This window comes from Alnus glutinosa, chromosome 13 (assembly GCF_958979055.1).
Source record: "Alnus glutinosa chromosome 13, dhAlnGlut1.1, whole genome shotgun sequence".
Classification (NCBI taxonomy): domain Eukaryota; kingdom Viridiplantae; phylum Streptophyta; class Magnoliopsida; order Fagales; family Betulaceae; genus Alnus; species Alnus glutinosa.
The window spans coordinates 4658827-4730915 of record NC_084898.1 but is presented as its reverse complement, the minus strand read 5'-3'; the positions used below and the strand labels follow the sequence as shown (position 1 = coordinate 4730915).

At 35.7% G+C, this 72089-nt stretch overlaps 4 protein-coding genes across 5 annotated transcripts; 3 read left to right on the top strand and 1 right to left on the bottom strand.

Moving 5' to 3' along the window:
* The first annotated feature begins 4938 nt into the window (after nt 1-4938).
* LOC133854331 (5-amino-6-(5-phospho-D-ribitylamino)uracil phosphatase, chloroplastic) lies at nt 4939-7435 on the top strand. Its single transcript, XM_062290477.1, has one exon. It carries the CDS (start codon nt 5656-5658, stop codon nt 6796-6798), a length of 1143 nt encoding a protein of 380 aa, XP_062146461.1. The 5' UTR covers nt 4939-5655; the 3' UTR covers nt 6799-7435.
* A 23574-nt stretch (nt 7436-31009) lies between these two features.
* Nucleotides 31010-45321, top strand: LOC133854243 (glutamate--cysteine ligase, chloroplastic). 2 transcript variants are annotated; one of them, XM_062290339.1, is made up of 17 exons: nt 31010-31176; nt 33328-33674; nt 34321-34471; nt 34704-34811; nt 36222-36314; nt 37010-37093; nt 37255-37323; nt 37405-37475; nt 37571-37639; nt 40580-40673; nt 40826-40915; nt 41007-41087; nt 41418-41510; nt 41908-41988; nt 42070-42139; nt 42735-42824; nt 43224-43383. In XM_062290339.1, the coding sequence occupies exons 2-16, from the start codon at nt 33337-33339 to the stop codon at nt 42821-42823; spliced, it is 1581 nt and encodes a 526-aa protein (XP_062146323.1). In that variant the 5' UTR covers nt 31010-31176; nt 33328-33336; the 3' UTR covers nt 42824; nt 43224-43383. The 2 variants fall into 2 exon arrangements, with proteins under 2 accessions (XP_062146323.1, XP_062146322.1); XM_062290338.1 differs by lacking the exon at nt 43224-43383 and adding an exon at nt 44945-45321 and having other exon boundaries at nt 31011-31176.
* Nucleotides 45322-47748: 2427 nt separating this feature from the next.
* On the top strand, nt 47749-51074 carry LOC133854159 (tubulin beta chain-like). Its single transcript, XM_062290221.1, has 3 exons — nt 47749-48263; nt 49005-49274; nt 50165-51074. The coding sequence occupies exons 1-3, from the start codon at nt 47870-47872 to the stop codon at nt 50827-50829; spliced, it is 1329 nt and encodes a 442-aa protein (XP_062146205.1). The 5' UTR covers nt 47749-47869; the 3' UTR covers nt 50830-51074.
* A 1200-nt stretch (nt 51075-52274) lies between these two features.
* Nucleotides 52275-64510, bottom strand: LOC133854158 (serine/threonine-protein kinase BSK7). The gene is made up of 11 exons (XM_062290220.1): nt 63979-64510; nt 63477-63576; nt 63174-63394; nt 61976-62111; nt 61215-61348; nt 61009-61114; nt 60543-60628; nt 55684-55872; nt 54375-54524; nt 53554-53667; nt 52275-53092 (listed from the first exon to the last, which is right to left on the bottom strand). Exons 2-11 carry the CDS (start codon nt 63556-63558, stop codon nt 52847-52849), a joined length of 1464 nt encoding a protein of 487 aa, XP_062146204.1. The 5' UTR covers nt 63559-63576; nt 63979-64510; the 3' UTR covers nt 52275-52846.
* Nucleotides 64511-72089: the final 7579 nt, after the last annotated feature.

The window sequence follows — 72089 nt, the reverse complement described above, 5'->3', positions numbered from 1 at the left end:
TGGTAAATTATTTTTCAAAAAAGTGTTATTAGAGATATCACAGCTTTAACTATAAATTTTTTACAAATTAAAATAATATTCAACGTGATACTTATTTATTACATCCGCCACTAAAATGTAAATTGTCACATAATCGTCTATCTAATATTTATCATGTTTATAAAGTTGACATGACAGCCCACAAAACGCTTATCAGCTTATTATTTATTTATTATGTTGGTTTTTAAAGTGTAAATTACCACTTAACAGTCTATTTATCACTTAATTTTTATAATATATAAATTAACGCGTAAATTTATAACAAAAACTATAATATCCTAAACCATTTCTTTCCAATTTGTCATGGTACACGTGGCCGGCCGACATCGTGTACTTTTTCGGTTCGGCCATGTTTGACTTTTGCCACGCAAATGCGTCGATTGCCAACCAAAGTTGAAAGGTACTGTTTTGTCTCTTCTTTTTTTTCTTTTTTTCTTTTTTTTTTTTTTTCTTTTTTTTCTTTTTTTTTTGTCAATTGTCATGGTTGTGGTTGTAGAGTTCAAATTTTGGTTTAGTTAAGGTGATCATTTTGTTTTGTTTCACATTATACTTTTTGGATAATTATATTCAATTATCACTTATTTTAACAGTCGTATGCACTTTAAGAGAAAAATATAAGAGCATTTTACAAAGCATAAATAATTCTTAAAGAATACCTATAAATAAACTAAATATGTAAGAGAGACCATTTGATAAAGACGGGCTGTAAAATTTAACTTTTACAGCTTCCAACTAAATATTGACACATCATGTAAATATATAATAAATATTAGACATGAAAACACCAAATTTTATATCAAAAAAAAAACAAAACCAATGGACAAATCGGATCTACCCAAAAAATACCTACCACCTGCTCAGCCTGTTGAATATGAAGGGGCGTCCACATGGGCATACCCCTCAGCATTCAAGCCAGGCGATACAACGCCTAGCTATTGTAAAAAAAAATAACTGATTATTTTCAGTTATTTTTTTCCTATAGAATAACTGCTCCAAACTGCTCTCTATAAATAATCTCCTAGTAAATGGGTTGAGGTAAGTTTTTCTGAAAGAAAAAAGTCAGACTTTCAATATTTCATGTGCATCTAGACCGTGGATATTGTGAATATTACTCCATTACGTTTTGGTAGTGTACTCCACCGCCAAGAAGAAGAGACTTATTGAAAAATCACATGGGACAATATTTGATTGCAGTGCATATAAGGTATGCTCTATTCCGCTGTGTATGACAATTCTATTTTTAACACAGCCAAACCCAGCCATCGGAATCCGTCGAAAGCCATCGTCGGAATCTGTGGAAGGCCACCACCCAAAGCCACCGTATTCCCGGTGAAGTTTCTTGCCCCCCCCCCCCACTCTCTCTCTCTCTCTCTCTCTCTCTCTCATTTGGATTGTTTTTCTTACTCGATCTTGAGATGGTTTATCATTTTCTCCTAATTATTCTGATTGTGTCTAGCTTTATAGAGTTTTTTTGTTCATTTTTGTCTATGATCATCCAAAGGGTTGCATGGATCCAGCACAGGAGATAAGGAAAACTTAAAAGCTTCTTAGCACCGGAGTAGGAATTTGCACAAGAGATAAGGAAAACATAAAAGCTTCTCGGCACCAGAGTAGGAATTCGATCAATCACTATCTCTTCACACTATAGAGTAATTCTAATAGTGCATTAAGTGTCTATTAAAAAATGGGGTGGCTTTTAAAATCACCGTTTGATCAAAATCATCATTTGATCAATCACATGCTCAATGGTGATTTTAAAAGTCACCTCATTTTTTAGTGAACACTTAATGTACATGTAAAATTACTCCACACTGTAATCTCATTTCCCAATTCTCTCTCTTGCTCTCTCTCTATCTCTCTCGTGCGTGCACACAAGGATTTAAGAAAATACATGCAAACATTTTTGAAGCCCGAATGGTAAAAACTTTCCTTTAATGGTGATTGTGTCTCCTTCTACATGAAGCTTCTTGGCCTCCTTCTGCTCCTCTAGGACCAAGTTGACTCACTTCACGTGCTTCGTCTTGGTGTCGTTTACGCGCCGGATCCTCCAACCCCACCTTTCAACTCACTGATTCGTTGTTTCGTCCTGGCCCAACTCGTCCACGTCCTTCGGCATTGGAGGCTCCGTCTCTCTAGACAACAATGGAGAACTCCATGAGTACGAGCTCTTCCACGAGTTCTCCCCGTAGCGCTAGTGGTGAGGATAACTAGTGTTCATCACGCTCCCAGTCGACGCCATGGACGCCACTGGGTAGATCCGTTGGCGCCAAGCTATGACACAGTCGTTCCAGGGGCTCTGCAGATCAAGATTCATGAGACAATTTGTTTCAAAGATTGGGTATTTTCATGTTTATTATATTTTGTAATTTTTGATGACTTGTCTACTTATAATTGGTTATTGTAAAATGAGGGATATACAGCCCATCTAAATAGAAGGTATTCCCTTATAGAAATCTCATGTTCCTGATAATATTATCAAATTCTTAGTAATTCACAAACATTAGTTTAAGTACATTCCCAAAAATTCATATCATAGTCCTAGAAATATAGATGCCGAAAGAAATGTTAAATTCTCCAAATTTACAAAATACAAAGTAATTTGTTCCTTATAGACTGACGTAGCAGTCTATTTGAAACTTATCATGTCAATTATGAAACAATTAAATTTTGTTGTCGCTAATCATTAATAGTGTTATATTCATTGTCATGTCAGTTTGTAAGAACTTGTAATAAAAACGATAATACTCCAAACATTTTTGGTAGCTTAAATAATGATAGGTTTCAATTGAAAATATATATTACCTGCTTTTGTATTCTAAGAAAAAATTGTCAACCACATAAAAAGAAAATTGAGAAAAAAATAATAATTTATTATAATTAATATTGTCAACCTCTTAATTAATTAGACTTGGATTGCATGGAATCATTCGATGCACGCCCTCTAGACAAAGAGAAATATTCAAATATATTTGAATTATCCCTTAAATGCGAGCTTAATTCAATTCAGTCAACCCACGCTTAAATAATGCACTTTTTTCCTTTCTTTTTTGAAAAGAATAAATAATGCACTCTTGGCAACCAAACAAGATAAGGAATAGGCATGAAGTATACGGAAAGTATTTATTTATTTTTCTTTGTTTTTTTCTGCCAATCTATACTTTCGGTATAAATAATGCACTCTTGAGTCTCGGCAACAAATACTTTCCGACTCAATCTATTAAACTAACCTCATTCTTAAATCGAACACACGGGAATGAGTTACGGTAGACGGACAGAGTTAATTTTTGTTCAAACTAACTTAGAGGAAAGTCCTTCAATATTCCAAATTATTATTAAACAAACATGATTTCTTGTTTTAATTCTTACGTATATTTTTCATAGCATTAACCGAGTACGTGGCATCTATTCACATGATTCAATTCGCACATTTATTTTACATTTTGACTTACGTGCTCTAAAAAATAAAAATTAATATAATTTTTTTACGGCAAGTAAGCGAAATTGTAATATTGTAGTATTATACTTAACAATATTTGATGAAGCGGTGGCTGATATTAGAGAGAGTTGCTTGTGAAGCACGGCTTTAGCTAGAGCTAATAATAGCGTGATGAGTGCCAAAAATATGCAAATTATGGGCAAAGTTTTGTCGACTATAGGCGTGGATGGTTACTCCTCGTGCATCAACGCATGGACTCAAAGCCGCGCGCGCGCGCGCATGAATAGACTAGCTAGTTTGCAACCACAAGTCATCTCCACGTGCCACGAGTCTTTGAGTGAAAACAACAATTTTTCCTCTTTTTCGAGAATTAGAAGAAATGTGCTTTAAAGATATTAAGAGAAAAACTTTGTCAATGGTAATATCCTTTGATTAAAATCTGTTATTTATTTATTTACATTCATTTATCACGTCGGTTGACGGTTCTCTTCATTTTATGGTCAGGATTTAAAATTTGTGTATTTAACGGTGTGCATTATTTCATTTGAAACGGAGAGAAATTTATTCCGTGTGCTTTTAGCTTCTTATGTTTGCCACTTAACAAAAAAGAAAAAGAAAATTCACTTAAAACAAGTCGAGTCGGGTCAATCAGTGTAAATTATTAGGTCAAATTTTATCCATCAGAGCATTAGCAATTATAGCATTAGCAATAGCTTTCTTAAATATTATTTCTTTTTCTAAATGTAAGAAAAACTTTGAAAAAAAGAGTCTTGCAATAGACTATCTTAATATAAAAGACTTAAAATTAATTAATCCAACAACTTTAGTTCTACAATGAGGACGTCTCTGCTACATCTTACATGAGTAATGTTACTCTTACAATTCTTTTAAAACTTATAAATATCATATATGTTTCAAAGACAGATAGAAAGTCCCGAACATTTAAACCTGTTGCTACAGATTTAAGAATACTTGGCCGGCTAGCAAGGCTGGCCAAGGCAATGACACATCGAGTTGACACGTAAAAAAAAATTAAAAATTAAAAAATTAAACACCCTTCAATCTTATCCGAATCGTGTTAATAAATTATAAAAGAGTTTTTTTTTTTTTTTTTAAAATGACCCAAAAGAGATTAAACTAATCCCACAACTATTATGGATGGTAGCTGAATAGAGGAGGATACGAATCCTCCCCAAAAAAAGCAGAGGAATCAGTGTCTAAATAAAAAACACTGATTTTTCTTTGGTACAGAATAATGGCCGTACTGTGAATAATCTTCTAAATTCTGGGCAAAGTACCAACCACAAAAAAGGGAAGAAGCTAGAATCACTTGCAGTCATCCAAAAGGGTTAATACAATGTCTAGGAACCGACACGTGTGCCGCCAGCCAGTTGCTTTTCACCGACACGACCCGGTCTATACCTGTCTCTATGCTCCACTGTGATATTATAAACCACAGAAAGAAAACGAGGAAATTTTTAAACGTTCTGATTCACAAGAGAGAATTGGAGAGAGAGATATTCTTCTAATCCGTCTAGGAAAGAATCGGACCCTCGCTCTGGGTCTGTCTTTAGCCGTCAAATTCTTGATCGGCAATCAGTTTTCAGGTTTTTATTGATATTTTCCTGTTATTTTGTAGTTGTATATGCAGAATATATAATCAAAGCTCTCTCTTTTGTGTGTATTTTAGAGGGAAATAGGAGTTGTTATCTTGATGGGTTTTCGCTGTATATATTGTTGAAATTCTCTCTGCCTTTTCTGGGTTTTGAGTTTTAATAGCTATTTTAGTAGGCTGTCTTGTTAATTTAGGATTTGGGTTTGATGGGTTGTGCTTAGCTTTGCTTGAAGGGAATGTTTGTGGCGGTTCTTTGACTAGAAAGTTGGAATTTTTGTTGTGGGAAGGCTGCTTTGTTCTTTACTCTTTTTCTTCTCACAAAAGATGGGTATCTTCAGCTGATTTAGAAGTAGTTGTGGTAGTTATGATGTGTGAATTGGTTGCCTGTGGAGGAAGGTTGAACTTTTATTACTGAATCCGAGTTGGGTATATTGGTTTTATAGGTGTCTAGGTGGTCAGGCTTGATTCATATTCTGTTCAATTCACCAAGAGGTTAAAAGGGCCTGTGTCATAAGAAGAGTTTCTGAAAATACTGTTTAGGTTGAGCTATTGTCACTCTGTAAGAATGGTGGAATCAATTGCCACTACATCTCTTCTTGCGCATCGACCATTGTGTCGAGGGGCTTTTATCAAGGATGTCTCGTCTAAACGGAGATCTCCAGATATCTGGCGGTTCCCGGTTATAGAATTTCATGGTAGAAGGCTTGTTGCTTCGCCTGCTTTGGCGAGAGTGAGAGCTGATCGGTTGGCGATGTCTCCAATTAAGGCTCTAGCGATGGAGCTGACGAAAGAGGCGTATTCATACAGAGAAGAGAGAATTCCTCAGGATTGGAATTTTGATATTGACACTGACTCTGATAGAAAACCTGGTTTGTGGCCTCCGGAAAATAAAGCCGACAACTCTTCATTACACAATCCCCTGCTTAGACAAGAAAGGATGGGTTGTGGTTGGTTAGGTGCCATATTTGAATGGGAAGGAGTTCTAATTGAAGATAATCCTGATCTTGAGAGGCAAGCCTGGCTGGCTCTTTCTCAAGAAGAAGGAAAATCTCCTCCCCCGGCTTTCATTCTTAGAAGAATAGAAGGGATGAAGAATGAGCAGGCCATATCTGAGGTTCTGTGCTGGTCAAGAGACCCAGCACAGTTGAGAAGAATGGGTTCTAGGAAAGAAGAAATTTACCAAGCTTTACAAGGTGGGATTTATAGACTACGAGCTGGGTCGAAAGAGTTTGTGAATATCTTGATGCATTACAAGATACCTATGGCATTGGTTTCTACGCGTCCTAGAAAAACTCTCGAGACTGCAATCGGAAAAATTGGTATTGAAGGGTACTTTAATGTAATTGTAGCGGCAGAGGATGTTCACAGGGGGAAGCCTGATCCAGAGATGTTTGTCTATGCAGCACAGCTTCTGCAATTTATTCCTGAGCGGTGCATCGTCTTTGGGAACTCAAATCAGACGGTGGAGGCTGCCCATGATGCACGAATGAAGTGTGTCGCTGTTGCTAGCAAGCATCCTGTCTATGAGCTTGCGGCTGCAGATTTGGTGGTGAGGCACCTAGATGAGCTTTCAGTGGTTGATTTAAAGAATCTTGCTGATATTGAATCTGATGAATTTGGGACTGGGGAGCCAGAGTTGGAACTGGAGGAGGAAGTTGACTACCCATCTTCATCAACCTTGACAGCAGTTGACGATAGTTTCTGGTGACACAACAAAATGTACAGTTCACCGTTCTTCATCTGATTCTTCTTGATAATACTCCTATATTGGCCATGCTGTGTATAAGTATAACTGGCAAAAAAAAAAAAAGCAAAAAAGGAAAAGATAAATATAAAAGTTGGTCTGCATTGGACTACCTTAATGTTATCATGTATGTATTCTCTGTACAATATATGTCTGGAACTTCCAACATTTATCTGGTGCTACTTGGCCATCAATATTTTCAGTGATTGAACTGTCTTAATGGGAAAATTGAATCCTGAATACTTATTTGGGTATGGGATAGATTGGAAGATGATAAGATGATGTGTGTATTATTAAAGCAAGTACCGATGAGATTTCTTGTTACTGCTAAATTAGTCTCTACCTGCATATTTCCTATGTCAAGGGCTAAATTAGGCTTCCAGGTTGGCTGCCCATTTTCTCCTAGAAAGCAAGAATTCCATTTCTTTTCAGAACAAAATTATGTTGGCAGTTGATAACTAGCCTATCTTTGAAGTAACTTAAGATATTGGTTGGATAATGATATTGGTTGTATTTATGTTCATGTTTTGATTGGAATCGGATCCTTTCTATTTGTGAAATGGTGAGAAACTATTTCATGGTTCAGATTAGATTTATTGTATCTAATGGTGTACATAGTTTTATGTCATTCGAAAAATTTTAATGACAGGATAACATATACAGACACATTATTTACAATATTTAAATGACGTGATAATATATATATACTATTAAGCCTGTAAAATTTAATCTTGACCTTAAACGATCCGTGTTTTCCGATACTTCATTATGTTTGACTTGTTAGGTGCATGTTTGCCTAGTGTCGAGTTGAATAGAGATCAAAGAACTATTTCATTCTATACAAATAAGTGTATACAATCAAGTGAATATGTAAAACTCTATAAACTTTTTCCACTAGCTTTATTAATTTCTTCGGATAACAAATGATCTATTGGTGGATATAGAAAGATCCAAATCCAAAAAAATGTTATTGAGGGATTTTAAAAAGAATGGATGAAATCTAGCATTGTTCTTCAACTCAAATGGATCCGCAAGGTTTCCACCGTTGTCTAAAGTCCATGAATCAGTAGCATATTTATACATATGTTATCTCCATTGCTTCCCTATGGGCTTTGTGCCTTTACTGTTCTTTTCTTCCTGCTATGGACCGATCTCTTACTAAATAGGCCCAACTCTAGGTTTTGTTCCTAGTAAAAAGTGTAGGAACAAGGTTCAAATCTACCGGTCTGTTAGGACACCTCAACTGCATACATCACTGCACTTCCACTTGACACTTATCATAATGATAAACGGCTCGTCTCGCCGTGACATTTTCTTGAATTCTCAAAATTTCTGTCGCTCCATCTCCACATGGATAGAGAACGCATAGCTGTCTTGGCTGTGGTACCATCTTGAGATGGGCTTACTACATAGATGAAGAAAAAAAAAAAACAAAAAAAAAAAAGTTTGCCTTCATTTTCTCTAATTCACTCTATTAATCTTATTTGAAATACATGTAATAATTATATGTCTTTTGTAAAATGCATATAAAAATTACGTGCATTTGAACAAATGGTTATTTAATAAGAATGCAACTTATGTCCGGTCAGGGCAAAAAATATGGGTATTATGCTCACCAATAAGAAGTTGACACATCACTTTAGAACAAAAAATATAAGTGTTGGCAAAACACTAGATCATATCCCTTCCTCTCATTCTTTTAGCATGAAAAGAAAAAAAAAATAACAGGACAAAAAAATCTACTAGCCATCGCCGACCCGAGACGCCGCCGCCGTCGCCACTGCCACGGCTGGTTCCGACTCTCCTCCACCGCTGGTTCCGCCGCTCCTCCACCGTTGGTTCCACCTCTCCGCCACCGGTAATTACTTTATCATGTGTGACCTGAGCTATCGTCCAATGGTGGATCTTAATAGGGTCTTTCTGATTCCTATGGCTATGGATAACTTCAATAAAAAAAAAAAAAAAAAAAAAAAAAAAAAAAAAAAAAAAAGGCTTTAACTCGTGATCAAAAAGCTTCCTTATTAACAAGCCGGTGTCCTCATCGAGCTTCAGGGTCGACTTTCTATAAATATAAGAAGATTTGCAGAACCCATGCGAATTATGATCAAAAGGGTTGTATTATATTCCATTCCACAGCCTCGTAACGACATTTATCGATCAAAACGTAGAACTACCTTTCATAAGGACAATGAGTTTTAGTCCCATTCCGAAATCTTTCGCTCAAGTAGCTATGTAAGAGGAGTAATGTTAAAGAATATATTTTTATTTTCTCAATAAATTGATGTGGCTTTTAAATTTGGTCACTATTGGATCAGTTGAGGAATTATCATTTCCCGACCTGAGTGAACCCACAATTAGTGCATACCTAAACGGTCAGGTGGCCGGATACGACCCGTTTGGAAATTCGCCAAGGCCTGCACTTAATCGGATGGCCTATTTGGACACAGCATACGGTCGGTGGTCGGACCAACAAACTTAACAATGTAGACACTTAGTGGGGTAAAATCGAGTTAACATCTGATGAAATGACTCGAATCCCAAGAAATCTGAAATCGCTACACGCCTTATCTAACCACCACACGCCGTCTGTACCTGCTCACCGTTTTGGTTACTATTTAATATGTATCCGAGCACCGTTCATACCAAACCAAGGCAGTCAGAAACCCTAAAAATTCGGAATCACCATACTCTTCAACCACTCCAAGGACCCTATAAATTGCAGGTCACCAGGTATTAAAATGATTTTTTTTCACTTTTGCTCTCACCTACTATCGACCTGACTTAAGCATCAAAGGGAGGATCGCCGGCCAACTCCCTACATGTCCTTGCTATTTTACAGATTTTCAAGGCAGCATACCGAGAGGAGGAAACAACCCGACCTGCCGAAAGATGACAAATTTGTCACAGAAACCAATCCAAAACTAACATGTCACCATATCGAAAATTGTCTCAACAAAGATCAAATTTAAAAACCGCGTCAACTTTTAAAGAATAAAAAGATAACCATTAACATTACTTGCTGTAAGAGAGTCTCTATTGACTTGGTTATCACCATTAACATTACTCGCTATAAGAGAGTCTTTATTGACTTAGTGATAAAGGCCAAACGCGCCTTAAGCAAGCCTTACTGGGCTCGTTTATTTATTTTGTATCATCTTACAAAATTAACCAAAAAAAAAAAAAAAAAAAAAAAAAAAAAAAAAAAAAAGAGGAATGGATTATGATCAGCAACTGGCACACCATAAAGATCCATGAGAGTACTCCAAATGCAACATTGTCAGTCCGTTACAGTGACAAAAGCATGTATCAATTTTTATTTCACACCTTGGTAGCCCAAATGTAACACCCCCGATTCTATATTGAAAAAATGTGACATTTATGAATGTTAAGTATCGCATTACTTATTTATTACTTAAAATTGAGTTTTATAAGTGATTATATAGAAACTCTAAATTGATTAGTCTTTTTAAGATGAGAGCACATATGTGCGTGGCTAGAGCTTTTCGTGGGTCATTACAAATAGTATCATAACTAGCTAGTAACGCCATGTGGTATTGAAGCACTGTATGATGTGACTTTGACGAGGACATCAGGTGTCAAAGGGAAGAGAGAGAGTATAACACCCTGGTATCCTTCCAAATATCAAATTTTTCTCCATTACCAATCAAGAAAAAAGGCCCATTTACAAACAAGAGAACTGTTTTTGATGATTCCTTTCCAAAGCCAAGATGCTTGAGGAGGATAGACAGCTTGAAGAAACTTTCTGTTTTTCAAGTATTTATTATTGAGGGCCTTTAACCCACAAAAGATCATCCTCTTTTAACATTTGCGCTTGGAAGAGCAAACCCTTCCCCGGCCCGCGCATGTTCATGCGCCTAGAAGAGCAAATTCTTCCTAGTGCATGCCCATGCTCCAAGGAGAGCAAGCTCCTGGCGCATGCCCATGTGCCAGGATGAAACATGCTGCACCAGAAATAATTCATGGCGTAGTATGCTTCAATCTTGACGCAAAAAACATATGTCAAGATAATCTGGCATATGTGGCATATGTGGTATATGTTGTAGTGACACCTGAAGATTCATTCCCGTTCGAGCGCGAATTAATCATGTTTGAACGTGACACCTTGAATTCGAAATTTTTTAACTGATAACTTAGAAATTTTTATCCCCTTTTCTATCAAATGCCTACGGGGCTGGCTGTGTTCCATCTAATTTCACCAAAAATATATCTTTTCCTTATTATTTTATTTATTTATAACATGTCAAAATACCATGTATCTCATAAGCTTAAGCTTTTAAGATAAGTGGTGATTTAACACAAACTATTCATCCCATCACGCCCGAGGGCCTTTCTTAACCTTTTTCTTTTCTTTTCTTTTTTTTTTTTTTTTTTTTTTTTTTTTTTGCCAGAGTAAATTTGGTGTTCTTTCTGCATGCCCATTAAAAAAAAATAATAATAATAAAAGGAAAAAATAAAAATAAAAATAAAGAAGAAGAAGAAGAAGAAGAAGAAGGAGGAGAAAGGTGTACGTTCAGGCAAATGAGATGCGTTTTTTGGAATATTTTGATGGCATTGGAAATGCTAGCTTGCTCACTAACCATTTCAGATGTCACAAAGCACAAATGCACGTACGATATTGCTTTGTCTTAATTTGTCGTGGAAAAGCTAGCAATGTGACCAAGAAAACCTGAAGATGATTGTAATTAATTAATTTAGGCTGTAATTAATTCAAGTAATATGTCATTAATCATTAATTAGTACTATGACTCATTCCACTATAAGCATTCACTTATGCGTTACACGTGGCATGTTTATGATCCTTCGAGTATCAATACCTTTTCAAGTCACTCTATATGCTTCTTTTAATTACTTAATTTTAATTAGGAAAAAAAAAACCTAAGGATCAATATATATATATATATATATATACTTCGAAAACATTTGTTAGCCTTATGTAGCCTTAACGTGTGGGTTAATACTTTCGAATCATTAATTTTTTTTATTCATATCATAGAGTATTTGTTTATGTTAGAATATTAATTATATAATTAAATTAACTATTTTTTTTATGTGTTTAAGCTATATATATATATATATATATATATATATATCAGATAGAGCAAATTTTTTAAGTTTAAACATTATTTCTGTTATAACTTCTCATTTTAATTAAATATTTTATATTTTAGGTTTCTCTTATTAAATGAGATTTTGAGCACACAATTGAGGAGGAGTAATCTTAAAATATTAATTAAATAATTAAATCAATTATTTCCTATTAATATGATATTAGAACAAGGATCTTGAATTCGAACATTGTTTCCATAATTCACTTTCTATTTTAATTGAATATTCTACGTATTAGACCTCACTTAATAAGAAAAAAATTTGAGTCCGCACGTAAGAAGAGTATTAAAATATTTATTAAATTATTAAATTCACTATAACTTAGCTATTAACTTAACCTTTTTGAATAAGCGGTAATTCTAGTGGGTTCTTTTTTTTTTAGTCAAGATCCCATTGTTATAACCAAACAATTGGAAAAATGGACCTCGAAAGGAAATCAAGGGCCAAAATGGGGTGTGGATTTGGTAAGCTAGGTTGGATTGTAACACGTACAGTGACTCTTTGTAAATATAATAGCATGCATTTTCTCTTATTTGTTTCATTAGCAAAAGTTTTTCTAACATCATATATTTAAGAACTGAAATCAGATAATATTGGCTTTACCCAAAAATGAATATTAATTAGTTTAGTTTAATTCCCATGCATGACTTTTCATGCTATCCATCTCTTGTGGAGATTTTGTATTAATTTCTTACTTCCCCCTCCAACAAATTAAAACCAGAATTTTGTATCTCTATATTAATTACAAGTAACGCTTGGTGATAATGAGTTTATATGGTTCTAAAAAATTTATGACAAGATATATGTATTCTGGTTCCTCTCATATTAAGGTGTTTTGGTTAAAAATCCAATCAATTTTAACTACAATATGCCTATCTGATCACTTTTTTGTACATATATGTTCCAAATGCCTTTAACAAATAAGACCCACTAAAATGATTATGTTGACAAGACATTAACAAGAGTTCTAAAATATAAGAGACCTCCCCTTATATATATATCCCATAATGGCCCCAAAAAAAGAAGTAAAGCAAAGATAAAGTAGTCCGGCCTTAACAGTCAACTTTTTAATTTTTTTATGCAGCTGGAGGATGTTAAAATTATTATTATTATTATTTGAGGTTGTTGTGTCTCCCACCACACGAAGAAAGATTTCCTTCAAATTAAATTGGGGGAATTTTTTCAACCTAATTTATAAAAATTTAATATGTTTTTTTGCATGTGAAAAACATGTTTTTGGTACCTCAGTTTTAATTCGCATCTCAAATGGTACCTGGATTTTAGAAAAAAACTGAATTGATACCTCTGTTAGTTTTTCCGTCTAAGAACTAACGGTTTGTCACGTGTCAACCCTTGAGGGTAGACACTTGTCATAATGTAAAAAAAAATACAAAACAAAAAATAAAAAACTTTAAAACTTTAATAAAAATTTGAAAAATTAAAATAATAAAACCTAAAAAAAAAAAAAAAAAAAAAAAAAAGAGAAAGAGGAGTGGCTTAGCCACCCCCATGGCATGTCTTGGGGGTGGCCGAGGGCCAAAGAGCAAAAATCAAAAATGTATTAAGGGGTTTTGGCCGGCCACCCCCAAGGGTCAAAAGAGAAAAAAATAATAATAATAATAAAATAATAAAATATATATATAGGTTTGGTCACCCCCAAACCGACCATCAGTCACCCCTTTTTTTCAAAAAAAAAAATTAATTTTTATTATTTTTCATTATTTTTATTAATTTTTAAAGTTTTTTTCTAGTTTTTTTTTTTGCATTATGACACGTGTCTACTCTCAGGAGTTGACACGTGGCATACCGTTAGTTTTTTTACGGAAAAACTAACGAAGGTACCAAGTTTGTCTTTTCCCAAAACACAGGTACCATCTACGATGCGAATTAAAACTGAGTACCAAAAAATAAAGTTTCCAAACCACAAGTATCAAAAAGGTATTTAACCCTTAAAAAAAAAAAAAAGCATGTGCTTCTTCTCACGTGCAAAGTGACACATGAAATTTTTATAGACTGGCTTAGAGGAAGGAAAACTCTGTCCGTATTAGAAACAAACTTGTTTGTAACTAATTCTTACAAACCAGTCTAGTAAAGTTAATTACATGTGTTCTTAAAACATGTGAGAAACACATTAATAAGAAAGCACGTGGTTCTCACATGATTTAGGGACACATGTCACTTTATTATACTAGCTAGTTTGTAAGAATTAGCTACAAACAAGTTTGTAATTAATTTCTATCCTTACAGTATAGATTTTAAGTTCAAATCTTAACTCTACAGTTTAGCCCACATTTTAGCTTTTCGGATAACTAGTGATTTAATTATTTAACATTTTATTTCTTTAGTATGCTAGAATATTATTTAAATTATCAAATTTACTGTAAGCTTTTTAGATATATACATAATGATTTAACATGCACTTTCTTTCTTTCTTTTTCTATTATCACATTCCAACCTTTGGATTATATGAGAAGCAAATTTATTTTATAACTTACATTGACAATGTGTTTATTGTACCAATTAGAGTTCTTTCATTATAGAAATTAAAGAAGGCTTCGTCTAATTTTTACAAGAGATTGGCCGGCCATTAAATTTTCTTCTCTTTTTACGTCTTCTTTTTTTCTTTTTTTCTTTTTTTTTTCCCTTTCATTATAAATTGATCACAATGGCCATTCAAGTCTAAACAAAAGTTCTGGTCATTAAAGTAACAATGGAGTTTGATAGGGTTCCTTTCTCGTACTTGTTCTTTCTTGTGTCCTCGTTGCTAGCTTTCCAAGCAAAATCGATGTCATCCTTCACTAATATTCATCATAACTGGTATTCTTCCACCACTGAATCCCTCAAGTTTACAAATCCTGCCTCTTTAAAAGGTCATCAATCCTCACCACCACATATATTTTATGATCATGCTTTCCAAGTTCTTAGTACTCTTCACTCTCAATATCAGCTTGAGGTCTCAAAGAAGCCACCAAGGTTTTCCCTTGCTTCTAATGAAAAGACTTTCACACTTTACACCACCCACACCCCTAAGTTCCTCTCCGTTAATCCTTCCGCCGGAGTTTGGCCTGAAAGCGGGAGCTTCAAAGATAATGATATGACTGGGAAAGTTGCCATTGGAGATGCGTTCTTCAATAAGGGTTTAGCAACTAATACACGCAATATTAAGATCAGCATGAACTATGCTATGGACAGCAAGGGACATCATACAACACGTGCTAGATTTGCCATTTACAGAGTCTCTTGGGCTGAAGGAAGATGCTTATCTTATGTCCTTGCAGCTATTTTCCAAAACATTGTTGATGGTGTTGATGTGATTTTGTTATTTTTTACCTCTTGCACATGTGTAGAGCCATCAGAAATGGTACTTCTTTTAGCAGAAGCTTCATTTGCTGCCATGGAGAAAGGCGTGAGCGTGAGGGTTTCAACTCCAGCAGGATATGAAGGCCGCCAAGGTTATGAAACCTTCTGCAATGGATTTCGTGGGTTAACACCATTATTTGATGGACCTCTTACAGGGTGTGTAACTAGGTGTAGTTGAAAGCTCCTTTTGGCACTATATATATATTAATCCACATGCAGTTGATATCTCTGTATATATATGCTCTCAAATAAAGTTTAGGGTTAAGTCATATGTGTCAGGGGCTACATATGTTCATTGTAAAATGTAAGTATATATATATAATCTTAAATAGACTATGTGTAACATATATACTTCCTGTTCTTAGGGAGATTATTATATTGAGAAGTTTTCTAGTAAGAAATATTATATATTGGGACAGTACTACTCAACCCAAAAGCTTAAACTTATGAGTTTAGACCTAATTATGTTATATTAATAACCCACATTTGTGACATCTTTTCAACATGTAATTTAGTATTTCTGCACCCATACTTATAAACTTCACAATCTCTCCTTAGTATGAGTTCATCATCATAAGGTGGAAGCTAGCTTTAGCCTGGCCTTAGAACTCCAAAATCCCATGGAAAAGCCTCTCTCTCGAGTTGTTGTTCGCAAGCCAAAATGGCTAGATTAGGGTTTCTCGGGGTATTATAGGTGTTTCTCCATGTTTTTTCCTAAGTTTGGACGTATTATAACTGTATGCACATTGTGACCGTTCAGACGGTTATCTCATGACGACTTTTCTAAAAATTTGTTACCTACTACAATATCATTCAGACATTCTGACGTGGCACCGTTGGGACGATCCATGGATTATTCGGACGGTGCACGTAAATCTTAAAACTCCAAGTGCTTTGAAAACTATAAAATTTTATGTGCTCTTAATTTACCAGTTTTAACTCTTTAAAGCTCCTTTGGGTGTTTTAGTAAAATAACAATCTCATTTTTTTGCTTTTATATATATAGACAGAAAATAATACTAAAAGTCCATCTTGTGTCCTTTAAAAAAATATATCTTTTAAAATCACTATTTGATTTGTGAGATAGATCCAAAAAATTTATATGTGTGTCGTTTTTGTTGGTACAGTTTCCGGTATGGTGTGAATCTGCACGTTCCTTTGATGTTCTTCACGCTTCTCAATAACTCTGCAAAACAACAAAACCTAGGGACCCTTCCGGGGGTCCCGCTCCGATGCCTAAGTTAGCTTCTGTGAGAGAAATAATGCTCTGTGCATAAAAATTGAGACTTAGTTTATACCTGGAGTATGGGCCTATTTATAGGCATAGAGGTGGAGTCAAACCTGGATTAGGACTCCTGCTCCTTGTTGATCTAGAACTGCTGTCCGAGTTCTAATTGGACTTCAATCCTTTACTAGACTTCTAATTGGATATCTTCTTAGACTTCTGATCTGACATCTTCTTAGACTTCTGATCTGATATCTTCTTAGACCTCTGATATGATCATTATTCTTATCTTATCATTATTCTTATCTGTTTGGACCTATTTGACTTTTGAATCTTCTCTTTGGATCGGGTTGAGTGGGATTTATCCCCAACAGTTACCCCCCAATTCCCTTATCCGAAGCTTTGCTTGAATAATGGGAATTCCATGTCTAAGGAAACCCGATCTTTGTCTCCTTCTGAAAACCTGCTAACCTGCAAAACCCGAGGGTTAAATCTTACCCCCCAATTACCTTCTTGTTTTTCCTTAGGGTTTTCTCCCTGTATCTTGAAAAACCTGCAAAACCCAAGGGTTAAATCCAACCCCCCGAGAAGTTTCTTCTTGCTCTCGGCTAGGACTAATCCGAGATGCTCCTTTCTCTCGGCTAGGACTGATCCGAGACTCTCGGCTAGGACTGATCCGAGAGTTTTCTTCTTGGTCTCGGCTAGGACTGATCCGAGACTCTCTTTCTCGGCTAGGACTGATCCGAGAAATTTTTTCTTGCTCTCGGCTAGGACTGATCCGAGAGGCTCCTTCTCGGCTAGGACTGATCCGAGAAGTTTTTCTTGCTCTCGGCTAGGACTGATCCGAGAGGCTCCTTCTCGGCTAGGACTGATCCGAGAAGTTGTTCTTGCTCTCGGCTAGGACTGATCCGAGAGGCTCCTTCTCGGCTAGGACTGATCCGAGAAGTTTTGGTCTCAGCTAGGACTGATCCGAGACTCTCGGCTAGGACTGATCCGAGACGACCCCCCTTTCTTCTTGATCTCGGCTAGGACTGATCCGAGACTCTCGGCTAGGACTGATCCGAGACGACCCCCCTTTCTTCTTGATCTCGGCTAGGACTGATCCGAGACTCTCGGCTAGGACTGATCCGAGAGTTTTTCCCTGCAAAAGAAACAACATCAACGGGTTCCTGGTCCCTAGACCGGGAACACTCCGATGCTTAAGTCAGCTTTATTCATTTATTCTGAAAATACTTATTCCCAAAATCTGGGGAATTTTCTGTCTAGTCTGAATTAAAAATAAAAGTCTAGTTCTTTGCAAATATAAATACTAAAAAATAAAAGCAAGCCTGAAATTCCCGAGAGTCCTTTTTATGGGATCACGGGACGATACTGCTGTTGCCTCGGCACTCTATGCCTAGGGCTTCTGCTTCCTCGGTCTTCTCTTCTTTCTATGTCATCTCGGGGATCATTCTCTTGATGCCTCTCGCCTAGTTGAGGACGGTCTCGGGGATAGTAATCCCGTGGCTGCTGATCTCGGGGCTGATAGTCCTGGTATCTTTTGCGGTTCCCGAAACGCCGGATCTCTCTTGATCTCCATGAGGACTTCTGATATCTCGGCATTGAGAGGTGTAAAGTTGTAATCTTTGAACTTCTTTACCTGCCTCTGCTCTTCCCAATCAGCTTTCTTGAATTCTTTCCTTTTCTTTTCTGGGGCTGTCTCTCGGGGTAGTCTAGAACTGGCCATAGACTTCAGCGTCTCTTCCTGATTGATGAATTCTTCTACCTTATCCATGAGGCCCTGCAAGGTACTCGGTTGCTTCCGGATCAACTTCTTCATCAAAGGCTCCTCGGGTGAAATTCCCTGATAAATGGCAGCAAAGATCATATCCTCGGTCGGATCTTCGACCGTAGCCTTCTCTCGGTTGAACCGAGCCATAAACTCCTTAAGACTCTCGTTGCCCTGCTGGTGCAATGATAGCAAATATCCCGAAGGCTTCTTCCTTGTCCGGAAAGCCAAGAACTCCGTTAGGAATATCTTGGACAATTCCTTGAACTGATCAACGGAATTCGGGAGCAGCTTCCTGAACCAGTCTCGGGCATTCCCCGAAAGAGTAAGAGGGAAAGCCCGACATGCTACTTCATCGGGTGTCCCGTGAAGGTCTAGATGAGCTTTGAAATTCTCTAGGTGATCCAAGGGATCTCTGTCTCCTGCATAACTTAGAATTTGGGGTACCTTAAACTTATCGGGAAGCTGATAGTCTGCCACCCGTCTGGTGAAGGGTGAGTCTGTACCCATTAGGAGCTTGTCCACCATTACGGATCTGCTTTTGTCCTTTCTTTCCATCTCCATGTACGTGCACCTTCTCTCCAGCTCGGCAATAATTCTGCTCAGATCTCCTTGGCGGTCATCCTCCCTCCGAGGATTAATGTGGCTATTGTGATCTTCTTCCTCACGCTCATCCTTGTTCATCTCGGGATTGGGCTGTCTCGTCCTCATGCGTAACAATTCTGCATTTAAGTCTTCAATCTGGGCTTCCAACGCTGCTATGCGATCTTGATCTCCATCCCCCGGGGGAGGGTTCAGTGGAGGCTGCAAATTATTCTGAATAGCCGGTTCCTGTGGGGCCACGGGCTGTCGATTGGTCTGGCTTCCGGAACGTGTGTTCATCACCATGCTGGATCTTCTTTTTTTATGAGGAACGAAAAATCGTTTCCCACAGACGGCGCCAAACTGTTGGTACAGTTTCCGGTATGGTGTGAATCTGCACGTTCCTTTGATGTTCTTCACGCTTCTCAATAACTCTGCAAAACAACAAAACCTAGGGACCCTTCCGGGGGTCCCGCTCCGATGCCTAAGTTAGCTTCTGTGAGAGAAATAATGCTCTGTGCATAAAAATTGAGACTTAGTTTATACCTGGGGTATGGGCCTATTTATAGGCATAGAGGTGGAGTCAAACCTGGATTAGGACTCCTGCTCCTTGTTGATCTAGAACTGCTGTCCGAGTTCTAATTGGACTTCAATCCTTTACTAGACTTCTAATTGGATATCTTCTTAGACTTCTGATCTGACATCTTCTTAGACTTCTGATCTGATATCTTCTTAGACCTCTGATATGATCATTATTCTTATCTTATCATTATTCTTATCTGTTTGGACCTATTTGACTTTTGAATCTTCTCTTTGGATCGGGTTGAGTGGGATTTATCCCCAACAGTTTTGTTTCCATCTACGCAAAAACCTCCTTGTTGTCTGTGTGTGTGTTTCACATCCCAGAAAAAGAAGCCAATTTGTCGCCAATAACTCTCTCCAAGACTCTAGTGGTAGCTCTCATGGCCGTTCTTTTCACCCTAATCTCTCTCATTCGAGTGGCTCATGCCATGCAAGCCGTCGAAGCCCCACCTCCCCAGCAACCTTCGTCTCTCCATGCTTGTCCTCAGCTTTCCTCATTGTCGTTGTGGCTCTCGTGTTCGAATAAGTAACTCATGAGAGCTTCATTAGTTGGTTTGGTGAAACTCAGCAGAAAGATATTGCAGAGCTCCATGATGAGATTGCAAAGATAATAAAGGAGGAAAGAAGAAAACAAGGGAGATAGCTTAGCTCTTTTTCGCATACTTTTCCTTATATTTTGGGTTAAATACCTCACAAGTACATGTGGTTAGGCCCGAAATCAAAAAGCCGCTTCGGTTTCAAAAAGTGTCACAGGTAGTACCTGTTGTTAATGAAAAAACTCAGTTAGTACTTCCATCTGTCCTCCTTTCATTTTTTTAACGGTCCTCCACGTTATCCACCTTAAAATGCTGACATTTGTCCCTCCTTCCACGTATTTTGTCCAACTCAAATTATTGCACACCACTTAGGATGCAAAAAATAAAAATCAAAACTTGAAAAATTGGGGGGCTTTCAAGTACAAAATTTTTTTTAAAAAAAATAATAATAATAATTCAGTAATTTTCTTATTATTTTGCATCCTACATGGTATGCAATAATCCGAGTTGGAAGAAATACGCGGAATGAGGGATAGGTGTCAGCACTCTAAAGTAGGTGACATGGAGAGCCGTTAAAAAAATAGACAGAGGACATACAGAAATACCAACTAGGTTTTTTCATTAACCACAGGTATCACCTGTGACACTTTTTGAAACCGAGACTAAGGGTGGGCATCAGTTCGGTAGGCGGCTAATTCGGTCGGTGCAATCGATGAATTTATTTCGGTTAAGTAGGCCAGGTTAAGCGGTTAATAGGCAGTTGGTTAAGTCAGTTAAGCGGTTAATAGGCGGTCGGTTAACATGGGTAATGAAACGACGTCGTTTTGATTTTTTTAAAAAAAAAAAAAAAAAAAAAAAAAAAGAAAAAAAAAAAAAGAGTTCAGACGTTTCGTTCTTACTAAAACGACGTCGTTTCGTTTTATGTCGGCTCGGTTAATCGGTCGAAATAAAAGGCGGTTCGGTTCGGTTCAGACCGATTAAAAGGCGATTCGATTTGATTCGGTTATTGCTTAAAAAGGCGATTCGGTTCGGTTCGATTTCCGAACCGACTTTCGGAATAAAATTTTATACCGACTACTGAACCAAAATTAGTTGGTAGGCAGTTCGGTTTGGTTCGGTTCGGTAAACAGTTGGTAGGCAGTAAGCGGATAATTTGTCCACCCTAACCGAAACGGCTCGGGCCTCCACAGGTACCTGTGAGGTATTTAACCCTTATATTTTTATTTTTCTATTATGGCTACACATGATTTATTGTGCTGGTCATACTTTGTAACAAATTGTCATGTTATTTACTAGTCTTTTATGTTTTAAACAAACAAACAAAAAAGACCATGTGACCTATATTTGGCCTATGCAGTGTATCTTTTGGTCTTTTGTTGGCCCAATCATTTGGGCTACAGTTTGCCCTATTTTTTACCCATTACTGGACCATTTATCGGCCCAAGCTAGCCCTAATATATGGCCCATATAGTTGGCCCTGTTTTTGCTCATTGTTTGGGCCAAGTTATTCGACCTATTATGTGGCTCATTTGGGCCTATTGTTGTTAAAGACTCTCGACCACCATTGTCAGCCACTACGATCTCCAGCCACCACCAACTCTGTCGATTGTTAGGCCACCATTTCTGGCTGCCACCATCTCCAGCCATTCTTTGGAATATGTCATCGGCCGCCTCTATCTCCTTTCCATGAAAAAAAAAAAAATCCAACTCAAGATTCCACAAATTTTTACATTGAGTTTGAGGAAATCTTAAAATATATTGTCAAATATGAATACATCAAATCTGGTATACTATAATTGATTTCATATTTGATTCTAATCTCCTACCTTTTAGGTAAAGTATTCAAATTTGATTTGATATTATCTCTACCTACCATACTTGTATTATCTTCACCTACATCAATTCTCTTATAAATATAAGTCTTTTGTATTAAAATTATTATCAAGAATAAGAACAAGATTTAACCCTTTTGGGCTCTTCCCTAGTAATAGATGTATGAGTCTAACACCGAACCACCTATAAATATTTATCTCTAACTTTTCTCTTTATTCCGTTTTCGTATTTTATTTCCATTTCATTACAAATTTCTTCCTGAACTTAGTAAGGTTTGTGACATGGACTGACTGAAATTGTTTTATTCATTTGAAAAAAAAAAAATTGTTTAGTTTGGATGCCAGAAACAACACGTGATGAACGGTGGATATTCTAATGGCTTAAAAGTGAGAATCTTCCCAACCTTGTGCCATGTGCTGTTTGATTATTTATTGGTCTCTAGACATGATTATGCCCATCAGGCTAGGGCTGCTGATCACTTTGCTTTTATGGTTTCTTTCGACCAAAAGAGAAAAATAATGGCATGATTTATAATAAACATACTACGACGACAGAAACAAATTAATCTAATAGTTTATAGTTTAAAGGTACTTTTCATTTTTGGCCCAAAAATATAAAAAATTAATAAAAAGTATTCCCACTTGAATGGCTGAAATATCACAGATGTGTCAGAAAATTATTACGAAAATAATTTTGCTAATGAAAGAAAGGATAATGCATCGGACTAGTAATTTTTGACATAATTTATAAACTCAATATGAATTTAATACGAAATTATAGAATTAAGATTGAAGAGTCTGGCCCATTTAATTAAATGAGTCGGGTTAAGGTTGACCTATTTAGTCTTATACATATGCTTCGACACGCGACATAATATCAAGTAATTTTTTACATAACTCGCGAACCCAAACAAAATTATAGGGTTCGGATCGAGGGATTTGACCCATTTAATTAAATGAGTTGGGTTATGGCTAACCTATATAGTCGTATACCCATATCTCAACACAACATAAATCTGACACGCGAATACGAATTGCCACCCCAAGGAAAAATTGCATTTTTTGTCTTTGGAATTTTGGTCGAGATGGATTTTCATTTACAAGATTTAAAAAATCATAATTTTAAACAAAATTGCGAAAAGTGTTCCATTTCAAAGTGTGTTTTAAAAAAAAAAAAAAAAAAAAAAGGCGGTTTGAAAACTTCAAAGGATCTACATTTTTGCAAAGCAAGCAATGGGGTAAATTTTTTTAAAAAATATTATTTTAAAGGCCGAACCATAATTTTATCAAATACTTAATTGTATTTGTAAAAATCATATTTTGATTAACTGCATAACCAAAGTTAATAGGACAAATATTTCCTTCCCAATTGAATGGGAGAAATTTTTTTAAACCTATGTTTTGTTTGTTTTGGTGTAAAATAGTTTATGTCGTATAATATATTTTGAAAAGTCATTTTTTAAAAAAATAGTTTCCGCCGAAAACATTTTTCAGTGTTTGACGCGTACGGAAAATCACAAATATTTTTTATATTTTCATTCAATCATATTAATTTATAAAAATCAATTTTTATTCACAATATAAAAATATTAATGTAAAATAATATTAAAAAACAACTAAAAAATTATGTTTAACTAAGATATACACATTAACTAACAATAATCATATATTTTACAAATCGGGATTATTTTAAAAAATTATTCAGTTATCCCCTATCATTTAATGATTATTAAGTTCATTAATTTCTCTAAAAAAAGTATACGAAAATGACAAGTAATATATTATATATACGTAGTAGGCCACCACGACATAATAGTTTGGTCGTACATGACGTTTACGCTTACGACATAGTAATTGTCTTTGGCGCTAATGTTTACGTAGTAATTGGTAGTTCGTTTTGACGATAAACATGACTAGTTAGAGAAATACTACAGGTACAAAAACTTTTACAAGGGAAGCTTATAAACTGACGTGGACGTCAGTTTAATAGTAAAATTATTCAAAACAAATAGATAAAAATACCCTTCGGTCTCTCCCCCCTCTCACCGGTCCGGCCATCGGATTTTTGACCGGATCCGGCCGAAAACCCACGCTCGGCCAACGTGGGTTTGAGAGTTCCGGTTGGATCTGAGAATTCCGAGTGGATCTGAGAGTTCTAGCTGAAACCCACTCTCGGCCAGCGTGGGTTTGATAGATTCTGCCGGATCTTACATCCGGCTTAATCCCACGCTCAGCCAAATCTCATTAGATCCGACCGAAACTCAAAGATCCAGCCATATCCCACGCTCGTCCAGATCTCTTTTTCCGGGCAGATCTCTTTGAGAGATCCGACCGAATCCCACGCTCTGCCGGATCTCATATCTGGCCAGATCTTCGGGCGTGCTAGCTGCCGATGATTAGGGCCAAGGGTTTTCCGACATGGCTGGAGGACTGGCTGTCCGGCGAGCTGGATTTTTCCAGTGATGGGAAAGAGATCTGGATCAGCATTTTTCTTAGGTGTAGCTTTTTGTGGATTTGAAAGGGCATTTTCGTCTTATGCCAAATGCCACATCAGTTTGTAAATGTCCCTTTTGTAAAAGTGTTAGTACTCCTAGCATTTCTCGACTAGTTATAATCGTCAAAGACAATGAACATTCAAGTATTTTGAAATCGGATTCTCTCACCATCTCATAAATACTTCTTTACGTTACGGTGTTTATGTCGCGTACATTTTCATTAATGCTCCGTTTGTTTCGACATAAAATTGTATGTTTTCGTTGTAAAATAGTTTTAGAGAAATCATTTTTCAAGAAAAAAAAATTTCGTCGAAAGCATTTTTCGGTATTTGGCGAGTACAGAAAATCACAAATATTTTTTATATTTTCATTCAATCATATTAACTTATAAAAATCAATTTTTATTCACAACATATAAATATTAATGTAAAATAATATAAAAATCGCTGGTGACGAGATTTCGTCACTGACCGGCAGGATTCCGGCCACTTTCACTACTATTGCCGGAATCCGCACAGTTTCGTTAGAATTTGGGTTTGACGAATTCCGTCGAAAACGACCAGAATCTGGCCATTCGTACCGGAATTCGGCCAGTAGGCCGAAAGCCAACGGTTCTGGTCAAAATCCCGCCATTCTGGCCAGATCCTGGGGCCAGCTGGCTGAGATCCAACCATTCTGGCCAGATTCCAGCCAATCCAACCATTCTGGTCATTGAAATTTAGGCTGACCGGATTCCGGTCCCCGGAATCCGGCGACAGTGACCGGACGTTGTTGGATTCCGACACCGGCCAGATTCTGGTGGTGGTCGACTGATTGAACGTAAAGGTTGACTACATCGTTTAAAAGATGGTCAAATGCGTCTACTGTCCGAGAAAAATGATTACGCTTTTAAAAAACGTAAATCATTTTTCGAAATTTACTAATAAATTTTGGTCAAACGGAAATTATTTTTCAGTTGACTATTATTTTTCGCCCCCACTAGGCCACTAAACACCAGATGTTGAGACAGTTTCCGGTAGGTGACGTGTCAATCAGATATTTGTCTTGGTTGATGTACTTCTCGGCTTTATTCATGAAACCGTCTAGATTCTGTGGAGGCTTTCGGGCTATATCAGCCATGAGAGCTCCATCTTTCCGTATTCCTTGGAAGAGAGCTCCATATATGAAATCGTCGGTGGGGGTCTCAGCTTCAAGCCTCGCCTAATTGAATCTCAAGAAGAAGTTTCTGAGAGATTCCTCTGGTCCCTGGTGTAATGACATCAAGGACCCGGAAGGCTTCCTTCTAACCCTCCCGGCCATGAACTGCGTTAGGAACATCCTCCCGAGGTCATCAAAGTGACGGATGGAGTTTGGAGGAAGCTTCCGGAACCAGTCACGAGCATTATCCGAGAGGGTCAGAGGGAAGGCTCAACAAGCTACCATCTCGGGCATTCGATGAAGGTCCGTGTGGGCACGGAAGTTGTCCAGATACTCTACAGGATCTTCAAGGCCTGTATAAAACGGAATCTCTGGGATTTTGAACTTCTCGGGGAGACGAATGTTGGCCACATCATCGGTGAATGGAGAAGTGGTTTTTTGTAGAAGATTCTCGACTAGGGAGGCTTTTCCCTTGTCATTCCGTTCTATAGCTGCAGTCAGAACATTGCATCTTTGTTCTAGCCGGGTGATCATGCCTTGCACTGCCCTTTCTGCCTCGGTTTGAGGAGGAGGAAGGTGCATGGGAATTTCTTCTTCACGGTTGTTTCTTTCTCCGGATTCCTCGACTCGGCTGCCTCCGGGTCTTTCATCCTCCCGTCGCTCTCTAATATGACTATCGTGGACCTCTTGGACTTCTGGATCTGTGACTGCCCGGTGGATTTCTAGAACCCGAGCCTGGAGAACAGCATTCATAGTCGCCAAATCCTCAATACTTTTGGCCATTTGCTCGATCCTCTCACTCATCCGGGTTAGTTGGGGATCGTTTGAGTTTCCTTCTTCTCGGGCATTTATATCATCCCGAGATGCTCTGTTCGCTTCTGATCGAGTGTTCACCATAACGGATTTGTAGTAGAGAAACAACACAAGTCTTTCCCACAGACGGCGCCAAACTGTTGAGACAGTTTCCGGTAGATGACGTGTCGATCAGATAATTGTCTTGGTTGCTCCTGGTCCACCTGAAAAACAAGGCTGCATCGGGGGGTTCCGACAACCCCGCTCCGATGCTTAAGTGAGTGTATGGTTTTGAGAATAAATGCGCAGAATAATGCCAAAAAGATTGATTAGCATGTACCTTAACATCTGAAGAGGTTCTAGTATTTATAGAAGTTGAAGAGCGGTTCAATTAGCCTCTCAATTCGTGCACGAGGCGGTTGGAGGAGACGTGGCCCCGGATGAACGGATATTCCAGGTTCCACTTACCTCGGAGGGATCATCAAGTTTCATGACGTACGTCGTGTCCCTTAGATTCCGGGTACTGCCGAGATATACGCAGATGTGGATATCAACTAGCATTTGAGTCGCCAATTCGGGCCAGTTGTGACATATTGGGCCCAAGTGATCTTAACGGGCTCGGGTGGATTATGCTCTCTTTAATATTTGGGCCTGGTCGGGTGGACCAGAGTGGGCCTAGTTCTCGGGTTGGGCCCAACGCCCGAGAAGGTCAATATTTTTCCCAACACCAGAAAATGCCGAAATCATTTTTTAAAACCCATTTTACACCAAAACAAACGGAGCATAAGTTGACGATCTCTATCTATCGTTGATGTTTAATGATGAATGAATTGAAACATGTCAACTCAGCGAAAACGCATGCAAAATAAATAGGGGTGGGCGCGGGCCGGATTGGGCCGGATTTACATGTTTCCCACAACCCGCCCCGCAATGAACAGGTTTGAAAATCAAGATCCGCAATCCGCATAGTGAATGGTCAACCCGCTGGGCCTTGGGTAGTGCGGATCGGGACGGGTTCATGCTGGTTCGGGTATTTTTTATTATTTTTTTTTATGGGCCCAAAACCAGAAAAATAATTCACAATCTTGTTAACCCAATTCAAAATTTGAAAATCCCAATTGAATCAACCTCACCAGCAAACAATAACAAGAAGGAAGAACTAGAATTACCAACAAACCTAACTGTAAATAACTTTTTTATTCTTTTATGTGATTGTAGATTGAATGAGTATGTGTATGTGAGAATGTAGAGATGAAAATGTATATAAAAATGGAATAAGAATAGAGATGAAATGGATAGTGCAGAATTTAATGAAATCAAAGGTACACAATTTGGACAATTCGTGAATCTTATAATTTTTTTGGAGAAAATTTGATGAAATCAAAGGCATACCCCTAGTCATGATTCTTATAATTTTTTTGGGAGAAATTTGATGGTACGAGTATAAAGAAATTGCGGGGCGGGGCGGGTGTGCGGGTGAGAAAAAATTTAATACCGCAACCCACCCCATAAATCACGGGTTGGCATATTTAAGATCCGCACTTTTTTATAAATGTGTTATATCCGTTATTGACGGGGCGGGTTGGTGCGGGGCGGTGCGGGTTTGCGGGTGCGGGTGGGTTTTGCACACCCCTAAAAATAAACACCAAAATGCAAAGAAACAGATAAACTCTTCTTGGATTAGACTTTTGCTCCAATAATTGAAGACATTCACCAACAGTTTCATCTTTTTCAAAGCTAGACTGCCTCTAAAGTTTTTCTCAGAGTGGTAATCACCGGGCACATCAAGTCGCTAAATAGGCCGTTTTCAATTTGTTTATTTGGAAACATTCCAAGTTATTCTCCTTGTTTTTCTACTATTCGTATCAACGGTGAGAAATACCCCCTTATAATTTTCCTTGTTACCCTTTGAATAAAAAGAAATTATTAAGTTAAGAAAAGTTATATTTCTAAAGGGTTAGTGATGTGTGTTTTAAATAGTACTCGCAAGCACACGAATCGTTTGCAATATAGTGTGTGCAAGTGCGAGGTCGAATCCACAGGGAAATGGTCAAATATTGGTGTCTTGCTTAATCAACCTCATTTTAACCTAGTTCCAAAGGTTTGAGAATTAATTCAAGAACAAAAGACTAAATAAAAAGGATGGAATGAACTATGAAAATTAAAAGGAACTAAGGTTAAGGAATCCACCAAACCAAATCCTACAACTCACACTCTTGGTTTCCACTTGAACACCCAAATAACATTAAGCTTAGGGTGTTATTCAAGTTTCTCAACCATAAACCCAAGAACCATTAAATGAATCCAACACATTGACAAATCACAAAGGGTACCGATTGAAATCAAAACATCCAATGTATCTTTCAATCACAATGGATATCATCATTCAAACCGATAAAACAATGTATTGGTCGGTTGAAACACATAAAATGTCCTCTACCCACTACTAACCACATTCATTGCAAAAGATAAAGCTTTAAATGAATGGAACTTGAACAACTAACATGATATATCATTAAATGTGCAAGTGGTACAACAAGATTGTGAGTGTCATCAATGGAAAGGTTTCATCATCAACCCTAGTTAAGGTTACTAGCCTTCCATGACTAAGAACACCACAAGAAAATGATGAACAACCATGGAAATGAAAGAAAAGCTCTACAAAGAGAAAGTATCTGAAAATAAACTACTGAATTACACTACAAGAAGCACGAAATTAAACCTATCTACAGAGTTTCTGCTCTATTCTTTCCTCTCCTACTCTCTATACTACTCTCTCAACAAGGGGATGGCTATGGCTTTTATAGAAGAAAGTCATGGCAAGAAATGACTCCTCTACCCTCCTCTAGGGTTCTTCTGCAGCTAGAGACAACCCCAAACACGAAACCAGCGTGTTCTGCAGCGGAAATCAGAGGGAGGACTGCTTTTTAGCTTCTGATTGGGCGCTCTGGCGCGCTCTGCAAAAGCAGTTTCTGGGAAAATTCGATCGATCGACTTTTATTTCGATCGATCGACTTCGGGCAAATATTCGATCGATCGAATTTTAAGTTCGATCGATCGACTTTGTCAGGGTCTCCGAATTTCCAGTTATTTCTTTATGAAATTTGTCATTCCTCTCTTATTGTCTTACAGAAAACACAAAAACTAGCCAAAACATTAGAAAATAACAAGGCTAAAGGTCTAACTAATGCAAATCAAGGGGTCCAAATACACCATATTTGGCACTCATCAGTTAGGATTTTGTAGGATAAATTAAAGTTTTTTTTCCTACCTGTGTGTTAGAATAATTTCTTCATACTCATTCTATTTAATTGGCATATATTTAAAATGCATGTAATTCTCACATTTATTATTAGGGATAATTGCACCATTGGTTTTTGTGGTATGTCATAATTATTTTTCACTCCCTATAATTGAAAAAGTTCATGGGAAGTTCTTATGGTTAGTAATAATTATAAATCGATCCCTAGAATTAAATTCCATTAAAAAATTTAACAGATTCTGTCAAATGTCATGTCAGCACCACGTGTCGCCAATAAGATGACGATTAGTTGGACATCGCTTGCTAGCCACTACTCGGTTTCACCTACCACCTTCAACCACCCTCAAACCCAACTAATCGTCAGCCACTACCCGACCCTACCAACCATCGGTCGCTGCCTAGTACAAGTCATTACTAATCACCTTCCGGCTCAGCCTACCGTCGGTAGCCATATTCAGGGATTCTTTGTCATCATCGCCACTGTCTCCACACGATCCTTCGCTTTCACCAACCTCTTTCGCCGCTGTCACCAGCCTCCGTTCACTATCATCTTCGACAGCCACCCATGCAGGAGACTACAAATACGAATTATTTTCTTCTTCTTCTTCTTTTGCCTAGAAAAAAAATGGTTTTTTGATATATTATTTTTATAAGTAGCGGTATTTTTGAAAATTTGGTTGAAATCTATTCCATTTCAATTTAAAAAAAATAAATAAAAAATAAAAATTGATCATTCTTGTATTGTGACAAAACAAATTAATAAAAATGATTATTTCATTCTAACCTTTTGCATCCCTGATAATATTCATTTTTATTTTTAAGTAATCATGGTTCCAATATTTCAAAGGTAACCAGATAAGAAAGAAACGCATGCTTTACAATAGTAGAGGGATTGCAACTATAAAATAAATAAGTAAATAAAAGGTAGAAATTTCTTATAAATTGGTTCATAGAAAATTTTATATAACCCATGTATAAAAATGATATGTGTTTCTTTAAGCATATAAGAAACACATATTTTTTTATTAATTATATTAAAAAAACATGTGAGAAGTACATGCTATTAAAATAGAGTAATGATTCACTACCACCTAAATATACAATTTTTCACCATCTTGCCTACGTGGCAAGGTGGTCCATCACCTTAATTTATTTTTAAAAAATAAAAACATTCAAAAAGTAGTGGGGAAAATAACATATGACATGTACATGTTAATGGACGCATGTCAATCTTATATGTGTGTTGTAGAAAATTTATGTCCATAAATAAATTAGTAGAGGGATTAGTTTTTTTTTTTTTTCAAATATTTTCTATTAAACTAAAAAGACATATGAAATAATGAATTAAGTAAAAAACTAAAATGGCATGTATGCATGATGAGAAATGACAAGCTTTAAAGTGATGACGTGTCAATATCTCGTACGAAAGGACCACAAAAAAGTAGTATAGTGCAGCACCACAATATTCCAGTCCCCAAGCGGCCAGGCCTGCAACGAGAAAGCTGAGAGCTTTGCGTCCTTCGTCTCTCTCACTCTATCTCTCTCTCTCTCTCCCTCTTTCTCTCTGTGTGGAAACAAGCAAACCCAGAACCACCAAACTCCTATTCATCATCTTAAGGGCCATAGCTTACCCATAATTCAAAGGTAATCTCTTTATTTATTCTGTACAAAGTCTAGCTCATCTTAGGTTCATTTCCATTTGCTTGGGCAAGTGGGAGCTGTTTTTGTTTTTTTGCATTTCATGTTGACCATGATTGTTTGTCATGTTTGATTTATGTGGACGCCTCTTGGATATTCATATTAGCATTTCAAGTTCTGTGTTTGTGTTTTATATGGTGATTTTGTTTTCCAATGAAATGTTGTTGATTTGAGTTTGAATTTGCTTTGGCACTTCAAACTTTCTTGTGATAGTAATTTTTTTTTTCGTCGGTGATTATTGCATATTATGAATGTAAAACTGATCTGGGTTGGGTGTTTGCCGATTGGTATGATTGTTATTGGGTTTTGAAATCATAGACTTGGGCAACTCATGCATATTTGTCAAATTTACTGGTGGAAATATAAGAACTCTATTTGATAATGATGAGTTTTTAAGGATGTTTTTTTTTTGGTTTGAAAAAGTGTTCTGATGTTTTGAAAAGTATTTTGTGTGTTTTGAGGAGTATTTTGTGTTTTGGGTTGTTTATTAATGTTTTGGTTTTGAAAACAGAAAACAAAAGATTTGGATTTGTTTGTTAAACCATTTTTTTTCTCACTTTTGTTTTCTATTTTCAAAACATAAATGTTAACAAATAACCTAAAACACAAAACACTCAAAACTATTTTCACTTTTATGTCACATTATAGCACTTTTTAAACAAAAAACAGAAAGTACCCTCCAATAGGAGGTGTGGCTCATTGGAATGTACTCTTTACGCGATATGCTCAAGATTGGGAGGTGGAGATGGTGATATCATTCTATGACCAGTTATACTCTAGTCGAATTCGGCTCGGAGAGGTCGATAGGGTGGTGTGGAATATTTCTAAGAAGAGGAATTTTGAAGTGAAGACTTTTTATAAAGTTTTAGTTTGTCACGAGGCGGTCTATTTTCCGTGGAAGGGTATTTGGCGTGTTAAAGCTCCGAAGTGGGTGGCATTCTATGTTTGGAAAGTTGCTTTAGGAAAGATCTTAACTCATGATAATTTACGTAGGCATGGTATTGTGGTGGTAGAGTGGTGTGTTATGTGTAAGAAGTATGGGGAATCTGTTGATCACCTTCTTCTACATTGTGATGTGGCACGGGTTGTTTGGAGTTATTTCTATAGCTTATTTGGGGTGGAGTGGGCTATGCCTAGTAGTGTTATGGATTTATTGAGTAGTTGAGGTACTTTGCTAGGTCGTGGTTCTGCTCTCCGTATTTGGAAGCAGGTTCCCTTATGTGTTTTGTGGGGCTTGTGGCGAGAGAGAAATTCTAGGCCTTTTGAGGATGTGGAGATTACGGTTGGGGCTCTTTGTAGAAATGTGTTCAATATGTTATAGTTGTGGGTTTCGGCGCATAGTCCGGGTCGTATGTCATTTGCTGATTTTTTACTTTCATGTTCGTTTATCTCCTCTAATTAGGGGCTCTTTTATATACTTCCTGTGTACTATGGTGCGCTCCTTTGCGCTTTTTAATGAAATTATTACTTATCAAAAAAAAAATAAGCATTAACAAACAGAACCAAGGTTGTTTCAATTAAAATTGAAACGATGGGGTTATGAAAGAGCTAATATTTTAATATATATATATATATATGGGGAGAGAGAGAGAGAGAGAGAGAGAGAGAGAGAATGAAAAGAATCAAACTTGCAAATTTACCACTTCTAAGTTTACAACCACATTTGGATGTGCAATTCGAATTGCCCGATTTTGCTTTGTGTACCATTGTGAATAGTCCCGCATTGCAATACTTGGAAACAATGATCATGAAGGATAATTAAAAACTTAAAGTGAGGCCAATCTTCAAATCCAATTCCAAATGATCATCCCTTATGATGGTACCAGTATCAGCTGGATGTGTACTTTCAATGCATGTAAAACACAATGGAGAAATTCAACTTCCATGGGATTTCCGTACATACTCGTACATTCTTGATTCAGTTTTGTAATAGAATCTTCTAGTATTTCACTGTTGGCTAAGAGGCAGTTTATCCATGCTGGAATCACTATAGTCAGGTTTTGTTTAATTTTAATCGATTATTTATGTTCATGATGGATGATGGCTAATTTTAGCATTATAAGTTGTAATTGAAAAGTTGTGAATGTGTTCTATAAGGGGCACAAGATGGCACTCATTTCCCAGACAAGTCCATCATATTGCACCCATGCTGAAGTAATAAGATATAAAGCTGGGAACAAGATGATATTTAGCATGATAAACAATGTGGAGGCATCAAAAATGAAGGAACTCCGTGCTGGTTTCTTGTCCTCATCATGTAATTCTGCCAAGAAGGCACAGATTCTGCAAATAGATGGCCCTGGAGTTGGATGCAAACGAGGTCATCAAGTGATTGTTGCTGCAAGCCCTCCTACTGAGGATTCTGTAATTGCTACAGAGCCCTTGACAAAAGAGGATCTTGTATCATACCTTGCCTCTGGATGCAAGCCTAAGGAAAAATGGAGGTACAGTTACCAATTCTACATTGTACTTTAATCAGAGTGGTTTTCTTGTGCCATTTGTCCTACTCAAAATGCTACCATGAGCTGTGTATTATTGCAAATGCATTATATTTTAGTTTCAGAGGCTAGATTATTGTGTAACATGGATTACATGATTGATTATGAATTCAATTCTATTTCTCACATTACCCTGCTGCCTTTTAGGATTGTATGAACTTTCCTTTGACCTTGGATAGGTGATTATGTAGGTTCTTCTTGTGAGCTGCAGAATTAATTACTTTGAGCTTTACTAGATTAATTGGCAATTCCTTGTACTATGATAAAAAGTCAATACTCATGGTTGGGATTCTATGTTTTATTTAATTAACAATATTTTCTTACATGAGTTTCTTGATGCATTTTTCATCTAATCTGTCCCTAAACTTTTTACTCGTGGCTTTTCTTCGTGCAATATTTAGGTGTCCTAGTATGAATTTTGTGCTATTCATTTCTTCTTTTCAGTTAACCTTGCTTTGAATTGAATTCACTAAAAGTACCATTATTGGTTTATGATTTTGTTGATTAGCATATCTTATTCTTTCCTTCTTTTAGAACCAATTTCTTTTGTCAACGCTAGTAATTTGTTTACTTAGTTGTATGGTCATTTCAGAATAGGAACAGAACATGAGAAGTTTGGTTTTGAGCTTGGAACTCTACGTCCTATGACGTATGAACAAATTGCAGAGTTGCTGAATGGGATTGCTGAGAGATTTGATTGGGAGAAAGTAATGGAAGGTGACAAAATTATAGGACTCAAACAGGTTAACTGCTTATCTTTTGTATGTTTATCATTTTTAAACTTTGTGCATATAGTTGTCTATTGTTATCATATGAATGGTAATGCTTGGGAGTTATTTTATAGAGGTAATAGTTTTGTAATTTTGTTTACTCAAACGAATCCTTGTTAAGGAAACTATTAAGAAACTTTTCAATTGTTGACAGTGAATTTATGTGAAAGGGACAAAAAAATTAAATTACATTTTTGTGGGCCAGGGAAAGCAAAGCATATCACTGGAGCCTGGGGGTCAGTTTGAGCTTAGTGGTGCACCTGTTGACACCTTGCATCAAACTTGTGCGGAGGTTAACTCACACCTTTATCAGGTTGGTTGAAGTAATTATACTTTGTCATATGCATGAACAGGCTTGTGGCAAGTTTTCAAGTATATTTTTTCTTTTCATTTTTAAGTCTAGTGATCATAATTATCATCATCTTCATTTCCTTTGATTCTAATATAACTTCTTTTATGTATGTTTATATCATTATACAAAATTACCTCTTGAACTTCTACAGTACTTGATGAAACCCTAGCTCCCATTTTTTATGTTTTGCTTCTCTGGTTCACTCGGTTACTTGCTGTGTAATGTAAATCATTTGGAGAGAGAGAGAGAGAGAGAGAGAGATGCTCAGATTTTCGAGAGCCATGAGACATCAGTGGTGAAGCTCAAATTCTAGTTTTTTAGAGCACTTTTTTGGTTGGACAGCTTCTACAAACCCTAGAGAACTTCAAAATCCTTGGAATTAATTTGAGTGTTCCAACTTTTATATTACACACGTACTATTTTCCTTTGACAATATAATTACTTTTTTTTAGGAAAAAAAAAAACAAAAGGAAACATATGCTATGTATTTAACTCCTTTCATACTTTTCTGGTTCTGTTTCTCCAGTATTTGCTCTATAAGTATCTTTCTTTTATATAGTCAAAGTGCATGCTATTTAGAAGCACTTTTGAGAAGCCACAAAAGCAACCTATTTGATATGTGTTTGTTTGGTGGAAGCAAATATCAGACGTGAAAAAGTACTTTAAACAAGCAAGAAAATCAGCTTATTTTCTTTTTATTTGTATGGTTGAAATATATATCCCAAAAAGAACCTTTGGTTTTTTACTTATCCAAAAAAAGAAAAAAAATAAATAAAAATTACTTGTTAAAACAAAACCCCTGTTATTAACTATTAAGGATAAGGTAGGTATTAATGGTAAAGTCTTCTCCTGCCTGGTGTTTACCACCTCTAATTATTTGTGGTCTGTATTCTAGCTGATTAAGATTTCATTGTTTTCAAGACACGTGATGTGTGTCAGGGCCAAGAGAAGGAATGACTTGGAGCACTGTAATGTGGTCTACATTGTATCTGTATTACAGTGGCCGTCAATATATTATTGCATTAGGTTAGATATAGTCATTCTGAATAATCTGTTTCTTTATAGGTTTCCTTTATATGCTATATGTTATCAACTTAAGATATATCCAAAAAATCTGGATTGAAGTCATTTCGTGTAATTTTTCTAAAAGACTTGGGATGATGCATATTCAAATTCAATATATTTTGTAGTAACATTATATCATCATTTTCATCATTATTGTCCATTGTCATTTGCATCATAGCCTTGTATAGTGAATATCTAAATTCGAAGTTAGGGGCTTTTTTGCCTTGTTTTTGGGAGGTTTCATGAAAAGTATCTATTATATGCTCTTGAACTTATCAATTGTCTTCAAATGCTAAATTTTAATAGGTTAAAGCTGTTACAGAGGAAATGGGAATCGGATTTCTAGGAATTGGTTTCCAGCCTAAGTGGGGACTTAAAGACATACCTATAATGCCCAAGGTATTTTTAATCCTCTTTCCAACCATTTCATTTCAATGAAAAATCAAAGAAGCAATTGTTGAAAGAAACCTCATGGACTGAAGTAAGACCATAATCTGTCTTCAACCACCTTATTGTGATTAATTTGGCTCCAGTATTGAGATTGGCACATGGTTAAAGTTAATATGCAATGACGAATTAGAATGATCATAAAAATTGGTTCATTTTTAATTTTAATTATTTTTTTTTGGATGAATTGAAGAATTTATAAAACCAAACACATCAGCACATCTCGCCAGTAAAGACTGGGATCAAGAGTTCAAAAAAGAACCACAAACTAGCTGCAACATCAAGCAGCACACCCAGAATCAATTAATTTCACTCCTCTAGACATGTTTCTTGAACTATCTAGACTCTACCATTTCAACTGAAGCTTTGATATCTGTGAGTTGCATTTATATGGACTGATATCGGAATGTTAAATATAAGGGGGAAAGGAAATTCCAGAAATTATGTTGTTAGCTTCTACTTGTATTCAAAGTATTTGAGTCTGTAACTCAAACTCCCTGAATGAATTTATTTTTACAGACATCAACCAACTTCTCCTTGTTAGTTACTGTCCAGCAATTGGCCTTTTAATAATGCCAAGTTTCTTCATTCTATAATTCATTTTTACACTTCAATTACTTGCATACTGACAGAAAATTTTGGCTCAGGGAAGATATGAGATCATGAGGAATTACATGCCCAAAGTTGGCTCACTTGGACTTGATATGATGTTTAGGACATGCACTGTACAGGTGAGATGAATGTTATTACGTATGATCAGGTCATTCTAAAGCACACAATTGAAGGCTGTCAAGGTTTCATAATTTCAGGCAAAAGGGAAAAACTTCTAATTCAAACTCATCACCCGTGTTCCGACTAGAAAGTGATGCATATTAATTTTCACTTTTTATAGGTTAATCTGGACTTCTTTTCTGAAGCTGACATGATCAGGAAATTTCGTGCTGGTCTTGCTTTGCAGCCTGTAAGAAACTTTGGTCCTTTCTGTTTTTGGTGGAAAATTTTCTAATTTTCTGGCAACTAACAACTATTACAAATAAAACAGATAGCAACAGCTCTATTTGCAAATTCACCTTTCACTGAGGGAAAGCCAAATGGTTATCTCAGCATGAGGAGGTTTCCAAAAGTTCTCTTATAGTTGTTAGATTTCATATCTATTATTTGCTTTCTCCAGGGTTCTGAATTAATTTGTTTTCTATTTAAAAAAACAGCCACATTTGGACTGATACTGATAACAATCGTGCCGGCATGCTTCCTTTTGTTTTTGATGACTCCTTTGGGTGAGTTCCCCTTCTCTCATTTCCTCTCTAATAATTTTCTTTTTTTAACTTATTAATAAAATACCAAATGTTATTGTTTTTGCTTGGCTTGAATATATCCACTAGTATTCTGTTTCTGAGCTTCTTCTGAACATTAACTGATCATCCATTGGTTAACATGAACTATGAGCATCAAGTTTTTTTTTTTTTTTTTTTTTAATATAAGTAATGCAATTCATTAAAAACGAAAAGGGGCGCAACCCTAAAGAAAACCCATTTAATGATAATCCTAGGATGTGTGATCTCTGCCTATACTGATATCTCCTTGCTTGTTTGAAATGAAGGATTATCATAATTGACTAGTTCTAACTCAAAAGTCATACCTAAACTAGAATATTGAACTTTATTGCCCTTCACCAATTTGAATAAATATAATTTGATGGTCTTGCTTCATGTTGTAGAGACCGTAAATATATGAGCCACATTCTTTTACAAGGACTCTGTTGTTGGACTGTTAATTTAATGTAATGCTCTATTTGCCTTTTCAATTCCTTTTTTATTTTATTTTTTTCACATGAATGCTGCTGTGTGAAGTGTTGAGCTATGCAGGGATACATGTTCATATGCACATGAATGCATGCAGCCTTCTGATTGTATCTTGTTATACACCCATCTGCATCTGTTTCCAAAGTTTTAGAGGTTTAATGTTCTATTCTAGTCTCTTTTGGCATTCATATTTGGGACTGTCATTATGATGATCAAAACTACGATAAAAAACTACGTTATAAGTGAGACGTCATTTCTGCAATAGACAAAAAACTATTCTTATGTGAGAGTTAAATCTTACACTATCTTTATACACGGCTGCATTATACATGTGTGTGTGTGTGTGTGTGTGTGTGTGTGTGTGTGTAATATACATATGTGTTGAGGCCTTAATTACTTCTAAGAAATGCAACTTCATTCTTATTTTACTAGAAAAGGTGAGTTTTACATCAATGTATTATTATCTTGTTTTTTATGGGGGGGAATGGAATTCATTTCTGTTTTGTGATAAGAAACTGATGCAATAAAAAGAAACAAAAGAAAAGGGATAAAGGTTACTTCGAGAGAGCCGTGATCTCCAATGGCTACTTCGAGGGAGCGGTGACCTCCAAGATACTAACAAAGGTTCTAGGTTTTCATAATATTGAGCATGCTTCTTTATTGATTAGGGTTACCCTTATATAGAAGACGGCTAGGTCATAAGACATAACCATTAAGTCTAGCCGTCATTACATTATGCAGAAAAATAACTAAAAAGGAAATAAACTAATGGAAAATACAATCCTTATTAGATAAAACACTTAGGGAAATAATATATGGAGATTATACTCCTTATTCACTGTTGTTTTGGGGGATTCGGTACTGCCACGTGTGCTACCACGTAAGCCCTAAAATTCTGAACGTATCATCCCTCTCCCCTAACATCTTCCTTGTCCCCAAGGAAGAATTCTGGTGTACCCACTGCCACATGTCTACCCCAGGAACAAGATGCAACTATGCTGGACAATGAATCCATATGACGCTTTTCAGCAGCTCTCTCAAAACATCTTCTTGGTGTAGAAAGTGTTGCTTCTGTAAATGGTGCTTCGACATTATATGAGCGCATCAATGCTTTATAACCACCATAATTGAATCCCACCAAATTTCCAACACACGTCATACTATTTGCCAAGAGAATGAGATGCTCTTGGAGAACACCTTTTGCTACCATTGTCACTGATTTTTCCAGGCGCTTCTTACCACGAGATGCATCCCAAAGCTCGGCTTTCTTGTTCCTGGTTCGTGTCTCTTTCTTGTAGTGGTTGGGATCACGCAATCTTCTTTTCCCATCAATATATTTTTTTTTCCCGAACCAAAGCCAAACAAAAGCTCTCTTCTTTATCTCTCTCGCACCGCAGTGAACACGAGTGACTCCCAGAGGCATGGAGGCGCGACGTGAGTTGATGACGGCGCGTTTGGAAGGTTGGTCTGGTGATTTCTGGATGTGCGGCTGGGGTGGGCTGATCTGAAGCCAGTCGACGGTGGTTTGGTGAGGCGCTGGTGTGGATGGATTTTGGTTGCTTCAACCACTCTTTTCTTCCTCTTTTTTGCGACGGTGGCAACCGGTGAGGTAGGTGTTGTGGTTTGCGTCTCTAACACCGCTTGGGGCTTTGGCATCATCCGATCACTTCTTGTTGCCTGTGGGGTAGGTTGAATGGGTGGGGCTTGGCTAGCTGGAGAGGTTTGTGGTGGAGAAAAGCTTTCAATTCTTTTCCTGATCTCCTCCATCCATTTGCTCGCTTCTTTGTACGCGAGGAATTCTAACCTCATCTTGTCTAAACTCGCTTGTTCCTCTTCATTCCAAAAAAACATGGTGATGGTGTGGATCGGAGATTGTTGTAGACAACAATCAACCTTTGCTCTGATACCACTTGATGCAATCAAATAATAAAAAGAACAAAGAAAAAGGATATGGGCTCGAGAGAGCCATGATCTCTAATGACTACTTCGAGGGAGCCGTGACCTTCAAAGATACCAACAAAGGTTCTAGGTTTTCATAATATTCAGCGTGCTTCTCTATTGATTAGGGTTACACTTATATAGAAGACGGCTAGGTCATAAGACATAACCATTAGGTCTAGCCGTCATTACATTATGCAAGAAAATAACTAGAAAGGAAATAAACTAATGGAAAATACATTCCTTATTAGCTAAAACATTTGGGGAAATAATATATGGAGATTATACTCCTTATTCACTGTTGTTTTGGGGGATTCGGTACTGTCACGTGTGCTGCCACGTAAGCCCTAAAATTCTGAACGTATGAGAAACTTTCTTTTCTTGAATGATAACCGGTTTTTCAGTTTCTAAGTTACCTGTTAATGTATTGACTTTGTTTTATATGACTTTTTTTCCCCTTTCTTTTCTTTAATGCAGGTTTGAGCAGTATGTTGATTATGCTCTCAACGTTCCAATGTATTTCGTTTATCGGAAAAAGAAGTATATTGACTGTACTGGAATGACTTTCCGGGTTTCCATCTATCCTTAAGATCTTGTAACTTAAGGCTTTCTGTAGCCATGCTCTTCTTTTATTCAACATTTTTTTCCCTTTGACCGTTAAATTTGATTTCAAATCATCCATTTGTTTCAGAAAATAAGATTGGTTCTGTTACTTTTTTGCAGGACTTTTTGGCTGGAAAACTTCCATGTATCCCAGGTGAATTGCCAACTCTCAATGATTGGGAGAATCATTTGACAACAATATTTCCCGAGGTTCATATATGCCTCTTATCAAATTTTTTAATTTTCAGGTTTATCAGATGTAATCTCCAAATTTATGCCGTATCTTACTTTCTTTATTCAGGTCAGGCTGAAGAGATACTTGGAGATGAGGGGAGCTGATGGAGGACCTTGGAGGAGGTTATGTGCTTTGCCTGCATTTTGGGTAATGGCCTTCTCTGACTGTTTTTTCAAATCTAGCCTGTTTATAATCTCTCTGTGTATGTGTGTAACAGATTCCTCAGTTTACATGTCATTGCTTTGTCTTTTTGACACTCTTCTGATTATTTATATTTGTATAAGAACAAGACGCATTGCAATTTATATTCATAAAGATCCTTTTTTCCCCTTGTGCAGTTCCTTACAATATCACGTTGGATGTAGTTTATGTACACTAAACATGTCAGCCTGCTTTGTGTCTAACTTGTGTAAATTATGTTATGAACTGCTTCATTCCAGTGAGGTCATCTCATTGTGATTTTCTATAAAATGTCAGGTAGGTTTATTATATGATGAGGTTTCACTGCAAAATGTTCTAGACATGACAGCCGATTGGACTGCAGAAGAAAGACAGATGCTAAGGAATAAGGTAATTGAAAATTTTATATAACAAACATCTATTATCTTCTCTCTCAATTTTTTTTTTTTTAAGTGATATTTTCTAGTTTTTGAAATTTCTTTCCAACAGACACCACAGTTTTTCTCCTCTCCCCTCCCCCTACTATGAATTTTTTATACTTGATGATGTTTGTAAATGCGATGGACCCACATTTGTAGTTTGTCATAGCAGCATGTTGTTTAGGGTCATGGAACTTGCTATTGTTTCCTGTCTAAAGCCTAACATCTATAACATAAGAAGTATCATCTAAAATATGCATCATATGATAAAATTGCATCCTCTATTATTCTGTTTTATGAAACTAACACCAATCATATCTTTCTACGGGGATCAAGATGGCTACCTAATTATAAAATCTATTCAATAGGTTCCCACGACTGGTCTAAAGACACCTTTTAGGGATGGGTTACTGAGGCATGTTGCTGAAGATGTTGTACAGTTGGCAAAGGTATGTTGGGGTTACTGCAGTTCTTGCTGCTTATGTTAGATTTTATTGATTCTCCAAGGATGTACGCCTCTTCTTCTGCAGGATGGCTTGGAGAGGAGAGGCTTCAAGGAATCAGGTTTCCTGAATGAAGTGACTGAAGTAGTTAGAACAGGTACTGATTTAGGCTTTTCTTTTTCTTTTTTTAATTTTTATTTACCCTTTTTTCTCTGGTATTGGCATTCATTACCTCAACACTCTTAAGGTATAGGCTTATAAATCTTAATGAAGACTTCATATTTTCATTTTTTTAGTTCTCCATATTATATGTGAAGTTATATGTTTGCTGCTCACGCACAAAGTTGTGTGCTTGTTTACCTCTACGTGCCTATTATGCTGATTTAGACTCCATCTTTTTGCTATTGTACAAGTTTGTAAATGCCTTTTAGCTCAACATATCTCTTACAGATTGTTTAATCCATGAATTTGATTTGAGAGGATATTTTGGGTTTCTTTTACATAAATTTTGAGAAAAGATTTAGAAGCATTTAGAAATTAGGAATTTTAAATACCACGCGTCTTTTTTTCCCTTACACAAGAAATGCTTTTAGAATTTTTTTAAGTGTTTAATTTTGGAAATATAAAACTTGATTTGGAGATGTTCCTTAGCAAGAAATGCTTGAGCAACAGTCTTCTTCCAAGGCATTCAATTCTTGCGCTTATGATCTATTTTGATCTCGTGTCAATGATTGATAATATTCTTGTGGCAGGTGTCACACCAGCTGAGAGGCTTTTGGAGTTGTATAACGGGAAATGGGGACAGTCCGTAGATCCTGTTTTTGAGGAGCTACTCTACTGAGGTGAATTAGATTCTTGAGACACTTACTTATCAAAAAAGATTCTTGAGACACTTTGGTGGATCCTTTTGTGTGTAAAACCTTTCTTTTTCTGGTTGTAATCCTAGTTTTTATTTCAAGCTGATTTTAACTTATGGCTATTAACATCTTAGAGGAATAAATTGTGATGTAAATCCTCGACAGAAGGCTTCTCATGTACCTCATTGAAAATAACCAGATCAAACTCTGGTCATCTTATCTCATAAATGCCTACAGGTTGTTAAAACCTGTTCATTGAGAGAGATTAACTGGAACTTCCAAAATTTTTTTGATAAGTTACTGGAACTTCCAAAATTGAAACTGAATAATGTTATATGGTTGGTAATAAGTATTGATAAGTCGATGTCATACACTTTTTTGTAGCACATTTCATTCTGGTTCTCCCTTCCAAGAACTTCAGTTCATGCCTCCTTGATGCAAGGGGCGAGACGCGAATTTTACTTTAATTTGGTCTTATTGAATTTTAGAGACCAATTCTATTTGTTAATTTTATGATAATATTGATCCATGTAGTTTTATTTAGGTCCTATTTGTTAATTGGATTATTAGTATTTAGTTTTATGTTCTATTTAATTTTCAAGAGTCAATGGTGTTTTTGCAATTCAATAAATGGGCTTTGCCCAAAGTCAATTAAATTAAGGTTTTAGTCGTTAGTCTATTTAAGTGTGTTTTGTACTCCAATGGAGGCCGACCTTGATGAAATAAAAAATATTTGGAATCGATTCTCATTGTTTCTCTCATTCTCTCCCTTTAGCTTCTTCTTAATTTAACCGTGTGATTTTTGTGATTATTGTTGGTTCTACATTACTCCTGCTAACTTAATAGATATGATGAAGTGATATAGTTTGTTGATTCACTCCAATAATTAGCAAGAATACCTACTTAGACTCCCATCCAACAATTTAACTGCATTAAGGTCAAGATATATGAATTTGTTGATTCCTATCAATGTTGTTATTGCTAGCCTATTATGATGTTTCCTGTGCTTCAAGATATTAAAATCCACTTCTATTATCTCATTGCCTGTCATGGCTGTCCACAAGCCATGTGGCTACCACATGTGCCATGTGCTCCCCTCTCCAACTAGTGATTCCCTGCTATTCTTTTTCAACTATATGTGTTAAAAAAAAAAAGGGTTAGGTTCTTTTTCCCTTTTTGTTTTCCTGCCCTGCTACTCGAAAATAATATAACAAAAAAGGTGGAGAGTTTTGGCTATTGCATCAGAATATTAGCAGAAAAATGTGTTGATTTTCTCTTTTAAAAGATTCCCTATCTATATATATATATTTATAGATAGATAGTTAGATGAACAAGGGGGTGTGTCAAATCATCTTACTGGATTGATAGTTGTGTTGTTGCTGTTGAGGGAACATTCTAAAATCATTGGGTTATCATGCAGATGTGGACAGCCTATCTTGCTCTTGTTCTCATATCACTCTTGAATATCCCACTAATAAGTTTAAAACTCTCCTCTAACAGCACGTTTGTAGAAGACTATCCATAACTCCATCATTGTCCACCTTTTTGTAATTTTCCCTTGTCTTTCAGTTAATTATTGTATATTTTAGAATAATAGCAAGGTATGCCACAAAAAAAAAAAAAAAAGGCTCTGCAATGTTTGTTAATGTGTTTTAGGGGGTGTTTTTATACTTTTGAGTACTGCTACATACTACAACTCTACTCATTCTATTGGGTTGATTTGGTTGTGCTTGTTAACTCTTGAATTTTTTTTAACAATGACTGATTTAAGAGCTGATAGGAACTACCACATCAGCTCAGTCAGCTCAGTGAGATGTGAATAGGATATGATTATAGTATGTAGCATTACGCTTTAACTTTTTGTTTGAAAAAGGTGGTCTGATGTAACATAAACATGAAAACTGTTTTTGTGTTTTGTATTTTGGGTTGTTTGTAATATTTTTGTTTTGAGAACAAAAAATAAAACAAAGAACAAAAAATTTAACAAACAAAGCCTAGCTATGGTAGTCAGATGTAACAGGTTTTTAACGTTTGTTTTTATCTCTTTTCTTTCTTTTTAATGCATAGATGACATGCTTCTAATGATCTCCATGTGTTTATCTTAGTTTTATGAAGTGCAACATTGGATTCCACCAAGAAGTAGCCAACTAGTCCTTGTGTGGGGTGCTAGAGAGAGAGAGGGCCAGAAATAATTCATTCCAGGAGATGGACTGTCAGGGCATTCTCGTGCCTCCAATAATTGAGGCTTCCTTCTGTCTTCACCCCTGTTGTATATTACCAAGACCTACCTAATTTGATCCGAAAATCACATTAACAATTGGTTTATGTGCTATACTCTTATCTCTTTTTCTTTTCTTTTGTCTTTTCATATTTTTTACTTGGAGGGCATTTTATTAGGCAATCTTCCATCTTGGTTTCCTTGCCAATCCACCTGTAGACTTCAAACTGTTGATGAATATGAACATGAAGTTTCAATGATCAACACTCCAAGAGAATTACATAATGAAAGCTCTCACCAAAGGATTCTCTTGGCTCACGACATAGAATGAAGCTAATCTCTCAATATCAATTGCTCAGATGGCTTAGACTTACTTCTCAATCTACCATAAATATAATATAGAGAAAGAAAAAGAAACCCTAATTATGTATGTTAAAATCCATTGAACGTGTGCAAGTCATCGAGTGACATCATGACGTGTTAATAATCTCGTCAAAATGCCTCTAGAGTTTTCAATGTATCAGCAACCAAATAACAAAGGCATCAGGACGCTTAGTTGGCGGACCTCTCAGTGAGTCTACCGGAACCCATCGGGTCAGGACGTGTTGGTTATGACATGTTGTAAGTCTTTATACTCGAGTTGCATCAGGACGTGTTGTTGACGCCCTAGTAGACAGTGCAATCGATGGCTCCTCTATACCACTCACATCAAGACGGCTTGTTGACATTGTTGTTGACAAGGCTCTCTAGAGTGCTTCTAGAGCAATCGCGTCAAGATGTCCAGCTGACGCATTTGCTAATGCCAGTGTAAAACTTACAACTTTAACTCCAAATTACATCCACCCATAAGATTAAGTATTCAAGGACTACAACACATGTTTTGATCACTAAATAGGCTAATACTAAAAACCTAACATACGAGATAAATGCAAAAAATGTGTCAGTTCATAGGGTTAAGTGTATTTTTGCCTCAACGTTTTGCTGATAATTTGGTAGTTTTGCTCTTGTTCAAAGAGTATTGCTTACGTTTTGTGTCCTGAAAATACCACATCAGTAATTGGAAACGCGTGACACTCTCAGCTTATGTCCTGTGCGCAAATATCGAAACCAGTTAAATATGAACAAGTGTGCACCATTTTGCCAACATGGGCTGTTACATATGGCCAATGTTCATGTTCATGTTGATGCTGGAAAGAGACCCCTTACGTTGCTGTTATGGCTGATGAGGATGTGCTCTCTAATATATGGTATCTGGTCAAATCAGCCATATCTCTATTACACTTCACCAATTCTTTTTTTTAAGGTTGTTCACCATATACAGACAAAGAAATAAAATAAAAAATTAAAATTACAGTTTAGATCAAACGAACAGCTAAAAAACCTAATATTTTTGAAGTGATGAACCAATAGAAACTCAAGCCTTGCTTCTAGTACAAGATTTGATTAAAAAGGCATTATGATGTCAAATCAAAGGGTGAAACTAGGGAGCCAAAGGGCCATGCTCCCAGGTTTGAAATTAGACTTAAGTCCCTATTAAAATCAGGATGTGTTTGAAATTACGATTTCGTAAATTAAAAATATGATTTTAAACCAAATCACAAAAAATGAATAGTTTGTAAATTGCGTTTTTAAAAATTTGCGATTTGAAATGAAAACGCAGAAAACTGCTTTTTCAAATCGCAAACAAGTAGGTGTTTTTTTGAAAATGTAGCATTTTAAAAGCTATTCTGTAATTTTAAAGGTCAAACTGTGATTTGGCCAAACATTTAACTATATTTTTAAAAATTACCTTTTCAAATCGCACTTTTTTGAAATTGCAAACCTAAAGACCCTAGGCTAGTTGGCTTCTCATTCATGTTTTGGCATCTCCCATGAGAAATCTTGTACCGTCCAGTGTCAAATTGTCGAGGAAAAATATATTCATGAAAAGGGTGGAACCAAGTTAGGAATTGAGCATGAGTAATTATACTCTTCACACTCATTTATCACATTCATTTTACACCGGCTGACGTGATGTGTTTTAACTTCAATAGGCTTTTCTTTTGTTTTTTAGGACAAAGATTACCACCAAACTGGGTTGGAGGAATTTCCTACAACTTAGTCGATAAAAATGGCATATGTCCCTTTGTATATGAGAAACACATGCTTTTTTTAATTGTAAAAACAAAGTTGAAATGAATTTTATTAAAAATGCATTTACTCTTCCAACTTTACCCTTGCAATTAAAAAAAAAAAACATGTGTTTCTGACATGCAAAAGAACACATGACATTTTTATAGATTAAGTTGAAGGAACTTCCTCCAACCTAGTTTGAAGGAAAACTCTGCCATTTTTTAAAAGTGGCTAACATGAAAAGCCACTTAAAACATGCCACGTCAACGGATTTCAAAAACGAGTAAAACAAATGAATGTAAATAGTAGAATTATTAATGACATAATGATAAATGGGTATGAAATCTTAATGACAGATGGGAAATCAAATAAGAGGATGGGTTGATAATTTTCAGCTGGAATAATTCCAGAGGGACTAGCAAGCATCCTGTTGTCACCTCCCATATACAGCTCACAACTCTCTTTTTGGAGTTTGACATGTCATCCTCCAAACAAACCCACATGAAAATATTAATTGAACCTTCCTATTCTTTTATTTTATATATACATATTTTCTTTCTTTGAGAGACAGAAATATATCATAGTCTCCAGCTTCAAGCTCTATATATCTCTCTGCTTCTTTAGCTTTTTATCCCAAAAAAAAAAAAAAGAGAAAAGAAAATCTTCTTGAAGAACACCCATTAGCCATTCCATCAAGAAAATGAGAGAAATTCTCCATGTTCAAGCAGGGCAATGTGGCAACCAAATTGGTAGCAAGTTCTGGGAGGTTATGTGTGAGGAACATGGCATTGATGCCACAGGAAGTTATGTTGGGAATTCTCACCTTCAACTGGAGAGGGTGAATGTTTACTACAATGAAGCCAGTGGTGGGCGCTATGTCCCCAGAGCAGTGTTAATGGACCTTGAGCCTGGCACCATGGACAGCCTGCGCACAGGTCCTTATGGGAAACTGTTTAGGCCTGACAATTTTGTCTTCGGCCAAAATGGTGCTGGAAACAATTGGGCCAAGGGCCATTACACTGAGGGAGCTGAACTCATCGACTCTGTTCTTGATGTTGTTCGTAAAGAGACTGAGAATTGTGATTGCTTACAAGGTATTTCATCTTATCATTTCTTCATTTTCAGGCATATATATAACCACATCCTGTTACAGTGTTACTAAATATTTCGGGGAGAGGACTTCTTACGGGGCTCACCTGTCTGAGTAGGTTTTATTTAGACAGGACGGCTCCAAAAGGGTCCTCTCACGCTAGCATGCCTAAATAGCTAATAATCCGGACAAGTGCACTGGATCTCAATCCAAATATTTGTTAAATGTAAAAGCACAAACTTAACCTAACGAAGGAATATCTTCCAATTCAGTCTATTAAACTGATATTTATTCAAAATTTATATGATTCTCACATGTAAGAATCACACGCTCTATTAAAAATTTATGTGAGAATCAAATGTATTTTGGACACATATCAGTTTAATAGACTAAATTGAAGGAAATTTCTCCTATTCAATTTAGAGGAAAACTTTATCCAACATAACAAAACGAGAATGAAATGTGTCATGCTCACATTCTTTCAAGTACAAAATTTTGGACCAATTTTAGCCACACAAGACCACTGCGTCAAAAACCGTCATTTTTGGCGACCCTTTTCTTAGCCTGTATGCCAATAAACTATTGGTTCGGACTATTTATTTAGCCTATTCTCATATACTGTTAAGTTTTATCTTGTACTGTGATGTTTATACTGGCGTTTATGTTAGGGTGCTCCGCCCCTCCCTTTTGTATTGTCACTTTGGCAATATAGTAAGCTTCATGGATTGTGTATGTATGTGAACAGGGTTCCAGATTTGCCATTCACTGGGGGGTGGAACAGGGTCTGGGATGGGGACATTGCTGATATCAAAGATCAGGGAAGAATATCCAGACAGGATGATGTTGACTTTCTCAGTGTTCCCCTCTCCCAAGGTCTCTGATACTGTGGTGGAGCCCTACAATGCAACCCTCTCTGTGCACCAGCTAGTTGAAAATGCCGACGAGTGCATGGTCCTTGACAATGAAGCCCTATATGATATCTGTTTCCGAACCCTCAAGCTCACAAATCCAAGCTGTAAGTGGGAAGCTTATTACAATTTTTTCTTGTTTTGGTTTTCGGTACAAATTTATAAGCAAATTTAGGATTCGGTTACGTGAAAAAATTCAAATGTTTTACCTTTTTTTTAATGGAATCTACGCACGATACAAAATTCAAACGCCCGAGTTCTTGAAATTTAGGATCCAGATTTGAGTTTAATCCATCACAATTTTATGTAGTTTGTGATTTGTTGGCTTATGAATTTTAGGGCAACTTGGAGCTTCTTTGAAAATATGAGTTGCGGAGTCTATTATTATTGAGAGATAAAAGATTTAATATAATAAGCTTAAGCATATAGGTTTGAGCTTACTAATTAACTAAACTACCCGTATATAAGAAATGAATGATCTTATTAAACATATTGGGACACGGCTTTTGAGACACCACAGAACTCCAAAAATAAATAAATAAATAAGTATATGGGTTTGGGATAGATAATATTACATTAATAGCTCAATTTTATAATTAATGTTCGACATGAGGCTTAATTATGTAATTAAATTTTGCATACAAAATCATTTCTCTTAATGGGGTTAGAGAGAATTTGTCACTTCTAAAATGGATGTTGGGACACAGCTTTTGAGATACTACTTAACTCAAAAAGCTTAACCTACTTGCCCTCATACTTGTATCTTCTAACAATTATTTAAGTAAATTTTGCATACAAAATCTTGGATCATTCTTATAGTATCAATCATGTTAATAACTCCACTTTTTCTTTGGCCCCATAACGGGCAATGAATTGTTTATCCTCTAATATGTTATGTTTATTAAACCTTAGCAAAATCTAGAGTTAATCTATTAGTTTCATCCCTAAATATTGTGATGTTATGTCTTTCTCTAACATGTCCATATCTTTGCCACAGTTGGTGATCTTAATCATTTGATCTCAACAACCATGAGTGGAGTAACATGTTGCCTTCGCTTCCCTGGCCAACTAAACTCTGATCTCCGCAAACTAGCAGTCAATCTGATCCCATTCCCACGCCTACACTTCTTCATGGTTGGTTTTGCACCCTTAACTTCTCGTGGCTCACAGCAATATAGAGCACTCACCATCCCTGAGCTCACTCAGCAAATGTGGGACGCCAAAAACATGATGTGCGCCGCCGATCCGCGCCACGGAAGGTACCTAACGGCCTCGGCTATGTTCCGTGGCAAAATGAGCACTAAGGAAGTTGATGAACAAATGATAAATGTACAAAACAAGAACTCCTCCTACTTTGTTGAGTGGATACCTCATAACGTTAAATCAAGTGTTTGTGACATTCCACCAACTGGGTTAACAATGTCTTCCACATTCATGGGGAATTCGACGTCGATTCAAGAAATGTTTAGGCGTGTTTCGGAGCAATTCACGGTCATGTTTAGGCGAAAGGCATTTTTGCATTGGTATACCGGGGAGGGGATGGATGAGATGGAGTTTACAGAGGCCGAAAGTAACATGAATGATTTGGTTTCGGAGTATCAGCAATACCAAGAGGCAGCTGCGGAGGGGGACGGGGAGGAGGAGGAGGAGGCGGAGAATTAAGGGGTGTGTATTTTTTGGGTTTGGCCATGTGTCATGGCAAGGGGAATATGTTACGTTTGAGCACCTTCTAATTTGACCTTTGGTTGTGAATAAGGTGTTGTTTTGTGTATTTATGTTGTGAATTTGTGATTGTCATTATTTATGTAAATGTGAAGTTGTGAGGAGACAAAAAGGAGAATAATGATATCATTTGTGAGTATAAGTTTTGTACGTATATCAAAAAGTTTAGTGACTCTTTTATTTGACATGCTTGCATTTAAAAAATAATAATAATAATAATTTGTTTCTAATTATGAAAGTTAATAGGAAAAGACAGAGATAAAAACAAAATAATGGGACTGACCCCATATATCACAGCAATTTTAAAACTTTATTAAAACAAAATGCAATACCTATGGTATCAGAATTTAGAGATCCTCTCACCATCTTACCTCTCTTGAAAAAATAAAAAACTCTTTTGTAAAAACCTTTACGTTCCCAACCATGAAGGAGAGAAGCTCTTCCCTCAACTTCCCTATGCCATCCCGCCCTAATAAACTCCTCTATACCTCCATTTGGTTTCCCTTCTCTCTTTACTTTTTAGTTTCAACAATTTTTTTTTAGGGGGGTTTGGAACTTAAATCTACCGCAACCTCTCCACCCACACGTCACGTGGCACTCCTCCACTATCACTGGCTACCTCTCCTTCCACCAACGTCATTCGTTACAAGTGTGTATGCCACGTGCCGTCATAGCATGCGCGGCTACATGCTCTACAACCTTAGTTTGCTTCTCTAGGTAGATCTAATGGATCTTTACCCCTACTCTTCTAGGTCTCCTTCATATGAGCCTTTTACTGCAAAGAAGACTCTAGATCTAGTTTTGGACCTTAAGATACATTGACCTTTTTATCATCTGTCTCACGGTCCAAGGTGTGGATTCATTATCTGCTTATACATATATCTATTTAGAGTTCACAGCTCATTATGCAACTAGTCAAAAGCTAAGAACCTTTCGGATGCTATCCATAGCACTCACAATTTTCACCATGAGCCGCTACAACTAGCACCGCTGATAGTATTCATGCATCCTCTTTTAATCCTAAGGATCCTCTCCGAGGCTGTGCAATAAATTGCCGCATGGATAGTGTTATTTTACTAGTCTTTGATTGGTTTCTATAACTTTCTTGTTTTGTTGTGTTCTACTGTTGTAGTTTTTTTACTCATATATATATAAAAAAAAAAAAAAAAAAAAATCTAGAGCTCAATTTTAACTTCTTGATCATGATTATTGTCCTTATTTCTTTTGCATCGGCCAAATTCTCATTAATTTATAGATTCCAACACAGTGGAATAGCTCAATGAACTTGAAACACACAAAATAATTACATTGCAATTAAGAACCAAGTAAAGGTACAAAAACTTCATGGTTAGTAATGGTTCTACATTACCAAACTGCAGATAATATGATTAAGCTAAATATCAACTCCACGATAAAGCAATAATTTTATTAGGAAGGGAAAAATAATAGAATACAAAAACATAATTTTAGTCAGAGCAGCCATAACCAATTGCACTGTACATAAATTACAAGCATGGCAACAGCATCTTCTATTTCACCCTTTGAATCCAACTCAAAACAACAGTTGAATCCTTTACAAACATATAATTTGGTCCATATCATCTTAATTATTTCCCAATGTTGTTGTATTTGAAAAGTCAGTAAAGAACAAATGAGGCAGGCTTGTGATTACATAAGCATGGAAGTGTGTCTCCAATACTCCCAGCAAACTCACTAAACCAACCGATCCAATAATGTTGCAAAAGAATGCTTCAAGATGACAACGACGAACCAGACATGTAAACAATTGAAAGGGACCATTTCTCTCCATTCAAGTTCAACCTTAAGGTCTGCTTCAGGTTGTTAAAACCTCTGATCATTTTTTCCGCAAAAATTGAGATGCCTGTGTCTGCTCTTCGGTGCTCTATCTTCAGGAAAAAGAGCTATTCAACAGAAGGAATATCAACCTTCATTAATCTCAAGCATTTGCATTCTTTTTTTTTTCAAGGACAGAACCCTCTTTGATCGCTGCTTGAGCTTCATTCTCCCTTTCCATTGCAAAAAGAGCAGCAGCTTGTAAATAGGAAGCAATATGCCAGACGGGGGATATTACTTGGGCATGCGCTGCATCATTATGAGCTTCCTGTGGCATATCGCTCATGAGGTAACATAGACTACGGCGTGCAAAAACCGTCGGGGAAACCATGGTTCCAACATCAATGAACTGCAATTAAATAAAGAATCTGTCAGCAAAATGCTGGCAATGCACCCATGAAGATGCAGGATTGCAGAGGCCTCTTTGTTTCTGCATCACATAATTTGTCAACACATTTTAGAGGTACCACTTTATGGTGGAACCAGAAAATACATCAGTACTCGCGCAAAAAGAGCCCCAACATTATGATTTTTCCCCAAAAAGTTTGTTCTCAACTTTGATTGGCACACTCATCATTTTTATTTTACTGTTCAAAAGATAAACGAAGCTGGCAATTTTTTTTTTCTTTTTTCCTTTTCTTGGTAATTTGAGCAGAACAAAAACAATTTGAGAATGTACTTTGTAAACGTCCTTGTCTGTAACGTAAGTATATAGAGACACAATTTTAGTCTGCTAGAAATAAGATTGCCAATTATAGAAATTTATTCAGAAAAGTAAGCAATTCAAAAGGGCAGTTAAATCGCTTTGACCTGGGTGTAGCATTCAATTGCAACTTTGAGATCTTTATGCCGGAAAGCAACATCACCCTTTTTCTTTGAGTTCAATGTTTCCTGCATCTGGTTGGTCCACATTTGAAATGAGAGCTGCATCAGAAAGAAAAATTATAATTTCAATAAGCAGACCATGAACAGAAAAACATGCTTAGAAAAATTGAAGGAATCAATGACATGCATGTAAGAGACATGATGCAGCTGCAGATGAATTTTGAATTGATAAACTTATAGAGTGGGATTAAAAATTCAACAGACCTTTCATTTATGGCTAATAAATGTTTGACAGAGAAAGCATGATTGGATAAATTCAACAAACTACTGAACTACATGGACTAATGCCCAATCTGTAAGCCATAATTATTAAGCAAACACTAGCAATTAAAAAAATCATGAGTGGGAATAAAGCAAAATATAAAAAAAAAAAAAAAAAAAAAAAAAAAAAAAAAAAAACCCATAAAAATAGATCACACTGACTCGGTGTCGTTTAATATTGTGACAATTCAGTGCCAACTTTACCACAAACCCTTGTAATATTGCAACAACAGAATAATGTGTAGTCTATGACTCTATATAGCATAGATGAACATTAGTTTCATATACTATTTGCAAATTTTTTTTTTTTTTTTAATGATGAAGAATCCCTTCAAGACAGGGCCTAGTAGCATTTGCAAAATATTAACATAGTCCACGAGCAAAAATTATTTTGTCCAGCTGATTATGGGAACAAGTGCTAAAAGCCCCAATGATTCAGATAGATCATTGAGTAATCCTTTAATTGTGATGTATAAAAAACAGACCTCAGTTGCTGCACCCTCATCATCCTTATACCCAAGCTTTTCTAAGATCTCGTGTATAGCAGTCAAATCCATTCTTAGGCAAGCTGCACCAAGTGGTGATAGAGCGGATGCATCACCATGTGGTATACCCATCAATTCATGAGATGGGACCTGCAAAACAATTTCCAAAAGCTCATTCGAGCTAACAAAAAGTACCATTCAACTCTCAACAAATAACCAAAAGAATGACTCCAAAAGAATGACTTCATGAGAGGGCGAGAGGGAGAGAGAGAGGGAGAGAGAGAGAGAGAGACAGAATGAAGTGTAGCCCCTCTGCCATGTGATAACGGATGACCTCCAGAAAAACAAAAACAAAAAACAAAAGAGAAACACCTTTTAACCACTTAAAATAGACTACACAAGCAGATGGCGTACTTAGGTTAATGTCCCTGACTGCAGCCTTATCAGAAAGTCTTTTTATCCCGAAAGCTGTATCTTTTTTTCTTTTTAGGAAAAGTACGCATAACCCCCCCCCAAACTACCATCCCAATGTAAATGTCCCTCTCAAACTACCCCCTCATTGTCAATGTCCCCCCCAAATTACTAATTGTGTCAATGTCTCCACTAAACTATCAAAAAATGTCAATGTCCTCCCTAATGACAAATATACCCTTCATAAAATTATTAAAAAACTAAAAAAAAAAATTATTAAAAAAAACTAAAATAACAAAAAGTTATACAAAAAACAAAAAATTTAAAATAAAAAACTGACTTTTCATTTTCCTTTCTTTTTTTTAAAAAAAAAAAAATTATAATTTTCAGTAATTTTTCCGTTTGTTTAAAAAAAAAATCATCCTTTTTCATTTTTTTTTAATTTTTTCGTTTTTCTTTAATTTTTTTAATTTTGGTTTTTTTTTAAGTTTTTTATTTTTAATTTTTTTTAGAATTTATAAGGACATTTTTGTCTTATTAAAAAAAATTGGGTCATTTTTGTCTTTAAGTTTTTTATTTTTTATTTTTTATAGAATTTATAAGGGCATTTTTGTCTTATTAAAAAAAAAATTTGGGTCATTTTTGTTTTTTTGTTAGTCTTAAGAGGAACATTGGCATTTTTTGGTAGTTTGAGGGGGGCATTGACACAATTGGTAATTTGGAGGGATATTGACAATTGAGCAGTAGTTTGAAGGGGATATGTGTATTTTTCCCTTTATTTTTTAACTTCTAAAAGGTTTAACTACAAAATGGGTGTTTGCAATAATGGGACTTAGAAAAGCACACAGTTTCAGAAAGAATAATATGTACTTTTTTAAAAATAATAAAGATAACTAACCTCAGTTTCCTTCTGAAGAGGAATCAAAGCAGCAACTAAAGACCTTGCATTTGGACGCTCTCGGGGCTCAGACTGTAAACATCGCGAAGCTAAACGTACTAATTCAGTCCCCTCATCATTTGAGAACTGGCCTTCCAAACAAGAATCAGTAAGCATTTGAAGATTCCTGTCCCGTATTAGGTCAAGTGCCTGAGAAATTATGCAAAATTAGAAGTGTGATTATAGGAAATTCAGAACTCTATGCTCTAATGAAAAAAGAAAAAAGAGAAACAGAATGACTATAAGAGTTCCTAAGAATGCAACTCATATATACTCAACCTTTTTAGGAGATCAACAAGCAGCATTTAGGAAAAACAATATTCCATTAACTACCACTCTTTTCATTTCTCTAAAGATCTGTTCAATTGGTTGGGATAGAAAAGGACAGAAAAAAAAAAAAAAAAAAAAAAAAAAAAGTAGGAAGCGGATGCAGGAGCAGATACTGAATCAATAGCTGAGTCATCAGATACTGAATTAATGGCATTGAAATATCTTAATAAAGAAGATCTGCACAAGAATGGGAAGAATTGTGCATAATATTTGGGGATTATTTTTTTTGATAAGTAAAAAAAAAAAAAAAAAAAATCCCCAAATATTTGGGGATTATTTTTAAAATGATATCTTCTACTTTCCTCTTTTTTTTTTTGATAAGTAAATTTAGTTTAATTGAAAGCGTAAGACGCCCCTAAGAACACTGGAAGTATACAAAAGGAAACACCTAACTAGGGATGGAAAAACGGACAAGGAAATCGGCAAGACTAATTGACAATGTGGACAAAAAAGCCACCGTCCAAAGATACAGAGTATGAGAAGCTAAAATATCCTCCAAAGAACTCTCCAAATCCTCGAAACACTTGAGATTTCTTTCCTTCCAAACACACCAAAAAATGCAGATTGGCACCATCTTCCAAATCGCAACACTCATCGGCCTTCTAGACTTCCACCAACAAGCAAACAAGTCGATAACTCTTCTAGGCATTAGCCAAGACATGCCAAAATTACTTAAAAAGGGTATTCCATATAGCACAGTGAAGAAGAAGGTGGTCCACTGATTCCCCATCTCTCTTGCACAAGCAACATCTATCCACAATGATGATATGCATCTTCCTGAGATTATCCACAGTAAAGATCTTGCATAGGGTTGCTGACCACGCAAAAAACGCCGCCCTCGAAGGAGCCTAAGTTTGCCACACACTCTTCCAAGAGAAGCATCTACCTTCAGAGCAGGCCAAGGAGCTGAAGAAGAACTTAACCTTGAATAATCCTTTCTTGGAAGAAGCCCACCAAAGCCTATTTGCACGATCTTTATTCACAATGGTTGAGTGCAACACCTGGAAGAAGGAAGCAAATGCATCCACTTCTCAATCATGCGCCTCTCTAGCAAAGCTCACGTTCCACTTAGTAGAACCGCCCAAAATCTCCATATTATCCTCAATCGAGGCATCCTTCACATGAGCAAACCAAAGAAATCAAGAAAAACTTCATTTAGAACCATATCGCCGCACCACAGATCATGCCAAAATTTTATCCTAACCCCATCCCCCACCTCAAATCTAGCAAAACCAGAGAATGTTACTTTTTCTACAAGTATTTTTGCTTTGTCTCCAAGTTTAGGGTTATTTTTGTACTTTTATTTCTTTCTTTTTTCTCCAAGTATTTTGCTTGAAAAGTATTCAAGCTTAGCCTATATAAAGGAATGTCTTTATTATTTTGACATTCAGTTTTGAAGTATCAATATATTTCAGTCTTTAAGAGTTATTTTCATGTTTGCTTATTTGGGGCAGTTAGGGTCTTTCTCTTCCCTATTTATTGTTTTCTCTCTTCCTGAATTCTCTTTTCAATCTTCAATTCTTAGTTTTTACTGCTATCATATACTGTCAGATCAATTTTAGTTACGTCTGGCGTCGGAAGCGAAGGAGATTAAACAGAAAAATAAGATGAAGGAAATAATTTGCAAAGCAACCCACCAAAAAACATTTGTACGCCTTATCTGTATTTACCAAATTTCAAAGTGAAGGATGTAATGGTGCTTCATGAGCACTCCCATTAGACAAGACAGCCAAAGTAACCTACTAGATTTAAGAACCAAAATCGGATACAAACCAAAAACAGGTGTAAAAACTCAACATGTTCGCTGCTACTGCCTGGAATCTCAAATAGTGTCCAAAGAATATGCATGTGTGCAAGGGCATACTTACTTTTCCCAGTTTCTTTCTATTCAACTTTTCTTCATGTGCACCCACATACACTATTGTTTAATAAAATACACAACTCTTATGAGAACCAGGAAGCTGGCTTTACACTAAATCATAAGATCCCTATACCCGCGGGGCAGCACAGCAAAAGAAAATATGGACGAAGTGATTTCTGGCGAAAAGGTTTGGTAGGATTCTAACATAAAAAGACTGGAATCTCCTCTTGGCTTATATACATTATATGTGTCACTCATCCATACAACAAGCAACCATCAGGAGCTGACGAGCTAAAAATTTTTTTTTTTTTTTTTTGTTTGATAAGTACTTGCAATTTATTGAAAAGCGCTAAGGGGCGCAACCCTTATACACGGGAAGTATACAAGAGAGCCCTTAAACGGGTCGAACAGAAAGTCAGTTTAAAAAGTCTACAAAAGAAAAAACACTCAAACTATGATGTGGCGCTATCCAAGAATATAAAGTGTTGAGCAACCGCTTACTGACGAGCTAAAAATCAACCTCCAAAAGCCAAAATTACAATATTTCTCATAATTGCAACCGATTTGGAATTCAATTACAGAATCAAATCATTTCCTTGTACTTCAAAATGTTCTCACCTTTTTTTGGGGGGGCATTTTGTTATTCATAAACCTTTAGCACGTTTTCCTAGGGGAAATTGAATTACCGGTACTTCATTCTAATTCATTTTCCTTATAGATTCTCAAGTGCCATGGTTCAGACAAAAGATGGGGTAAGGTATTTCTTCTCATCATCTAGAGTTCAACCATCTGAAATATCATTCCAATTATCAAAGCTTGCATTCCAGCCATTCAGAACACACACACACACACAAAGGAGAAAGTCAAATTTATGCCAAAATAGAAGTTTTAGGTTCTTTTTCTTTTTCTTTTTTCTTTTTTGATAAATAACTCATTTCATTGATAAGCGTAGAGGGGTGGCTTTTTATAAAATTTTACTTACTTTCAAAAAAAAAAAAAAAAAAAAAGCGTAGAGGGGTGAACCCTAGTACATAGGATGTGTACAAAGAAAATCCCCTTAAAATGCTAAAAGAAGAACAAAAATCCACAAATTTAGAAGATCTAGAAAAATGAGAAATATTCTACGCCACGGTCCAATTAGTCCCGATTGTTCTAATTTTGGCAATGCCAATTGCCAACCTTAACTTTTAAATTTTCATCAATTCAGACCTATTTCTGTTAATTTGATTGCCATTTAACATCATGTGAGGTGCACGTGATAATTGAAACTACATAGTATTCAGGAGAATGAAGGAGAAAAAAAAGCAAAAAGTAAAATAAAATGAACCAAAAAAAAAAAAGAAGAAGAAGAAACAGATAGAATGAGAGGAAGCAGTAGAGAAATTAGAGAGGGAGAAATTTGCGATGGTCTCCTGGTTGAAGAGGATGGTGCTGTGGCCAGGTAGTGCATGGGTGATGGGTTGTGCCATATGGAAGACAAGAGTAAGATGCTTACAGTGCTAAGGACCAGTAACGAGAGATGCAAACGAAGCTTCCCCTAAAATATGTTTACCCATGCTGGATTTAGCAAACTGAAATATGCTATTCTCTATTTTTCTTTAAGATCTGAACCATAGAAGAAGCAGCAGGAGAAAAATCTGCTTTCTTTCATGGTCCCATGCTCAATTTTCTATTTTCTATTTTTAATTATTTACTAAATTTTTGTCAACTCCTTTATTCAGATATGCTTCTCCCGTTCTCCCCTTCTCTCTATTTTTCTATTGCTTTTTATTTTTTATTTTTTCCCTTCCCATTCTTCTTTGTGCCCTCTCCTCAATTTTTACATTTACTTTATTTTTTATAATTTTATTGAAAATAAATTACCACCATGACTGTCATCATCCTCGTGAATCACATCTATAAATTTCAACACTATGTCAATTTGTCAACAAACTGAGAATCTCAACTGGAAAACACCCTGCTCAAGCTAGCTTGGTAAGGCTCCAAGCTTTTGGGAATAGTTGGTTTTTTTTTCTTCAAGATTTCTCGAGATCGCCAGACACAGGTCAAGAGTGGTTGATTGTGCAGTAGTTGTCAAAAACCATACTCTAAGGGATTATGGCTTCATCTTTTTCTCTATTATTTTCTCTACGGGCCAACAATACGATGTACTATTAATGGTCACATGCAGCTTAAGTGACATCTAATGGCTTACATTAATGGAAATGAACAGAAGGACCAAATTGACCTGAAATCTCAAAATTAGGACTATAACGACTAAATTGACAGTAGTGCCAAACTTGAAGGGACCAAATTGTGTTTTAGCCCAGATTTTTTCATGCCAAAAGATCTGGCACTAAAAACCTTATACAACACAAAAATGTTTTACACTTTTAACAAATAAGACCCAATGTTGCATGTATTATCTAAGAAATCCCTATCTGTAAGTAATTATAAACAGCAACCAGTTGGAAATGGTTCGACAATCTTTACCATGATCAACAAACTAGTGTTCTTTCTTTTCTTCTCTTCTCTTCATTTTTTTTTTTTATCATTAGTATTAGTGGGGAAAAAAAAGTATGCAAGAAAAAGTTATGAGAATGCACTGAGTTTGTTGTATCAAAACATACTTGTCCAGGAGAAGACTTACATGACTTGGAGGTATATGCTTTCCGCTGAGAAGATCAAGCAAAAGAGTGCCAAAACTATACATTACACTTTCAGGTGTAACTCTTCCTACAGGAAAGATGAGATGTACTATTTAGGACATAAAGTTTAGTGCAAATAATGATCATGAAATCTATGAGAATATAAGTGGAAGTACATGAAGAGAGAAAAATCAACAATACATGTTTTTACAATATGCCAAACTTGTGTATAAAAACAAACAATATAGTAAGAAGTCACTAAATGCCTTCACCTTGACCATAGGACAGGTTTGTATATATGTAAGGATGCACATCTCTCTCCAAGTTTGTGTTATTTAATAACTCAAATAGCAAGTTTAAAACCCCATTAATTTGGTAATTAAGGTTCATAACCAAGCCAACCCTACAAGCCAAATGATGAACAAAAAGGATCATGTTTACATATGTCTTGTCTGAGAGGGTAAGTACCTGTCCTTAAATACTCAGGAGGAGTAAATGCCAGGTTTGTACTGTAAATTTTCCCATCTCTACTGTTTTTCATCAAACCAAAGCATGAAAGTCTCGGGTTTCCATCCTGAGAAATAACACCAATGATGGGAATGATCTATTTTCAATCCCAACTTCAACAATAAAACATAAACGGCTTGTGAGTTACAAGATAAACAGATACTAACATCATCGAAGACAATTCTATAAGCATTCAGATCATGATAGAGGGTGCGTCCTTTGCTAGTACAATATTCTAGAGCTTGTGCAAGATGCAAAGCAACCCTTAATCGCATCGCCCATTTCATAGGTTGTGTTTCCCCTGTGTCATGTAATTAAATGTCAATAGTAAGTTCCAAAGAATTCACCTACTGCGATGATCCTTCTGCAAATGCAAGCAAATTGGAAAGAAAATAGCATGCAGCATAGAGGCAAAATCAGATTCCACCACAGGGCTCTGAAATAAATAAAGGAAGAAATAGCTTCAAAATTTCTTGAATTGAAAATGACTTCCGGGGAAATGATCCAGGAAAGGTCCCTCTACCTTTCTCTTGAGCTCCTTTATGTAAAACATAGTTATGATTACTAACACGTGGTTTCTGTTACTGGCCACAGTAGGACAACACTGAGCTGTGAAGGAATAAATGGCATTACGGGGCAAAAATGAAAATGTATATCCATTTTAGTTTCAACCACTCACCACCAACCAGGTGGTTTTTTAACCAAATCACTCAATCCTACTATAGAGTGTAGAAATCACAAACCGTCGACAATCAGACAAAAGGGTCAATCCATCTTCATATGAATAAGTAGTTTCTTGATATATAATGAAATATATTTTTCAAATTAACCCACATGAATAATGGCTTTGATTATTACAGGATCATATAGGATGAAATATAGAGTAGAGCACATGCAACAACACCAAAGATAAGTTCAACAAACTTACAATGAAATAAGTGCTTTGCTAATGTATCATTGGGCATATATTCTGCAACAAGTAACCTCTCATCAGCTTCACTGCAACAACCAAGTAAATTTACCAGTCTATGGTTCCGGAGCTGACCAACAGCCCGGGCTTCTTCCTGAAGTAGTAAAAGCTCAAAGTTAAAAGACATAAAATATTGCAATGAAAATAAGAATGATACATCGTTTTTTTTTTATATAAGTAAGAAAGAGTTTTATTAAAAAAAAAACATAAGGCGCCCCTAAGTACACAGGAAGTATACACAGGAACAACCAAAACAACCCGCACAAAGAAAACCAATAAACCCACAAGGACCTAAAGCCCTCAAATCCGAAACCGACATGGATCGCTCAACACTACAGCATGTGAGCCTTGCCTTGTTTTGAGAAATACTTCTAACAAACAAAATAACATGCACAGTTGCACACAATGAATTAGAGTTTTAACTGAGACTAGTTAAGTCAATTGGCCTAGAGTTTATCACATCATTAAGCATTTCAAACCACTAAAAGAAAGAAAATAATGGTGTTGCACACTTAAGATGACTTTGAATATCCATATTATGTCTTTGCAATTAAACAAGACCATCATCATAAATGCAAAAGTTACAGCAGTCAACAAAATTAAAGGAAACTAATTTGAAATGGCAGCATCTCTGGTATTTCCAAATACTAATTTAACCATCAGAAAAGGGACTACTATTTTTGTAATGGTTCCGTTCTGGATACTTCGAGTCATGCATGATATGCAAACATAATAAAGCCATTAAAATCTGAGGGGCAACCAAGCATGCCCCAAACTTTGAATATTAAAGGTTGAGCACAAAATGAAGTCCCTTCTCAAATAGACAAGTAAATAAATGCGATGGAGACAAAGAAAAACAATTCGATGTGAAAGAATTAGTTGATATGAACAGTTTCCTAGAGGGGTTAGGGACGCAGGACGAGCAGTTACAAACAAGTATGATGTATCATATTACTACATACAGTCATACAGTTATAATCAAGAACCTGGTAAAGATCATCTCTGGGTAACCTCTTGTGAACCTTGGAGTAAATGCAATTGCCAACAAAGAACATGGTGAAATTTGTGAATGAATATGCGCAATAGGACGAGAAATTTTTGCGACAAGCAAACAGGAAATCAGAACGCTTGGCAGTCAGCACATCATTTTACTCACCAAAAATTGCCGAGCATCAGGCCAAGCTGATCTATTGAATCGTTTGACAGCAATCCGCACTTGATTTTCAAGCTTCCCTTTGTAGACCACATTTGGAGCCTTTTCCCCATGTTCAGAAACTATATTCTCCGTTGCAAACCCAGATGTAGCCTGACTAAGTTGATCAACTGTGTATTCACGAAATGTGGGCAAATCACCAACTTCACTCGTCTCCTCGTTTTCTGATTGCAAACAGCAAACTCACACACTGCAATTGCTCTCTTGCAACAAATGTAAATAAACAAAAACTACGCTTCCACTTACCAATGCTGTGTGTCTCAGCAACAGGTCCGTTATGTTCCGGACCCAACCAACACGCCGACAGCTTGGAACACTCACAGCCCATCGCAATCCCAGAATTTAACTGCAAACACAACTAAGTCTTAAGGCGTCAAATTTTAGACTAATTTGCACAGCTCAAAGACTTCATTCACCTTGACATATGAACTCAACTTGCTCCTTAAACTGAACAAACCCATAAAACAAATCTATGCATAGAACCTACTATTGTATAGTAAAAACCTCAAAATATCCATATCCAGACCCACCTCATTTTCACAACAACTAGTGCTAACTTTGAGATTTCAAGGGACCCATGTCCAAGTTAGAATCGAATTTCGCTTCAGAGCTTTCAAAACTTCGAATAAAAAACGAAAGTACCAACACCAACACTGAACTCAAAGTACAACACTAATAACAATAACATCAAAAAATAAATAAGTAGTACAAGATTGAATATTCAGCATTATAGCTAAAGAAACCATACCCTTACTGCGATTGAAGTCTAAGTGAACTTAGTTTGGTTGACCTTAAGCTTCACAGAATTCCCAATCCCCAGCTATGAACTTAGACCAAACTCAGCTCTGTGAAGCTCCAAAAGCTCCTTTATTCGCATCAAGCGCACCAACCCAGATACTTAAAAACACGAAACAAAGCGTACGTCCTAGAGCCAATCAAAGACCGCACCTTTTCACCAAATCAAGCATCCCAAAAAGCACGAGAAAGTACTATACGGAATAGTATTGACTCCCCACCAAAAAGAAACACAAGATTGGAGCTTTGAGAACCTGAGCGAACCCAGAAATCGTCGTCCGCGATTCGGTCAAAAGGCATGAAAAAAGCAAGCCCAAATTTTTTTCTTGGTTTCTTTTCCTTTCTTTGCAGTGTTTTAGAATATATAAATATATATAATTGGTTTTGGAAAGTAAAGAGTTATGGAGAAAGAGTCTGAATCGGAGATCTTTGAGTTGTTTTGGTGCTTTTGTGTGAATGAGAAATTTGTGAGCTTTGAGATTCGGATTGGAAAATGTGGATACAAAAACAATTAAATAATACTTTTTTTTCCATGTATACGACTCTGCGTTTGCCGTGGGAGTGTGTCTGTGTCTGTGTTTTGGTTCGACATTTTTCCTATTTCCACCGACATGATCCTCTTTTTTAATTTTTCCACAACCCCCACTATCAATTACAAGAAATAAAAAATATATGAAGAAAGGACAATGATGTTTGGTGAAAGGAAATAAATTGAAGGTTTTTTTTTTTTTTTTTTTTGGGTAACCATAGTTTGTTTGTATCAATTATTTTAAGGTGAGACAAGCACAAGTGAACAAGATTTTGCTTTTGCTTTTTAATTTGTTTTAGCATGAATTTTTTATTGAGTAATGTTATTTAGTAAATTGTTAAAAATTAGCATTTACATTATCAAGAATTTGTAAAAAAAATATTAATAGTTAATTTTTATTACTACATCATTCCAGTTGTATAGTAGTCTATTAAAAAAAAATATTTTTGAATTGTTAAGAGTAGGTCGTGTTTGGATTATTTATTAATGTTTTTATTTTGAGAATTAAAAAAGAAAAAAAAAACTAAAAATTTATCAGAGTCTTTGCCTTTATAAGACCTTTTGATGTGGAAGCTTTTCTTTCTCTTTCTTTTTCTTTTTCTTTTTCTTTTTTTCAATCAACAAAACGATAAATTATCTTATGTGACAATTTGTTAATGTTATCCTTCTAAAATAGGTCAACGGTCAACCTTTCACAATTGTTGTCTTCTTTTTTTTTTTTTTTAAGTACGAAATTGTTGTCGAATTCATCGACAAACAATTGAAAAATCTTAGGCTCGAAGTATGTCTCAGAGTGTGTTTTCTTTTTTTATAAAAATGAAAACAAAATAAAAAATAAAAAATAGAAGAAGTTTTCTACGTGACATATAGATGAAAATTATGAAAATTATTTGTGTTTTAAGGAGCGCTCGAGGCAAAGCTCTAGAATTCTACAACCAAGAAGGCGAGAGTCTAATAGCCCAAAGCATCACTAATAGCGTTTTAAGGAGTGCTCGAGGGAAAGCTCTAGAATTCTATGACCAAGAAGGCGAGAGTCTAATAGCCCAAAGCATCACTAATAGCTTATACTCTAACTCGAATGGTAGCTTGGATCACTTACAATTTCATGTGAATTAACGAGGATCACCTTACGAGGTTAAATACATTTAAAATATTTCTCGTTTTGTTGAGATTTACGATTTTAAAACGTACGATTTTAAAAATAGATATTTCAAAACGTACAATTTAAAAATGCAGTTAATTATTTGCTTAAATGTCGATGTGGTTTTTAAAATTGTAGTTTGGCATTTAAAACATATGTTTTTAAAATCACACCTCCTCACCTGCAGTATGAAAACACATATTTTTCTATATTTTCAAACATCAGTTTTTTTAAAAACACACTCCCAAAAGATATATTTTTCACGATTTTATTTAAAATCACACTTTTGACATGCGAAATTGCATGGGCAAACGGACTCTTAAGTGTTCATAAAAATGTTTATTAATGAATAATACTGTAAACTACACTTTTATCTTATCACTATTCCACTGTGCTAACGTTGCAGTATCAATCAACCCTTTAGTTTTTATTTTAACAGTGGCTAATCCAAAAATTGATTGGCACTCCCTTCCACGTCAACAAGGTTGTATAATGGTGAGATAAAAAATGTGATTTCTAGCATTAGTGACAACTAAACATTTTTTACATAATTTGGAATAAATCACTTATAAAATTCAAATCCCAAATTGCCCTTAACAAATATCACAATAAATTATTGCAACGAGTTAGATTTATACCAAAGACTTTATATACGTTTATCCTTTGTACACCTGTAGTCCATCTTTTTTATTTTTGGGATGAATCCATCTTTTTGGGAAATAAACCATTAGATATGTGAATCCCACAAATTTAATGGTTGATTTAAAAAAATATATATATATTCGGAGATATACAACATAATATATATATATATATATATATTTGTCTTTATATCAAGTTGTTGCGACAAATGACTAGAAGATTGAGAAGACTAAGGGTGGTTATGAGAGAGACGTGAAGCTTGAGAGGGAGAAAACTTTGTTTTTTCTTCTCTCGTGCACTTATTTAACAACACTGTTGTAACTTGTAGGAGAAGTTTATCTTTTATGAAATACATTTTGAGTGTATGTAAATAATCCAAATTGTTGTATTTTTTAAATTTTTTTTACATCCAAATTCTTGTATTTGTTTATATTTAAAACGATAAATAACATAGTGCAGTTCAAACCTAACTATCACTAAAGGCTTGGTCAAGAAAGGGTTACTTGACCAAAAGATAAAGTATAAACCTATAATAAAATGTAAAGTATAAGGAAATTGTGGAAGCAAGAGAAAGAAATATAACATAAAAATTTGAGGTGATTTAGCCTTCGAAGTCTACATTCACCACTGGAAAGAGCCCGATAAGACTATATCTTCTTCTTTTTCTGAACAAACATATCAATTTTCATAAATTTCAAAAACTGATCCCAAAGTTAGGATCTAGGAACTCCTTATTCCCTAGTTACAATTCCAATGATACTCCGAGGAACTGAGTTAAACTCTCTAAAAATATAAACAAAACTGGAGGATCTAAACCATTGCGATTCATGTTAGATGATTTCAATAAAGTGGCCAATTCTGGATAAATGGGGAGGATCCAAGTTAGCTTCTCTAACAACTTGCAATATATCTCCTTAAAAAATGACATAAAAAAAATAATAAATAAAACCACATCTTTGCTAAAATTCATTGCACAAAGTGCTACCATTACTTCAGCAATTTTTGGCTCAGTCATCATCTTTTGAGTCACACTTATAGCACCCAGAAAACCACCCGCACTGTAATGGGCAATAATTCCCAAGCCTATAATCCATCATTTTTATTAAATGAAGCATCTCAATTTACCTTTATAACTCCATTGGGAAGGGGCTGCCAACCATTCTTGCATCTATTCGATTCAAGCTCATTCAGTTGAATAATTTTAAACACTACTTTTCAATATCAAAAATCCAACGCCCAAACACAATTTTAAAAAGAATTTAAATTATACTCATCACCCAAACACATTTTCTTTACCTCGAAATTTGCAAACCAAATAATAATTCAATTCTGATTTCAAAAATTTAACACCCATACGGACAAAGGGATTCTTATATCATAAAGGATAATGTTTTTGCCCAATGTCCACCGATTTGCTATTATGATAAAGGAACAAACATCACAATTCTTCAATTTCCCAATAAACTTTCGCTTCAAATACTTTCTCAACTAAATTTTCTACAATCAATTATATTCTAACGAAAATAATCACAAAACAAATCAACAAACTGAGAATGACAACTTACTTTTTTTTTTCCGATTAGCCTTTTGAAGTGAAAGTTGGTCCATTCAGGGTTGACAGCTGACTGGCTTTTTGCAACCTCACCGATCAGTCTCTCACTATCGGTGAATGCAACCCATGCTTGGTCGTTTGCTATAATTTCAACCTGACTATTATTGTAGACACCAACACAGGAAACCATGGTGCCAATGTCAATACCAATGACTAAGCTTCAAAGACTTCAAAGGCTTTAGGGCTTTCTTGATTGTTGGCACCAGCTTCAGAGGCTTCAAGGTTTTCTTGGTTATTGGCACCAACGGCCTTAGGGTTTTCTTGGTCATTGGCACAACAAAGCATTGTGCAAAGGCCAGCTTCAAAGCCTTATTTAGAGGGAGTGTTTGAATTTTCCATCGCCAAAACCCTAATTCACGAGAGAAATTGAAGAAATCCCCACCCACAATAAATATAGAGAGAGATGAAAGAAATGCAGACAATATCCAATACAGAGATAAATCAGTGATGGAGCCACGTTAAAGCTAGCAACGCAATTAATTTTTATTTTTTATTTTTTTAAAAATTGTTTTATAAGAAAATTTGTTAAGTAATTGATCAACGCCTCCACCGAAATCTCAACAAGAGCAAGTAAAAATTGAGATCTCAATAAAACGAGAAATGATATAAATATATATCCTACACATCTTATTTACAAATCCACTATTGGATTTATGGGACCAATATTGGGTCCCAAAGATAAGTAGGGGAGTATGCAGTGGCAGCAGGGGTCGTGGCCCCCAGTATTTGGTTTTTAAAAAATTATTTTATAAGAAAAATTGTTAAGTAATTAATCCATACCTCCCACACGGTTCCTTATTAGATATTTTTTTTTATTAGCCACATAGGGTAGGTATGTAGACTTGTAGTGTCAAGCTTTTTTTTAGAATAAAAAGTATTGTAGGTTATAATAGATTACAAATTGACTTAAAAATAAATAAATAAATAAATAAATTTGAAAAGTATGAACCTCTTTCAAATTGCATCCTTATTTATTTATTTGTTTTTGTTTTTTGTTTTGTTTTTTTTTTTTTTTTATAGTTTTTGATCTCTCATGTATTTTTTTTTTTTTTTTTTTTGTTCCACGTAGACTTCTATTCCAAAAGTAAGTATGTTTTTTTTAGTTTTGGTTTTGTATTATAAATTGCATTAGTGACTTTCAAATTGTAGTTGTTTTAATTTGTTAATTTTGCTTTTAATGTATAGGTTCTTCTATTATTTATATTATAAGATAATTTATTATTATTGTTGTTGTTTCTTTTAGTTTTAAAATTATTTGAATTACTAAATTGTTGCACCATAAACTAGTTAGTTTGTCCATTTTGAATATATCTTTTGTAAGAAAATTGAAAATTGAAAATATGATTGAAGGTCCAATGGTCGTCTCTGCACATGCAGCCATTTAGTTTATATTCTTTTTGAGATTTTAATGGATCTTCACATAGAGGCAATACTAGATAACATTTTTACTAGTATTTAGTTATTCTTAATTCTTTTGTGAGTTTTTTATAGACTTTTTATGTTATGTAGTTTAGCTTATAGTTTGCTAGTTGTGAAAATGAAAATAAAATTATTAATAACTTTAATTCAAATTCTATACTTAATAATTGTAGTTATCTACAAAATTGAAGGCTGCAATTTTAGATACTTTATTTTGTGTTTTTACTAGTGCCTACATGTTACCTTACTAATATATCAATTGTTACACACACAGGTATATATATATATATATATATATATATATATATATATATATATATATATATTCTCATATTAATTATTATGTTATAAATATTTCATTTATATTTTAGATTATGTTTATTATATTTTTTGTGTAAAAAGAGGGAAAAAAAAAAAAAAGACCCTCCCAAATATAAATTTCTAGCTCCGCTATTGGTTCTCGTGCAAACCGGATTGCAAAATACACTACTCCCGACCTTCTTTGCAATATTAATACCACTAAAATAAATATCATTATATTTTAAACTAACTATTAATACAAATTAGTAAAATTAAAGTGAAAAAAAAAATCATTAATCTGGTTATATTATTGATACCCATGTTGTAGGATGCCTAATAAATCTTTTTTTTTTTTTTAATGAGCAAAAACCCCATTTACTCATTCATTGTCAACACACATATATACATATATGGATAGAGTTTTCCTCCAAATTAGGTAGGAAGAAGTTCCCTTCAATACGAATGGGTTGTAAAACCTTAATTTTAAAGCCTATTATTAGAGGCTGACACATCATCTAAAAACAATAAATACAATATACATGAAAATATTGGATCTTATAAACTAAAAAAAGAAACCTACATACCAAAGAGACATTTTTCCCATTTCAAGACTCCACTAGATTTACCCCTAAACAACCCACTGCCGGACTCTGCCAAACGTCATTGCTGGAATCATATTGTGTTGATTTGCATGGGCGTCATCTCCCATTGTCATCGGCACTATCTCATGGAGCCCTTGGTGTGTTTTGCTTCATTAGGGTCATTTTGAGAAAGTGACTGGAGCCTTATGGGTTTCCTCGTCTCGGGATGGGATTGGATCTCAAAACAAAATAGTATATGCCTCAAGTTGTGTTAGCAACTTACAACAACATGCTCGTGGGGCAAGACGAGTTAAGGCACTTGAATATATCAAAAGTAAAATGTGTTATGTTCCTCTATATTACAAGAATTTTTATAGGTCCATTAATGTATTTTGGTTTATGTTAACAATTCCTTAATGCTATATATAGGAGTACTTTGCTGACTCCAAAACTCAGAGGGAGCATGGTAATTAATGTCAGACAAGAATTCCAATTGTTAACTCGGGTATAATTGCAGTAAATAAATCTTTCTAATTTCCTGCTAGTCAATTACTATTATTATGTCAAAGTAAAATGGAAATTTACAAAAATTTCATATGCATGAATCTTTCATGTTTAATAACTTGGTTGGAGAAGAACTAGAAAACCATATAGTTGGACATAGCTTCAAGGTGAGCAGGCTACAACAGGGTGAGCAGCATCTAAAATACAAGAAAAGGAACGGTAGACTAGTAAAGCTGAGATAACTTGATAGTTGTGGAATTTTCTCTAGTAGTAAATATCAAAGTGAGAATATTCAAAGTCCAACGCCTACTAGAAGCAGATGGATTTTCCTTTTGGAGGCTTATGATTTAAACAAATTAAGCTACTTCAAGGGATATATACCAAACCATGACAGAAGCTGCTGCTATGGCATTATCAGATGCCAAAACAGTTGCCTACAGACTCTCTTACAAATAAAATCATTCCCACACTCCCCCTGCAATCATGTCTTCCGGGTTAGCCGGACGTGCGAGGGGATCCCATTATGCCATAGTCTCAAAAAGTTTCTTCGAGCCTGTTTGGTAACCAATTGAAAAATTTTCAATTCCCATTTACATTTTTGTAAAAATATTAAATAAAAAACATTCTACTTTTTTTACACTTTTTACATCATATCAATAATTTTTTATTACTAATCAAATAAAAAAATTCACTACAAAACAAAACTTTTTCACTTTTCTATAAAACATTCTCAAATTTTATATCACATCAATCACTTTTTACTACTATTCAAATAAATATTCCAATTCACAATCCATTACCAAACAACTCCTTCATCCCTTCAACTTCGACACATAGACCCATAAAGAGAGAAAACAGACTGAGAGGATCCCTTTCTCCATTGTCTCAAAAGTTTCTTCATCCCTTTGGTTTGACCCAAAGACTAGAAGAGATGTGTTGCACGTACAACCAAAAGTGCATAATTTAACACTGCTTAAACACATTGGTGAGACTCATGCATGATGAGACCCACGTGTATGAATCCCACAAATATATATAAATTGTATAAAAGTTGTGCACTTTTGGTTATGTAAAGATTATTTTCCAAGACTAGAAAGAGAGGGAGACGTGTCCCGGTTGATGTTTTAGACCCAAACTTTTTGAGTTAATGGTGGTTTGTTTGGTAGGTTTTTTTATTTAAAAAACATGTAAGAAATACATATTTTGGGTCACATGGCAGCATTTGGAACTAAGTTGGAGGAACTTCATTCAATTTTAGTCTGAAAGAAAACTCTGTCCAATATATATTACATCTTTCATTAATTTTTTTTTTAATTAATGTGACAATTTACACGAT

Bases quoted from the DNA above. Each gene is read 5' to 3' on its own strand.
- LOC133854331 (XM_062290477.1), top strand. From the start codon at position 5,656: ATGGTGGAATCAATTGCCACTACATCTCTTCTTGCGCATCGACCATTG.
- LOC133854243 (XM_062290338.1), top strand. From the start codon at position 33,337: ATGGCACTCATTTCCCAGACAAGTCCATCATATTGCACCCATGCTGAA. The intron at 33,675-34,320 runs GTACAGTTACCA...TGGTCATTTCAG, and splicing joins AAGCCTAAGGAAAAATGGAG to AATAGGAACAGAACATGAGA. The intron at 41,088-41,417 runs GTAATGGCCTTC...ATAAAATGTCAG, and splicing joins GTGCTTTGCCTGCATTTTGG to GTAGGTTTATTATATGATGA.
- LOC133854159 (XM_062290221.1), top strand. From the start codon at position 47,870: ATGAGAGAAATTCTCCATGTTCAAGCAGGGCAATGTGGCAACCAAATT. The intron at 48,264-49,004 runs GTATTTCATCTT...GTATGTGAACAG, and splicing joins GAATTGTGATTGCTTACAAG to GGTTCCAGATTTGCCATTCA. The intron at 49,275-50,164 runs GTAAGTGGGAAG...TCTTTGCCACAG, and splicing joins CAAGCTCACAAATCCAAGCT to TTGGTGATCTTAATCATTTG.
- LOC133854158 (XM_062290220.1), bottom strand. From the start codon at position 63,558: ATGGGCTGTGAGTGTTCCAAGCTGTCGGCGTGTTGGTTGGGTCCGGAA. The intron at 63,395-63,476 runs GTAAGTGGAAGC...GTTTGCAATCAG, and splicing joins TGCTGAGACACACAGCATTG to AAAACGAGGAGACGAGTGAA. The intron at 55,873-60,542 runs GTAAGTCTTCTC...ATAATTTCTCAG, and splicing joins AGCATATACCTCCAAGTCAT to GCACTTGACCTAATACGGGA.